This window comes from Lolium rigidum, chromosome 4 (assembly GCF_022539505.1).
Source record: "Lolium rigidum isolate FL_2022 chromosome 4, APGP_CSIRO_Lrig_0.1, whole genome shotgun sequence".
In the NCBI taxonomy this organism is placed as follows: Eukaryota; Viridiplantae; Streptophyta; class Magnoliopsida; order Poales; family Poaceae; genus Lolium; species Lolium rigidum.
In genome coordinates this window covers 81,957,470-82,020,646 of record NC_061511.1, presented here as the reverse complement: position 1 = coordinate 82,020,646, position 63,177 = coordinate 81,957,470, and the positions used below count along the sequence as shown (strand labels likewise).

Genomic DNA, 63,177 nt, shown 5'->3' with positions numbered 1-63,177 from the left:
CGGGCCTCAAGGGAAACTCTCTGGATATTAAGGTACTCCTTTTAATAGAGTACCGGAGCGAAGCATTAACACTCCGTGAACACATGTGATCCTCACGTCACTACCATCCCCTCCGGTTGTCCCGATTTCTGTCACTTCGGGGCCATTGGTTCCGGACAACGACATGTGTATACAACTTGCAGGTAAGACCATAAACAATGAATATCATAATGAAATAATAACATGTTCAGATCTGAGATCATGGCACTCGGGCCCTAGTGACAAGCATTAAGTATAACAAGTTGCAACAATATCATCAAAGTACCAATTACGGACACTAGGCACTATGCCCTAACAATCTTATGCTATTACATGACCAATCTCATCCAATCCCTACCATCCCCTTCGGCCTACAGCGGGGAAATTACTCACACATGGATGGGGGAAACATGGCTGGTCGATGGAGAGGCGTCGGTGGTGATGATGGCGATGATCTCCTCCACTTCCCCGTCCCGGCGGAGTGCCAGAACGGAGACTTCTGGCTCCCGAGACGGAGTTTCGCGATGTGGCGGCGTTCTGGAGGGTTTCTGGCGACTTCGACTTCTCCCCGTGCGTTTTTAGGTCGATGCCAATAAGTAGTCCGAAAGAGGGCATCAGAAGCCGGCCGAGGGGGCCACACCATAGGGCCGCGCGGGCCCCCCTAGGCCGCGCCGCCTTATGGTGTGGGGCCCTCGGGCCTCCACTTGATTTGCCCTTCTGGCTCCGTCAGTATTCTGGGAAAATAGGGCCTTCTGTCAAAATCCCGAGGTTTTTCCTGAAAGTTGGATTTCTGCACAAAAACGAGACACTAGAACAGTTCTGCTGAAAACAGCGTTAGTCCATGTTAGTTGCATCCAAAATACACAAATTAGAGGCAAAACAATAGCAAAAGTGTTCGGGAAAGTAGATACATTTTGGACGTATCAACTCCCCCCAAGCTTAGCTTATTGCTTGTCCTCAAGCAATTCGAGTTAACAACCGAGCGATAAAAGAACTTTCACGAACACATTTGCTCATATGATGTATATATTCTCATGATATGGCTAATACTTAAGCGAGTTCATAATAAGATACATGGAAATAAGATCATCTAACAGACTATGTCAATCATGAAGAGGTACCAACAATTAATAATAAGCATCATGAATCATGTATATAAGCAGGATTGCAATGTTCATAAAAGAGTATGATAGAGTGGTATCTCGCTTGCTCGTATTTGATCGGCAAAACATAAATGCCCGGGCACCTCTGGAGTTCATAGAAAGACTAGAAATAATGATTGTCAAAGATAAAAGCATCAAAGTTATACCACAATCAATCATATTTTGAGACAAGCATATTATACTAAGAATGACAGTTGTGCTCTCAAGAAAGTGCTCAAAGAAAGGATGGAGACACAACATAAAAGTAAAAGATTGACCCTTCGCGAGAGGAAGCAGGGATTAACATGCGCTAGAGCTTTTTATTTGTAAAGCAGGAGTAAAATTATTTTGAGAGGTGTTTGTTGTTGTCAACGAATGGTAATGGGTACACCAACTACCTCGCCAACCGGACTTTCAAGAGCGGCTCCCATGAATTATTTGCATGTTTATGTGGCACTCCTTCCAACCTTTCTTACACAAACCATGGCTAACCGAATCCTCGTGTGCCTGCCAACAATCACATACCATGAAGGAGTGCCTTTTTAGTTTAGTTTTATTATGATGATGACTGATGGCGTGTATTTCACACGTTCGTTGGGCAACCCCAAGAGGAAGGTATGATGAGCACAGCAGCAAGTTTTCCCTCAGAAAGAAACCAAGGTTTATCGAACCAGGAGGAGCCAAGAAGCACGTTGAAGGTTGATGGCGGCGAGATGTAGTGCGGCGCAACACCGGAGATTCCGGCGCCAACGTGGAACCTGCACAACACAACCAAAGTACTTTGCCCCAACGAAACAGTGAGGTTGTCAATCTCACCGGCTTGCTGTAACAAAGGATTAACCGTATTGTGTGGAAGATGATTGTTTGCAGAGAAAACAGTAAAAACAAGTATTGCAGTAGATTGTATTACAGTAAAGAGAATTGGACCGGGGTCCACAGTTCACTAGAGGTGTCTCTCCCATAAGACGAACAGCATGTTGGGTGAACAAATTACAGTTGGGCAATTGACAAATAAAGAGAGCATGACAATGCACATACATATCATGATGAGTATAGTGAGATTTAATTGGGCATTACGACAAAGTACATAGACCGCCATCCAACTGCATCTATGCCTAAAAAGTCCACCTTCAGAGTTATCATCCGAACCCCTCCGAGTATTAAGTTGCAAGCAACGGACAATTGCATTAAGTATGGTGCGTAATGTAATCAACAACTACATCCTTAGACATAGCATCAATGTTTTATCCCTAGTGGCAACAACACAACACAACCTTAGAACTTTCATCACATCGTCCCGGTGTCAATGCGAGGCATGAACCCACTATCGAGCATAAGTACTCCCTCTTGGAGTTAAAAGCATCTACTTGGCCAGAGCATCTACTAATAACGGAGAGCATGCAAGATCATAAACAACACTTAAGCATAACTTTGATAATCAACATAACAAGTATTCTCTATTCATCGGATCCCAACAAACGCAACATATAGAATTACATATAGATGATCTTGATCATGATAGGCAGCTCACAAGATCCGACAATGATAGCACAATGGGGAGAAGACAACCATCTAGCTACTGCTATGGACCCATAGTCCAGGGGTAGACTACTCACTCATCACTCCGGAGGTGACCATGGCGGTGTAGAGTCCTCCGGGAGATGATTCCCCTCTCCGGCAGGGTGCCGGAGGCGATCTCCAGGATCCCCCGAGATGGGATCGGCGGTGACGGCGTCTCTGGAAGGTTTTCCGTATCGTGGCTCTCGCGTCGGGGGTTTCGTCACGGAGGCTTTAAGTAGGCGGAAGGGTAGGTCGAGAGGCGGCACGGGGGCCCAAACCATAGGCCGGCGCGGCCGAGGGTGGGGCCGCGCCGCCCTAGGGTTTGGCCACCCCGTGGCCCCTCTTCGTCTCGTCTTCGGTCTTCTGAAAGCTTCGTGGAAAAATAGGCCTCTGGGCTTTTATATCGTCCAATTCCGAGAATATTTCTTTACTAGGATTTCTGAAACCAAAAACAGCGAGAACAACGACAGCGGCACTTCGGCATCTTGTTAATAGGTTAGTTCCAGAAAATGCACGAATATGACATAAAGTGTGCATAAAACATGTAGATAACATCAATAATGTGGCATGGAACACAAGAAATTATCGATACGTTGGAGACGTATCAATGACACTCCCCCCAACCTTTGCTTACACAAGCCATGGCTAACCGAATCCTTCGGGTGCCGTCCAACAATCACAAACCATGGAGGAGTGTCTATTTAAGTTAATTAATTCGGGACTGGGAATCCCATTGCCAGCTCTTTTTGCAAAATTATTGGATAAGCGGATGTGCCACTAGTCCATATGAGAGTCCGTCAAAAGTAAATGACAAGGTTGAAAGCTAAACACCACATACTTCCTCATGAGCTATGAAACATAAACACAAATTAAGAAGCATTTTGAAGGTTTTAAAGGTAGCGCATGAGAATTTACTTGGAATGGTTTGAAATGCCATGCATAGGTATTTATGGTGGACACTCTGGAATAACTTGGTTTTCATGTATTTGGAAGCACGAGCAGCGTTCCCGCTCAGTACAAGTGAAGGCTAGCAAAAGACTAGGGAGCGATAAATCAAGAGAGCAATAACTGTCATAATCATGCTTGCGGCAAAATAAATTAACTGAGGCATAAAAGAGATACAAGAACTCTGAAGCAATGTAAATCATTGAGGCTTAATTGACTCTTGTTCAGTCATATGCATGCGTGAGCATGTGCCAAGTCGATATAAATGAATTATTCGAGAGGAGGATACCACAATATCATATCTATCTATGAATAAAACAATGCAAGCAAACATCCATGACATGCTACTCATATTAATAAATTGGAGCTAAACATGAGAGATCATGAACTACTAGACTTTCTTAAATGACATATACCTCACATGAACCAACTAAGCATGCTCACATGGATGAGTATATCTACAAAAATGAAAACAAATAGAGTTCATACCAGCCTCTCACCACAATCAGATTGTCGTAGATCGTCATTATTGCCTTTTCACTTGTGTAGCTTGGATAATATGAAATGAAAACCACGCTCCAGCCACCGAAGACCATTGAACTCATAATGAACTTTGCAAACCAAAGAAGAACAGCAAATATTTTTGGTGTTTTCGAATTTGAGAACAAGAACAAAAGGAAACAAGCAAACAAAGCAAAATCTTTTTGGGTTTTCTTATAGCAAACTAGCAATAGCAAATAAAGCGAAACAAATGCAAGAAACCAAAATAAACAAATGATGAAGAGAAACAACAGAAATATTTTTGGTCTTTTTGTGTTTTGGAAAAGAAACTAAGTGAAAACAAGAAATAGCAAACTAAAAGAAACACAGAAAAGCGAGATGGCAGAAATCTGCCAAATCTCGACAAGCAGTACAGAAATCGATTTTTACAAAAATCTTACGTTGCTCAGCTCGAAAAGTGTTCAACTAATGAAAGTTAGATAACAACCTGGGGAACCTGCACAAAAATTGGCAGCTCAAAATAACGCTCTGGCTGTGCGCACTAATTTTTCTAGTAGCAGTCCAGAATCTGTTTTCAGGCAGCACTTCCCCAAATATCATCTCCCTCTCATTAGAAAACCACTCAAAGAGACTAAACAAGTATGTGCAAGTATCCAGCAACCATAATATGCAAAGAATGAGTGATGCCGGTATACCTCCCCCCAAGTTTAGGCTTTTGGCCTAAGTGGAGTTCAATCCCATCGAGGCCATGAGGTAGTATCCCCGTAGTACGACGAAGATGGATCATATTCCGGGTATGTGCTAGAAGAAGCACCCGGATACGTGACGGTGTAGTCGTAGGAGGGCTCGGCGTCCTCGGAGTCATGCTGCTGGTGGAAATCTTGTATCTTCATATGTTCATCCACCTCTTCCTTAGTGCGCGACCATGGTTGCCTGTCAATACGGAACAAACCTGGTCGGGGAAGAGGGATTTCCTTCTCATCCCCGTCGGCAAACAACATTCTATAGACCATGTTATCTATAGTGGAATCAGTGGTAACAAAATGATGGCTTTTCATAGCAGTGATATCAAGCCTCCTAGGGGTTAATGGCACATCATTAGGATCAATAGGAAGCTCTAAATATGCTAAAACGCGCGAAGCAATAATTCCTCCAAATATAGGCCCCTTGTTAGACAAGCGGCGAGCAATAAGAGAACCAAGATGATAAGATGTCCGTCCAGTAAGTGCAATATTCAAGAAGGCAAGATGGTAACTAGAAATATTGCTAGTGTTCTCCCTACCAAGTATGCTAGTAGCAATGTAATATGCAAAATATTTAATGGCGGGGAGTTGAATGTTCCTTATCTTGCCCCGCTGAATGGTGCGATAGTCATCATTGGTGATCCCTCGATAGAGCTCCAACAAGTCTCGGGGGTTGTCATCAATCCTCCTTGCTGTACCTACAGGGGCAATATCCAATGCACGACAAAATTCTTCCAATTCCATAGTAACAGGATTACCATAGATCTTGAATGCAACCGTTGGACTATATTGCGAGTTTTGGAACTTGAAGCTCTCGACGAAAATTTTGGTGAGCATGTAGTATTGCTCCCTTTCATCTCCAACGTAGGTGGCTAAACCCGCCCTGTTGACAAGGGTGAAGAAATCATCCAATATCCCCGCATTTGTCAGAAAATCATAACATGGGAAGGATGAAGCATTAGGAGCCCCATTGTCCTCTTCGGGCGCGAAGCTAGGCGCGATGATGTCCTCATTGTACGACCGCCTAATTTGGGTGGCGGTCCTAGAAGGCCTCCCGGTGCTGGTTGTTCCTTTCTTGAACAATTCACCAAATTTGAACTTCTTCATCTCTTTTCTGAAATTTTCAACAAACAATATAAAACTTGATTTGGTGACATATAATTGAGTGAAACTACCATAGGAACTTGCTAGAGTACTAATCATGCATCAAAACTAGTTTCTACCACTTAGAACCAGCATGCAAGCTCACTAAACATGTTACCTACAGCAGCAAAATATTCAAGATATACTCAACCAAACAAAATTCTATTTGGATAATCGAAGGAGTCACATACCGGAGAGCAAATGTGCCAAATTTCAGACAGAAATCTGGGCTGAGCAAAGAGATCGAAAAATCTTGAGCTCTTGAGAAAAAACGCGAGTGAGAGAAAGTTGGTTCGAGTTTTTTCGGGAGAGAGAAGATCGTTGGGAGAAAGAGATGAAGAAGTGGGGCAAGGAGGGGCCCACACCACGGGTGGCGCGCCCCCTTGCTGGCCGCGCCGGCCTGTGGTGTGGCACCCTGTGGTGCCCCACGGGTCATCCTCCGGTACTCCCAGTGCCTCGTCGAAAAATAGGACCAACGGTGTAATTTTTGCGAATTTTTGAAAACTTTGAAAAATGCAAATTTACGGTATTAAGTTTATTATTACTGGCCGGGAATTTTTTGAAATCTCCAATTAACTAAGGAACTTTGCAAATTAAAAATGCTACAGCAACTAGAGCAAGTGGAGGAAGAAAGAGATGTTGTTTACCTCCTCTATGCATATAAAAAGTATTTGTTAACAAGGTTGATCAAGTCTTGCCACCAAATAAATTTTACATAGCATATGAAGATATAAACCTCAAATCAATCATGTTACCTTGAATTGTATTGATATGGACCCAATCACAAGAGTTTGATATTCTTCTTTAGGCTCATATATAGGACAATCGATAGTTCCAACCTTGATAGTTCTCACATTAGGAATAGTATTAACTCCGCATGCTTTTTCAATCCTCTTGGGGAAATAGACGGTGTGCTCCTTATCATCAACATTGAAAGTAACCTTTCCTTTATTGCAATCAATAACAGCCCCTGCGGTGTTAAGAAAAGGTGTCACAAGAATAATAGACATATTATCATCCTCACATATACCAACAAGAATAGCAGTAGATTTATCAGCCATTTGCAAAGATATATCAGTAGGTATCAACTTATCTAAGTAAAGTCTCTTATAAAGAGAAAAAGGCATAACACTAACACCGGCTCCCAAGTCACATAGAGCAGTTTTAACATAATTATTCTTAATAGAACAAGGAATAGTAGGTATACACAGGTCGCCCAACTTCTTTGGAACTTTACCATTGAAAGAGTAATTAGCAAGCATAGTGGAAATTTCCTCATTGGGGATTTTCCTTTTGTTAGTAACAATATCTTTCATATACTTTGAATAAGGAGGCAATTTAATAGCATCGGTCAAAGGGATTTGCAAGAATAAAGGTTTCATCCAATCACAAAATTTATTATAGTGTTCTTCTTCCTTTGATTTTGCACCCAAGGTTCTCTTTCATTGCCATGTTTCTCAGCAATAAAATCTTCTTTAGTATACTTTTTATTTTTAGCATGCTTTTCAGGTTCTTCTTCAACCTCTTCTTTATCAGGAGTATCATTCTTATCATTATCTCTATCATGTTCATTACCACTTTCGGTTTCAGCATCGAAATAGAAATACTATTAGGATCATTAACGGGTTCGAGAGGATTCTACAACATTTTTATGTTTCTTCTTCTTTTTCTTAGAAGGAGCTCTAGGTTCAATGCGTTGAGAATCTTGTTCAATTCTTTTGGGATGTCCTTCGGGATATAGAGGATCCCGAGTAGAAACACCACCTCTAGTTGTTACTTCATAAGCATGTTTTTCTTTAGCATTATTTCCTAACAAGTCATTTTGCACTTTAGTGAGTTGATCAATTTGAGTTTGAACCATATGAAAATGTTTAACATGCATCTTAACATCATTGGAGGTTCTCTCCACAATATCATGCAATTCACTAATAGCTCGAGCATTTTCCATTAAATGATTCTCTACTCTCATATTAAAATTTTCTTGCTTAACAATATAATTATCAAACTCATCTAAGCATTGTGCGGGAGGTTTTGAATACGGAATATCTTCTCTAGTAAAGCGTTGAAGGGAGTTTACCTCAATCATGGATGAAGGGGGAATTATCTCACATATATCTTCTATGGGAGGTAGATTCTTCACATCTTCAGATTTAATACCTTTCTCATTAAGAGACTTCTTAGCTTCCCTCATATCTTCATCATTCAATTTAATTAAACCCCTCTTCTTCAATACCGGCGTTGGAGTTGGTTCAGGCGTAGTCCAATCATCATGATTCCGGCCTATTTTAGCCAATAATTCTTCAGCTTCGTCCGGAGTTCTTTTCCTGAAAACACAACCATCACAACTATCCGGGTATGCCATAGACTCAATGGTTAGTCCACTATAAAATATATCAAGTAAATCATGCTTTTCCAAATCATGGTCGGGCGGGGCTCTAATAAGAGAGCAAAATCTCACCCAAGCCTCGGGCAATTTCTCTCCATCTTCACGATCAAAATTATAAATTCTCTCGCAAAGCAATATGTTGAGCACTAGCGAGGAAAGTATTTCCGGAAGAAAACATCAAGCAATTCTTTTGGACTTTTAATAGAATTAGGTGGCAAATTATTATACCAAGTTTTAGCGTCATCCTTTAATGAGAATGGAAAGATTTTAGCAACAAAGTAAGTACGCTTCTTACAATCATCAGAAAACAAACTACTCAGAGTAGATAACTCAGTCATGTGTTCAACAGCACTTTCTTTTTCAGTACCACAAAAGGGTGTTTTCTCAACAATAGCTATATGAGATAGATCAAGAGAAAAATCATAATCTTTATCCTTAATGTTTATAGGAGATGTGGCAAATTTAGGATCGGGAGACGGTTTATATCTAACGACATGTTCTGCAAGCAACTTTTTAATTTTTCTTGCATCGGTAGTAGCATTGCATTTTTCAATAAAATCATCATTAAGCTCCACATAATCTTCATCGGGATCATCACTAGAATAATCAAGTTCGGGTGAATTAACGGGTGTAGTAGCATTAGGAGTTTCGAGTATTTTCAATTTGTCTAGACCTAGCAATTGTAGCATCTAGAAAGGATCCCAATGAACCACTATCATCAAGCACGGCGAAGCATCATCAATATTATAAGAGGAATTTTCAGATTCGACGGACGTACCAGACATTTGAAGCTTGTGGTGGTGAAACAAGTTTACTTATCACGAGATGGTGAATCCAGAGCAGCGAGAGGTACTCGAGTTGTACCTTTTCTTGTAGTGGATGGTAATATGGCGACCTTAGTATCGCGAGGTTTACCCATGATGGAGAATTTGCAGCGAACAATATCAATCCAAGTGAACTTCCGGATAAAGCTATGCTCCCCGACAACGGCGCCGGAAAATAGTCTTGATGACCCACAAGTATAGGGGATCGCAACGGTCTTCGCGGGAAGTAAAACCCAATTTATTGATTCGACACAAGGGGAGACAAAGAATACTTGAAAGCCTTAACAACGGAGTTGTCAATTCAGCTGCACTGGAAACGGACTTGCTCGCAAGAGTTTATCGAGTAGTAACCATTTTATAGCGGTAGCGAGTAGTAAAATAACGACGAGCGAGTAACAAAGACAGCGGTAGTGATTTTAGTAAACGAGCGGGATTAAAATACGTAGGCACGGGGACGGATAACGGGCGTTGCATGGATGAGAGAAACTCATGTAACAATCATAGCAGGGCATTTGCAGATAATAATAAAATGGTATCCAAGTACAAAGCAATCAATAGGCATGTGTTCCAATTATAGTCGTACGTGCTCGCAATGAGAAACTTGCACAACATCTTTTGTCCTACCAGCCGGTGGCGGCCAGGGCCTCAAGGGAAACTACTGGATATTAAGGTACTCCTTTTAATAGAGTACCGGAGCAAAGCATTAACACTCCGTGAACACATGTGATCCTCACGTCACTACCATCCCCTCCGGTTGTCCCGATTTCTATCACTTTGGGGCCATTGGTTCCGGACAGCGACATGTGTATACAACTTGCAGGTAAGACCATAAATAATGAATATCATGATGAAACAATAACATGTTCAGATCTGAGATCATGACACTCGGGCCCTAGTGACAAGCATTAAGCATAACAAGTTGCAACAATATCATCAAAGTACCAATTACGGACACTAGGCACTATGCCCTAACAATGCTATTACATGACCAATCTCATCCAATCCCTACCATCCCCTTCGGCCTACAGCGGGGAAATTACTCACACATGGATGGGGGAAACATGGCTGGTCGATGGAGAGGCGTCGGTGGTGATGATGGCGATGATCTCCTCCACTTCCCCGTCCCGGTGGAGTGCCAGAACGGAGACTTCTGGCTCCCGAGACGGAGTTTCGCGATGTGGCGGCGTTACGGAGGGTTTACGGCGACTTCGACTTCTCCCGTGCGTTTTTAGGTCGATGCCAATAAGTAGTCAGAAGGAGGGTGTCGGAGGCCGGCCGAGGGGGCCACACCATAGGGCCGCGCGGGCCCCCCCTAGGCCGCGCCGCCTTATGGTGTGGGGCCCTCGGGCCTCCACTTGATTTGCCCTTCTGGCTCCGTCAGTATTCTAGGAAAATAGAGCCTTCTGTCAAAATCCCGAGGTTTTTCCCGAAAGTTGGATTTCTGCACAAAAACGAGACACCAGAACAGTTCTGCTGAAAACAGCGTTAGTCCGTGTTAGTTGCATCCAAAATACACAAATTAGAGGCAAAACAATAGCAAAAGTGTCCGGGAAAGTAGATACGTTTTGGACGTATCACGACCCTCGATCTCCAACGCGCTCTATCCGATGTTCACGGCCGTCTCTGCTCGCGCGTTCCCCAGTGTCAGGTGTTCCTTCCCCGATTATCCTAAATTCCTGATGATCCCGTAAGACAAAGATTTCGAATTTATTATTCACGACTTCGCGTGCGGCGTGCAGACGTGGACGTGAGCTCACCTTGGCCGCCGGCAAGGACCAGCTCGCCCTGCAGCGTCGTCGCAAAGGCAGGAAGGGAGGAGGGGAGTGTGCAGCGCTTTCAACCAGTTTTTCTTTAGAAAATTAATACCCCTTCGTACCCAAAATTAAGACCTTTATATTTATTTATCTAAATCTCTATCTCTATCTTCTCTTCTCTACTGCTTATCTCTATCTCTATTACTTATCTCTACTATCTCTATCTCCATCTCCATCATCTTCATCTCTATCTCTATCTCTATCTCTATCTCTATCTCTATCTCTATCTCTATCTCTATCTCTATCTCTATCTCTATCTCTATCTCTATCTCTATCTCTACTTTTATTATATAGTTAAAAAAGAATGAAGTTCCTCTTTTTCCTTCGGTCGCAAGTTTCGTCAAGCATATTTTTAATAAGATTATTTTGCCCTCCCACCAAAACCAATACATCCAGATTTTTTGTTGCCAGAAATCACGCTCCATAAGGGCATCTACAACGCCGGGCGCTAAGCCCAGGCGTCAGGCTACTAATCCCAGCGATTTGGCAGTTGCCTTGCAGAATCCTGGCGGAAGGACATGTTGTTTCTGGCGTCGTCGCATGATGTTGCGTCGGACACTTCTCTAAAGTTTGTCTTGAAAATCTAATCAAATGGGGAAATAAGCGCCTCAAGTTAGATGCTAGCGTTGGAACTGAGCACTCTTGTGTAGGGACGCTAGGATTAAGTTTTGTTGTTTCTCTGCTCAAATGCCTAAACTAGCGCCTAGCATTGTACATGTCCTAATGGGCCAAAAATCCCACGTCACAAATCAAACTCCAGAAATCAAGCTTCAGATTAAATGGAGAAAACGACCCAAGCATATAGGGCAGGTAATCACGACCCAAGCATATCAGGCAGGTAATCACGACCCAGGTATCAGCAAAGGTAATAATCACGACCCAGCAAAGGTAACATCAAAGGTAATCACGCTGCAAAAGGTATATAATCTCCACATAAATGGAAAAAGGCAACCCATGTTATACAATCATAAAAGCCTCAGAATTACCAGAACAATCTTCAACCTACGGACTCCATGCCAGTACAACTTAGCTTTGGACGCGCCTACTCGAAGAGGATAATGGCACCAAGGTCGTACCCTCGCTTCGCCTGGAATCCCCCTTGTAACTTCTTCTTTTCCGATAACTGCATCAAAGCTTCCACTTGTTAGTTTCGCTAATTTGAGAATGTCATCCACGAATCAATCTGGACTTAGGTAAGTATACTAAATTATTCATGTTTACCATCTCATTAGCTTCCGACAATGCACAATCAAGTTAGGGTAGAAGAAATCATACCGAGCTCGTGCCATGCTAGCTTGACGGTGAGTTGTGTGCGTGGGATCAAGCTAATCGACGCGAGCTGGCGAGGCGGGGGCTGTTAGACCATGGCAATGGATCCAACTTCGTCCATCTAGATAACTGCATGTATATCAAAGTACATAATAGATTAATCAAATGGAAAGACTAAGAACGAACTTAACAATATTATCCTTTGGGCGGTGCGCAACTTTCACACATAATATGCTATCACTTTCTCGAGTAGTTTTCCTTGTACTATTAGCTTTAAAACAGATAGTCTCAGTGATGCCATCCTGCTATGCAACACATTTCTCGTTGGGAATTTTAAAATATCAAGTCCCTAACTCAAGTAGAACTAACTCGAAAAGCAGTAATATTGCCTAACTCAAGTGGAACTAAGCAGTTGTTGGCATGTTAATATTGCCTACGGTCGATTATCTGGAAACAATAAAACTAATGGGCGGCACGAACGGCAGCTAAAAGCATCCAAGTCCACCTCAGCGGAGCCGCAAGATCCTGGATGAGGAAGTTGTCAAAAGATCCATAGATAGCTGGGAAACCTTCGAGGACCTGTTCGTGAAGAACTTTCGGTCCACTTGCAAAAAACCAGCATCAATAGAGCAGTTAAAGACATTTAAGCACAAACCAGACGAATCGATGAGAATGTATATCCAGCGGTAGAGTATCATCAAAAATTCAGCTGAGCACGTGTCTGATGAAAGGGCAATCGACACGTTCATCACGGGCATCCGCATAAGGGATCTTATCGAAGAACTAGGAAGATCTAACCCAAGAACGGTAGAGCTCATGAAAATAGCAAATATGTGGGCTAACGGTGAAGATGTTGTCCGCAATAAACGAGAGCGATCACCCGAGGAAGATCGAAATAGAAACATCAATCAACATAGGCGACGTTTCCGCAACTTCGCGGAATACGACGGTCCCAGCCAAGTATCGGCTGGCTTCCGAGGTAACAATGGTGGAAACAATCGCGATGATTATCGCAGGAGCAATGAGCAATGTCGGGGGTGCTCCCCGACAATACCCACCATGAGAGGCTTAGAGTTGATGGAATCCTCTAGGCTAGCACGAGACATCGGTGATCGAACAAACGGGGAGGAAGATTTACCCAGGTTCGGGGCCCTCGATGAGGTAAAACCCTTACTTCCTGCTTGTCTGATCTTGAGTATCGAAAAGTATATCGGGTTACAATGGGGTAGCCGAAAGACTATGATGGATTCGCCGAGAGGCTAGGGTTCTAAGCTCTAAGCGATGCGATGGTTCTATGCGTGTAGATTGTGTTCCGGCAGATCCTCTCATGGCCTTTATATACTAGGCTAGGTCCCGAGAGATCTGTCCGGATTCGACTAGGTTACATAGACTCATAGTCTAAGGTTTCCTTGTTTCGTCGTTGTCTTTCCTTGTCCTTCAAGTATTTTACTTATTCAAATCAACATGTGTAACTTGTACGACACGGAAAAGCCTCGGCTTCACCTCCTGTATAAAGGGAAAGCCGAGAATGAAAGAAAATACCAAATCATTATAATGGGGTATTCCAATGGGATGGGTTGAGGCGTATGTATCAATAGCTCATATGCGTGGCGGGAAGATACTATGGGCCCTTCATTAGAATGGAATCAAACATAACGAGTTGAATAACCTTGTCGGTAACAAGATCGAACTAGGTATAATGATACCAATGATCAAGCCTCAGACGAGTGCCATTATCGAAGTAACAAAGGGAATGGGACTCGATGTAATGGTTCAAATGACGATCATATCTTCGTAGAATGCATAGGGGTCATTATTTTTCTCGAGAATACCCTAACAATCATTGAACGGAGATTGTCTCGATCATGTATGTGTCATTCTCGAAGGGTAAGGAAACACACTTAAGGGTTCAACGAAACTTAAGATTGTTTTGGATTCATTGTAAACATCGGAAAATAGAGGAGAGAATCGAAAAGGGTTCCGGGACAATCCAACGGATGTTCGGAGTGATACGAGAGGTACGAGAGGTGTCTCGGAAAATCGGGAGTTAAATAATATATAATATATATATTAATTAAATAAAAATTAATATTAAATATATGGACGGGTAAAGTACTATTCCACGACAGGGACCACTCTACCTAGCAAGAGGATAGATAAGATGTAGGAGAAATTATATGTGAGCTACATTGTACTCCCTGCATCCCAAAAAAATGTTGCATATAATTGTAGGGGATTCATAGCAGAAAAAAATAAAAATTGTAACTAACGCAACCCGGTTGTCCAGATCTATCTAGGAATAATGCAATAACGGAGAAGGTTTCGATGACGTATCCTCGTAGACCAAAAGCGGTTAACGTTCCGCTAGAACGTGGTTGATGTAGACGTACTCGTCGCCGACCTCGGGGTCGAGTAGAAGTCTTCCCTTACAACCTTAAGTACCGCAAGTACAACACCTCGTAGTTTCGCACACATACGATGCTCAACGATGCTCCCGGCCTTAGATCCAGCTAAGGTGCTATATTTAATTAATCATAAAAGGTGTAGCCACCTTAATGGGCCCCTCCCGGAGGGAGGCCCATTAAGTGGTCGGCCAACCCCCATGGATTTGGATGGGGGCTAGGGTTTGGAAAGGGGGGGGCGCATGGGCCTTGCTTGGGCCCAGGCGACCATCCCTCTCCCTTGCCCCTTTTAGTCCCACATCGCCAAGGCATGAGCCTCCACCCCTCCCCTTCCCCCTATATATAGTGGAGGGATTTGGAGGAGAGGAACACACAATTAGGGTTGAGGAAAAAGGAGAGCCCCTTGGGCGCCTCCCCCTCCTCTTCCCCCATCTCTCTAGTTCTCTCTTCTATGCATGGTTCCTCTAAGAGCTTCGTACAAAGGGAGTACTCCACCCGGTACGCCGGAGCACTGCCGGGAATCGAATCCAGAAGATCTACTTCCGCACCTTAGCTGGATCTAAGGCCGGGAGCGTCGTTGAGCATCTTATGTGTGCGAAACTACGAGGTGTTGTACTTGCGGTACTTAAGGTTGTAAGGGAGGACTTCTACTCGATCCCGAGGTCGGCGACGAGTACGTCTACATCAACCACATTCTAGCGGAACATTAACCGCTTTTGGTCTACGAGGGTACGTCACCGAAACCTTCTCCGTTACTGCATTATTCCTAGATAGATCTGGTCAACCGGGTTGCGTTAGTTACAATTTTTATTGTTTTCTGCTATGAATCCCCTACAATTATATGCAACATTTTTTTGGGATGCAGGGAGTACAATGTAGCTCACATATGATTTCTCCTACATCTTCTCTATCCTCTTGCTAGGTAGAGTGGTCCCTGTCGTTGAATAGTACTTCACCCGTCTAAGAATACATGTAATCAAAAGTGAAATCTTATTAAGTTCGAACAAATATATGAAATCAAATGTAAATAGTTATTGAATAAATATATTTTGAAAACACATTCTACGGAGAAACTGTCACTTTTGACTTGGTACCATGCTTCTTCATATGTTTGTATACATATTTGGTCAAAATTTGAGAACATTAACTTTTAATTAATTTTATAAGCAATGTATTTCATGACGGAGATACTAGCAAGTATAGTTAGGTTTCTTACTGGGGTATATGCCACAATGGAGTTGGTTGAGATCTCTACCCGACCCTGGCCATTTTTTATGGATTTCTTCGATTGCGGTTGTCTCCCCATCAGTATGTTTGTGCGGGGCTTGCTCTTTTGCTTTCAAAAAGATGCAAAAACCATTGCATGTTATTTTATTAAGATTGGGCGAAATAGTTACAAGAGTATTACAACCCGAGCCGTTTTCGACAAGGATGAATCTGCTAAAACAAGGAAGACTTGATGAAGGGAGAACTACTTATTTAACGGTTCTTCTTTCCTCAAATTTTAATTTGTCTCCATGACTTACTTCCACTCTCCACCATGGCACACGATAGTGTACATGCTTATGGAGGTTGCTATTGGCCATGTGTTTCCAATACTAGATATGTGTTTCCGTGGTTTTCTTTGTCACATGCCAACTATTTTTGCTTTACATTTTTGGTTCTTTAGCTATAAGGAATAAAATGGTATATCTGAACTCGTTATCAGTTTCATGTCCTACAATATGTGTATGAATTTGGTGTCCAATTAGCATGTCTAGCTTGGTTTGTTCTCCTTTGGGTAAAGCTTGGTTTGATCCAATGCATGTTTCTATGCAATCGTTTGACTTGTTGTTTTCATTGTGTCACTGATGAATTTCATAGTCATATTGTTTGCATCTACGTGAGCCTAGTTTGAGGGCTATGATAGTTGTGGGAAGTCGTCAATATACTCTTCCGCCTCCACTAGAGGCCCTTGATGGGTTCAAGGATTGGGCATCCTTCATATGAGTTTGATGTGTTGTCGACTGCTCCGTCTACCTCCCTTTGTTTTGGTTGCGCGGGGATTATGTTGGACCGTGGAACTTGGAAAGAGATCATGATAGTGGCATGCGTGCATTAGAGTTAAAATTACACATATATAGATAATTATGGAATAGGGTCTTGGCATTTTAGCTTATGGGGCAGGGTTTGTGTATACCGATGGCTACATAAACATAAGTTCAACTAAGCGTTATTTGTGCATTTGAGAACTATCTAGCTTGCGCTGCTTTGGCATAATTAGACCTGATTATGTGTTCGGTATGGACATCGTACATGCATTCTATTACGAGTATACAAAATGGTTGTATGGGCTAAATATGCATAAGAGAGGCACAAAAATAAAAAAGATGGGTGACCTAGCCCACTAAAGTAATGCCCATTTATCTAATCTCTAGTAAAACAAGCACACACATACTTGACAAAAATTCTAGGGTTCCTTCCTCACCCCGTCTCACTCCCTTGTTGCAATGATCATGACCAACCAATAAAGTTTGATTTCTCGTCGGAGAAGCTTGACCCTTCACCAATATTGGTTAAAATTTCTCCCTCAGCTGCCATATCTCCTTTTCCACCACCTCCACCTTTCTCCCTTGCAACGCCCACCACTTTTCCATCGCATGGGCAATGGATTCCTTGTCGAGACCTCCTCGTCGACCTTTTCTACTAGCTAAGGCCAAGAAATGTCGATCGGGCAATGCCTCACGCTTATACGCGCCTAGACATGCATAGAATAATGCCCTTTTGAACCTTGCATAAACATACTCATGTCGTACCCACGACTAGTCACCTAGAGTTGGGTGGTACCCATGTTATAAAACGTACCCAAACCTTTCCCATTCAGGTTGGGTACCCATAAGTAAAATTGCCATCATTAATCCTCGAAAAGGAGAAGAGAAAAGGGAAAGCCCTCCAAAAGGCTATATGTAATTACAAACAAGGCATTGTGTTGCTACCTACTTTAGCAATGAGGATGAGCTGAACGGTTATTCCATATGATTTGTCAAGAGACATTTCATCATTAGATTACATTGGTACGCTTGAAGTTTGTGCATGAGGTAAGGGCCATGGGGTAATATGCCCAATTGCATGTCTTATAATACCTTACATATTTTTCTGATATAAGCGGAGCATCGTCCCTCATAAAAAAGGAAGAACGGTAAATATTCCACCTTTGGAAAGTGCATATACCTAATAGCTTAAGCCGTTGTTCCCATTCCCTTGCTGATCCATCACGCAAAAGGTATGTTGTTAGAGCAAGTGTGTTAGTGCTTCGCTCCTTCGACTGATTGTTTCCATCGGATGTCAAGCTCTCTAGCAGCTACATTTGTAATACTCATATTCCACTTTGCTCTAATAAATGAATATAATATGAGGAGGGGAAGGTAGATGTAACCAAACAACCAAAACCTCAGATGTTTGGTCACCTCTACCTTCCCCTCCTCATATTCTCTTCCTTTATTAGAGCAAATGAGAATATGTGTGTTACAAATGTAGGTGCTAGACAACTTGAGATCTAATGGGAGTAATGAGTTGAAGCAGCGAAGTGCTGACACACTTACTCTAACAACATATCTTTCGCATGATGGATCGGCAAGGAAATGAGAATAACGGCTTAAGATATTAGGTATAGGCACTTTCCAAAGGTGGAATATTATGTTCTTCCCTTTTCTTACGAGGGATGATGCTCCGCTTATATCGAGAAAATATGTAAGGAATTATGAGACGTGATGTTGAGTATATATGTCATGTGTATTATTCCTTGTATAACTAGACCTCCTCATTCCTTGTATAGTTGAGGGCCCACCGCACAACTGGACCAATGGGAGCCCGCTTTCCGGCAGGTGCACATGCCCGCCGGTTCAACGATGTCTTTTCCCTCCTCCTTCCTTGTATAGTTGAGGATCTGCCTATCCCTGTACCTATATATACACGTGCATATACACCCGATCAATACATCGTGAGTTGCATCCTATTCTACATGGTATCAGCATTACATCGTTCCTAAACCTAACCCTAGCCGGCCGCCGCCTCTTCTCCCCCTAGCCGCCGCCGCTCCTTCTTCCTTCTATCCGCGCCGCCATGTCCTCCATCTCCAACTCCAGCAAGCCCTTCGCCTCCTTTGATTCCGATTCCTCCACCCCTAACCCAGCCCACCTCCGCGATGCCCCCATCTTCGACCACATTCCCATCAAGCTCTCCCACAGTGAAGCCAACTATCACGCCTGGAAGACGTACTTCTCCCTCCTCTTCTGCGAGTATCATCTCCACGAGTATCCCTCCTTTTCCATTTCAGTTAATTCATGGTGATGTGTGGACCTCTCCTATATGTAGTAATTCCACACAAAACCGTGGCAACTAATTTGGATTAGAAGAAGTGAAGATGATAAACGGAAAACACACAATGCGTATTGCACACAAGAAGGTTTGCAGTCCAACTCTCCGTTTGCGGCACACGAGATACTAGGGGAGTCGAGAGGGATCGCACGAGATACCACCAGTCCAGAAGTTTCCATCCCCTCTCTCCTCTCGCTTTCCAGTTTGTTCTCTTCTCAGTTCTCTCCCATTCCTCCCCGGCTCCCCTCCCCGTCGCCGACCACACCGCCTCCTCCACCGCCACCGCCACCGCCACCTCCTCACGAGGACAACCCCCAGCCACACCCCTGTCCGCGCCGAGGCGCGAGGAGGACACCCGCCGCTGCCACCACTGCAGCAGCAGCAGCGGACGCCGGAGATTCAGAGCTGCGTGTGGGGGCAGGGATGGACGACGGCGAAAGCGTCGGCCGGAGCGAGGACAAGGCCGACGCTCCCCCGGGCGACGACGGGACCTCCGCGCCGCTCCCCGAGACGGTGAGGATCTCCTCGATTACGCAAGCACCTCTCGCCTGTTTCGAAATTGCGCGGTGTTTAGGCTTCTTCCGCGTGATTGTGAGCCGTAATCGTGCGGTCCGGTGCGCGATTGAGCGATTCGTGCTTAGGAGTGCAGAAATCTGGCACGGCCGCGGGGTATCCAGGGGCTGGGGGTGGAGATGTCTGGTATAGGAGTATAGGACTCTAGGCTGCGCGTAGACATGGATTTAGGTTGTTCTCCAGTCTGGGGCGGCATGGGTGATACACTGAAATGTAGGATCTGCCGGTGTGAAAACGTGATATGAGCATGCTGTCTGACAAGTTCTGTTGGTGTTATGGACGGGGTGCAGATGTGTCTTTATTCCCAACTTATGTTCATGTTTTTGACGGGCACACAGGAAGAAAATTTGCGCTTCTTTAATGTACCAGAAATAGGCGCAGGAGTTTTAAGTATTTTTACTGTAGCTGTTGTGGAACCATAGTAGCTGATTAATGCAACAGGCAGTGCCTTACAGACATTTGTAAATTTGGAAAGTGAAATGTGGGAATGACACAGGTTGGTTGAAATATGCTTTGTGGCATGGCGGCGGGGTATCGAGGGGCTGGGGGGGTGGAGATGTCTGGTACAGGAGTACAGGACTCTAGGTTGTGTGCTAGTAGCGTAGACGTGGATTTGGGTTGTTCTCCAGTCCGGGGCGGCATGGGTGATACATTGAAATGTAGGATCTGCCGGTATGAAGATGTGATATGAGCATGCTGTCTGAGAAGTTCTGTTGGTGTCATGGGCGGGTTGCAGAGTGCATGTGTCTTTATTCCCAACTTATCTTCATGCTTTTGAGGGGCACACAGGAAGAAAATTTGCGCTCCTTCAATGTAACAGAAATAGGCACAGCAGTTTAAGTATTTTACTGTAGCTGTTGTAGAACCATAGTAGCTGATTAATGCAACAGGCAGTGTCTTACACACATTTGTAAATTTTGGAAGTGAAATGTGGGAATGACACAGTGTAGGTTGGTCGAAATGTTTGTTTATGATCTATACAATTAACTTCCAAAACACTCCCATGATATTAAATCCCAAATCGCTCCCATGATATGCCATTGGTCGAAGTATGATGTGCACGTGTGTACTGTTCCTTTCTCCAGAACGTTCGAGGATCCTGAGTTGCAAATTCTTCTTATGACTTGGTAACATGAGACCTTCTCCAGTGCTGATTCTGTGTTCACGTTTGAATCTGTGCGTGTGTGCGCCATTTGTTGTACATAATGTCATATTTTTTTTGAAACGGAAAAAAATGATGGCCGATGGGGAGGAGCCCATGACGCTTAATTAAGAAGAATGGTGCAACATCGCCGGAATTACGAGTAAGAGAACTCGCGTGGGTGGGAAGGCATCAGCCTCTCCCCACCACTAGGCTACGCCTTAGTCTGCTAAAAATGATAGCCGATGGGGAGGACCCCATGGCGTTTAATTAAGAAGAATGGTGGAACATCACCAAAATGTCAAATAACCTTTACTTTTCATGTGAGTATTAGCTGTTGGATAATCTTTCCAAATCAGTGTCTAGTATGAGCAGGTTAGTTAGGTATGTTTCCTTAGAAGGCAAAACGTGTGTAAGTTTTTAGTCTTATACTAGTTCGGGTAGGACTCTTTAGCTGTATTGTATAGGGACTTAGTACGTGGAGTCGTTAGGTTGTCTAGGAAGATTTGGCGGGAGTTCCAGCATGAGTAGGATTAGCGTTACTTAGGTCGGTTGCCTTGGACGTGTATATATACACATCAAGGCTGCGTTTTGTAACACAAGATTTGAGGGGAATAAACAGAAAACAGGAGGGCACGATACGTGCCCCTGGCCACGAGTTTTTGCGCGTTCGTGTGTTCGTCTAGTTTCATGTAACCGATCCGTGGGCGAATCCCAACAATTGGTATCAAAGCGAGGTCGAAGATTTGAAGCTACGCTTGCCCTGGGGAGGCGATCCGTACTAGCGCCTCGGGGCGGGCGATCGTCGCTCGGTGGAGCGACAAGGCGGAGGACGGTGGGCTGGATGTCGTGGAGGAGGTGGATGATTGTTGACGGGAGAGATGGTGCCGAGGTGCAATACGGGAGTCTCGTCAAGATCGTCGTCCGGGAAGTTAAAAGTCAAGGAGTCATGGTCGTGCAAGTTGGCACGTCGAGTCCGTGAGTCGCCGTTGTGTCCAAGTGCTCGTCTCTGTGAGGATCCATTGCAGTTGAAGCGTGTGGAGGTTGAGGGACAGGTGAGGTGTATCACTATGGACGAAGACACAAAAAAACAGGATGGCAGATAGCCGTCAGCGTGCCTCAACCAAGTCGTCTACGTGTCTCGACGAGAGGATCAATGCCAAGTGTGAAGGGGGCGGTAAACCAGTGAAGGGGAGTCTCTTTAATGAGGACCTGTCTCTATATGAGGCTGGAGTGTGGTGTAGTCCACGAGGTAGTCGGCATGTATTGTGCTAGGGTGGATGGTGTGTTCACAGTTGCTAGCGTGGCTGGGTTGTCCGAATCATGCTTGAGTTGGTCCGTAAGTTCGCCAAGTTAAAATTGGGGAGAGCCAATTAAACTTGTCGTGGAGCGAGGCCTAGACAAGACGCATATATGTAAAGGAGTCAAGATCGGAGAAGCACGGAAGACCAAGAGTCAAGATTAGGGAGATATTGTTGTATAATCTTTCCAAATCAGTGTCTAGTACGAGCAGGTTAGTTAGGTATGTTTCCTTAGAAGGCAAAACGTGTGTAAGTTTTGTCTTATACTAGTTCGGGTAGGACTCTTAGCTGTATTGTATAGGGACTTAGTTCGTGGAGTCGTTAGGTTGTCTAGGAAGATTTGGCGATTAGCGCTACTTAGGTCGGTTGCCTTGGACGTGTAAATATACACATCAAGGCTGCGTTTCGTAACACAAGATTTGAGGGGAACAAACAGAAAACAGGAGGGCACGATACGTGCCCCTGGCCACGAGTTTTTGCGCGTTCGTGTGTTCGTCTAGTTTCATGTAATCGATCCATGGGCGAATCCCAACATTAGCAACTCCGGTAGACTAGTGGTATTGGCGATATATGTTTTTCAGACCATCCATTTGTGACATTTGCAGAATACACATTCAAATGCCTGCATGCTACGAAGTTTAATATGTTGTTTTTTCATGTTTTATCTGTAGTATTGGTACCCATTTTGGTTAAATTACATGCGATGAAAGGGGTTAAGGATTTTCCATTGTATTATATAATGAAATTTAGAAAATCAGATGCAGATTACCCTAGAACTTTATAGCCGTCAATGCTACTTATAAAATGATGATTGATGTATTTACAATGACGCTGCAAACATATGCCCCTATTATAACCTTTCGAATTTGTGACCTTATGAAAAAATTATAGTAGGTAACAGCCCCAGTCGACACTTTGTGCAGATAAAAGTTATTGGTGTTTTTTTCTCGTGGCGTGGGATAAGCCTTTGTTCATCCTGCTGTGGAAGAGTACTGAATTATTTGAATCTTGAACCTGACTCCTTTTAGACTTGGATGTTAGATCTTTTTGCATGTACGTGTTTATGAAGGCCTACCATCTCTTTGACATTGTGAGGGGCATGTAGGTTGCACTAAGAACATAAGGTTTACTAATGTACTGGATGATTGATTAGCATATTTAACAATGATGAAATGGTCCGAGTTTCTTGTACAACGTTGACACAACATACGCCTACCTGGTCTTAAAATTTCACATCCAAATCTGAATCACAGCTCAAGAAAAGAAAATCACAAAGACCGACTATGAATAGCACCGGTGTGATGCTATCCACTAAGCATTTGCATCTGGTACAGTTCGTAGTATGATTTGCATTTTTTTGTTTCTTAAGCCGTGAAAAGCATTTAATTGTAAAATTTTAGGAAATGGTAGATGTGCATATTGTCTGTCCTGTTTTTTTTATTAAAACAAATCACGACCTTAAGATGTATTTTTCAGCAACCTGGTTCACTACTACACCTTAAGGTGCTAGTGCACCCTATATGTTCCTGACGTTGTGTTGTATGCAGTCCTAGCAGTAATGGTAGTAGGAATATCTAGGTTTCAAGATGGTGTGTTGCCCCTGGCTGCATGCGAGCCATATATGCTGTTTTATTGACCGCGTGACTCATATGATTTTTCATTGAGTTGAACAGATCCAGATTGGCAATTCACCTACCTACAAACTCGACAGAAAGCTTGGAAAAGGAGGATTTGGGCAAGTATATGTTGGTCGCCGTATTTCGACTCCTAGTCTTAGTGAGAGGACACCTGGTGCAAATGCTTTTGAGGTCAATTTGTTTTCTCTGGATGACTTTTTTGTATTTTATTAATTGAGGCTATTATAGTTTGCTTTATATTCTTGTTTTCTTTCTATCAGGTTGCAATAAAATTTGAACACCGAACAAGCAAAGGCTGCAATTATGGAGCTCCTTATGAGTGGCAAGTTTACAAGTAAGCGTTCAAAATTTTCTTGCTTCTGCAACTTGTTTTACATTTGTACAATTAATATTCTGGCCTTGTTTTTCTTTACACATTGTCATTGCAACTGGCATTTGTAGAATGCTTGTTAAACTTTGTTTCTGTAAAACATCCACCTGGCAGCACTCTTAGCGGGATTCATGGTGTGCCAAGAGTACACTACAAAGGGAAGCAAGCAGAGTATTATATCATGGTAATGGAGCATGTCTCTTTGCCCCCCTTTTGTAAGTGCATATACAGTTTGTAGAATGTTTCTGGTTTTAGCATAGTGCTCTCCCTCTGTTCCTCTGTCGCTCGTGCAGCGCTTGCTAGGTCGCTTAATTTTCAGTTCTAGGTTCTGCCTCTAAGTAACAGGTACTTACAGTAATGACATTAGCAGGTACTCCGTAAAAGATTACCAGTACAGTGAACTTTTTGTATTCGTCAGTAAAACACATAGATTATCCTTGGTTGTCTCTCATGGGTGATCTGCCCTGTGACTGATGAGACCAATGATGAAAGTTGTTTTCCCCTGGAGCATACTCTGTACTGTAGACGTACGAAGTGTGAAACTTGCTGTCCTCCTTTTGGTATGCTGGTGGGTCTATGTAATAAAGTTCTTTAAATGACTCAGAAGATTAAACACAAGGAATTTTAGTAATTTTTGCGAGAAGTGTTTAATGTGTGTGTTTAATTACTTACAAAGTTCACAAAAAATCAAATTCTATCGACAGTCTGGTTGCAGACGACCACACTTGCTTAACAGCACTTGAGCCTTCAATCTGCTGGCAGGCCCAGCCCCCAGGCTGATGGGAAAAAGTAACATATAATATAATATTTTATTCAGAAATGGTCAAAACCATATTTTATTTGAATTATTATGAATCATACAAATAGGATTTGGGATTCTCAGCCTATCTTTTTAAGCCCAGCCCTGTGTTTGAAACATTATTACTGTTTAGTGCAGCCACTACTATTTTTTCAGGTAAGCGTGGAAATTTGATTCTTTTCTTTATAACCAACTTTTAGTTATTTTAGAGCCAAGATGTTCCAAAAAAAATCGATTTTATTAGAGCCAAGATGTTTCCAACATCTTTTAACCTTTTACTATTGCAAACTTGATGGCACCCATGACCTAAAAAACAGGATGCTTGTTTCTAATGCAACCTAATATAAATGCAGATTATGGACATGTTGGGACCAAGTCTGTGGGATGTATGGAATAATAATTCCCACTCGTAAGTATCTATTTATTATTCTATCTATGTATTCTTAATGTACATCTATGGCTTGCCCAGTTAATTTGAGTTTTGTCTTTGTGCTACAGAATGTCTGTTGAAATGGTTGCTTGTATTGCTATAGAAGCCATTTCCATACTGGAGAAGATGCACTCAAAAGGGTATTTTACATAATTACATGGCAATGGATCTTAGTTTTCTTATTTTCATTTTCATATGAAAACATGGGATAACAACTCTTGTTTATGTAGGTATGTCCATGGTGATGTAAAACCTGAGAACTTTCTGCTTGGACCCCCAGGCACACGGCAAGAGAAGAAGCTTTTTCTTGTTGACCTTGGGTTAGGTAATTTCATTCCACAATCTCTTGATAAGGACATCTCAGTCCCTACTGGTCCCAGTGGGGTGTTAACTTTATATGTTGTCTCTCTTGGCTTGACATTACTTTCTCCCGCAGCCACTAAATGGAAAGATACTGGTACAGGAGAGCTAGTTGAGTATGATCAGCGGCCTGATATCTTCAGGTTTGCAAGAGAAATACTAAGCCCTAAAGCACTTAGTTTTCTTATTAGTCAGTACACTGACATTCTCTTGTCATACTTTGACTTGTTCTTCCTAATAGAGGAACCGTCCGGTATGCTAGTGTGCATGCTCACTTGGGAAGAACTGGAAGCAGGAGAGATGACCTTGAGTCCCTTGCCTACACACTTGTTTTTCTTCTGCGTGGCCGTCTTCCTTGGCAAGGATACCAGGTGAAGTTTTGTTGGAGTGTGAAATTGTCATTTTGCATTTCAGTTCGTTTCCTTAATTGAGACTTTTGTGTAATAATTCTAGGGAGAAAATAAAGGTTTCCTTGTCTGCAAGAAAAAGATGGCTACCTCTCCAGAATCTTTGTGTGGCTTTTGTCCGCAACCTTTCCGACAGTTTCTTGAGTATGTTGTGAACTTAAAGTTTGATGAAGAACCAAATTATGCAAAGTGCATCTCTCTTTTTGATGGCATTGTTGGCCCAAATCCAGACATCAGACCAATCAACACTGATGGTGCTCAGAAGGTACTGTATTTCTTTGCCATTGTTGCTTCTCATTAACTCACAAGGTGTTGTGACTTATGGCCATGCCCAGATGCTGAAACCATGTAACATTAGATTGTTCCTAGCCAATGTTTTTGCCGGAACTGCTAGGAAGGCATAGGGTAGTGCTCATTGGGGGAATGGGACTCTGTATTACTCAGCCGTGTAACATAACCTAGCAGACTAATAGTTTGTTGAATTTCTACCAGCTTATACACCAAGTTGGTCAGAAAAGAGGTCGCCTCATGATGGAGGAAGAGGATGATGACCAACCCAAGAAGAAGATCAGGATGGGAATGCCTGCAACACAATGGGTTAGTGTATATAATGCACGGCGGCCTATGAAGCAGAGGTATGAATCCTATAGAGGCAATCAAGGTTTAGTTGGGAACAAATATTTTCATTATAACCACATTTCCTTGTACAGGTACCACTATAATGTTGCAGATGGTAGGTTAGCACAACACATTTCAAAAGGAAATGAAGATGGCTTGTTTATAAGCTCAGTTGCCTCGTGTTCAAATCTGTGGGCTCTAATAATGGATGCTGGCACTGGCTTTAATTGCCAAGTATATGAACTTTCTCCATATTTTCTTCACAAGGTAAGTAGTCACGCTAGCCGACTTTTGCATTGTAGATCTTCCATGCTCTTGAGTTTCCACTGTAGCATATCAATGGAGCAATTGATTTCTCTATGTTTGCCTTTGCCGCCCTTAGGAATGGATAATGGAGCAGTGGGAGAAAAACTTCTATATCACTGCGTTAGCAGGTGCAACCAACGGCAGTTCTCTTGTGGTCATGTCTAGAGGTAATAGCATTGTCATGCCTGCTCAAGAACGTTACTTACTTCCATCGTTATTAAAACCGGACTGGAGCGGCAGTTAATCAAATCCAGAGATTACCAGTCTTGTTTCCTTTATGAATCATCCACGCAGTTAGAATGTAAAAAACCGGATGAACCTGGTGTCTTTTTGGTGAAAATCACTGAATAGAGTGGTTTTAGATGAGCTATATGTCCTTTGTTTCATGTGGAAAGAAGGGTGTTGTGTTGGGTTTACCTGGTCTAATTGGCATGCTTTGCCGCGTATGTGTCACGATTCCCTAGGCCCACTATGTTCTTCTTTTCTAGCCCTGTTCCCATCTTGTTCCCCAATACCACTGGCACTGAGCCTTAATCTCTTGCGAAATTGTCATTTTCCATTCCGATACAGGCCCCATGATTGTCATGCCGCCTTCCGTTGGAGCAGTCTTGGTAGGGATAGCAAGCTAGACATCAAATTAGCAGGGGGTATTTTTTTTCTTCGCGAAAACGCAAAAGCCTTGCGTTTCGATGCATTGATAGATAAGAAGGTTTTATGTACAAGCCTGAGAACGGACGAGCACCACGCCGTACAACTCGACCCAAGAAAAGAAAAAAAAACTAGTCTAGGGGAGCAAAAGGCGCACACCCCGGGCTCCCGCGTCCGCCCATTGCCGCGCCTCCGCCACGATGTCGTTGAATAGGGATGTCACCGAAGGCTGTGCGTTGTCAAAGACCGCCGCGTTCCGGTGTTTCCATATCCACCATGCCATAAGCATGATAATCGACGAAGTGCCTTTGCGCAACTGGCGAGGGGTGGTCCGCACCACCAGCGACCACCACTCCGCGAAGTCGCCCTCAGCCGTGGGAGGGCCTGAAGTGGATCGAATCCACGACAGGACCTCAAACCAAACCATCCTGGAGAACGAGCAGCCTGTGAGTAGGTGGCGCATGGTCTCAGTGGACTGGTCGCAGAGCGGGCAGCTGGGGGTATGCGGCAACCCCGTTTAGCCAGCCTCTCCCCTGTCCAACATCTGTCAAGACAGGCCAGCCACAAGAAGAACTTCACCCTTGGCGGCACCCAGGACTTCCAGTTCAGCTTCCAGAAGCCTGCGATGATCGCCCCTTGAAAGAGGGCGTCATAGCAAGAACCGGAAGAGTACTGGCCATCCGTCGTCCAACGCCAAACCATCCTGTCCGGATCAGCCGAAAGTTGGGTATCCCGGAGCCGGCTCCACAGCTGCACATACTGCCATAGTGCCAGAGCGCTCGGTGCCCCTACCATATCAGCGATCCAAGTGCGGTCAACCAGGGCTTGGCGGACCGTACGCGCCTTTCTCTGGCGCTTTGGTGTGCATACACCTCAGGCGCCACCTCCTTCATGGCTTTGCCGTCCAGCCATCTGTCCTCCCAGAAGAGGGCGGATTCCCCGTTCCCGATCACCAAGGTGGTGGAGACCGCGAAGGCATCCAGCTCCGTCTTCGAGACGTGCATGTCCAGCCCGCGCCAAGGTCGCAGGGGAGCAGGGGGTATTGGCTTGCTTGAACATGCTATTCTATGTGACTACAAGTAGATACTTGCCAGGGATCACTTAATTGTTGGATAAGGTCGGGATTCGGGTGGTTTGTTTCATGTCGAGTTGGCGTTTCTTAATGGGGGGTTATCTTGGACTTGCATTGTGTTGTCTTGATTCACTTGTCGGGTTGCCGATTCACTGGTTGGATCACCCGTCCTGCTTTAATAACTATGATTTCACTGGCATTACCAGGACTCTGGTCACGGTGTGCCCTGGTACTGTGATTTCTCAGAGATGTTCATCATTACTGTTATTATAAGCATTAACAGATGTTAGTTACAAAAAATGACTTGCGATGATATTTAATAGACTTCATTAATATTAGTCAAACTTCAAATTTTTTTTCTGGAACAGCAAACCACAAGCTTTTAAAGTTGGAGGTTCTCAGTATCTTTGTTGTTGCGCTTGCATATTTTTAAGGATTGCAACTGACTTTGAGCCTCCAGGAACACAATACGCTCAGCAATCCTACAAAGTAAGCGACTCGTTTCCCTTCAAGTGGATAAACAAGAAGTGGAAGGAGGGTTTTTACGTCACAGCTATGGCCACTGCAGGAACCCGATGGGCAGTAGTCATGTCACGGAATGCTGGCTTCATAGATCAGGTATGCATATTCATTCCTTCTACTCCCTCCAATACATAATAAGTGTGGGATTTTAGGGAATATTTAGTTCCATTGCTTAATTTCAACAAAATCGAGTGTGCAATGATGCATATGCTGAAAATTACAAGAACCCAGTTCAGTGCCTGTGTTTTTAACATTTTCTGTTGCAGGTTGTGGAGCTTGACTTCTTGTATCCAAGTGAGGGAGTCCATCGGCGTTGGGATAATGGTTATCGCATCACTGCAACTGCTGCTACATGGGACCAGACAGCGCTTATCTTGAGCATCCCTAGAAAAAAACCTGCTGATGAAACACAGGAAACCCTAAGAACATCCGCTTTCCCCAGCCAGCATGTGAAGGTGATTTATTCTCTCCCCCTTTTCTGACATCTGTGTGTTACCCGTTCTTGGCTGACTATTGATTAATGTTCTTGCAGGAGAAATGGGCAAAAAATCTCTACTTAGCCTCCATTTGCTATGGAAGAACAGTATCATAAGGTTTATGTGGCTTGTTTGTAGAGTTTATTTATCGACTGCTTGGTTTATGATTAGATAGTGGAGTTCTGAAGGGCAATGATATTTCCAATCCTTAATTTACTTATAGTTAACAGAGTTCATAGATCATAGATGGCAAAGCCTGCTGTTTTTTATAGGTTAAGAGTGTATGTTGTGGATCTATGTTGTTGTATTCCTATTCTCTTTGTGCATAGAATGCCAAGTTGCGTGTGCTCTAAGTTGTAACAATGCTTACCAATCATGCATATAGTTTAGATTAGATATTTAACCCTTGGGGTAGGCTGCAAAATTGTACAAACTTCCAGTTGTGCCTGCGTGTTGCTCTGGCCTTTTTGGTGCCTGGGCACTACCGCATCGCACTACTGCGTTACAGTTTCTGTAATCTCATGTGATGTCTTAGTCCTTAGGGTGTGTTTGACTGCAAGCTTTCTTGGATGGGCCTGGTAACTATGATTTTCTTCAAAGGTGTATGCTTTTCCGATAAAGGGAATATATTATTATCAGAAGATATCAATTATATTTAGCCTCTGCAACAACGTAATGTCCTAATAACCTATAACCAAAAAATAAAACTAAGAAATAAAAGTCTAGCTACAGTATTCTAGCTCTAGCAATAGTAATATATCCACCGCCAAGATAACACCTAGCTCTAGCAATAGTAATACATCCACCGCCAAGATAACACCTGAAATTCAGACTTTTCAAAACCAACGTCTCCGAGAAGGACACAGTGTACCAGCGTCGTTGTCACCTGATCAAAGATTTTAGGTTTTCATCCTGAAGATAGTCTTCGCTATCAAAACAATGCCTTCAATAAGGACATTACCCGACATAACCAGTTAAGGCCAGACCTTAGGTTTTCACTCTGAAAGGTAAGATTCTGAACTTCACATGTGTTACCGCTTTCACTTTTATATCACTTGCGAAGTACGAAATACCAAGCAAGCCCCTCAATCGTGCAAAGACTTGAACCTCCGTTAGCTAGTCCTCCAAATTCAGCCTTCATGATATTTCTCTTCTTCTTACTTCACCATGGATCAGCTGTACTTGGTGTCAACACAGAAAAGAGCTTCGCGTAGCACCCTTCAAAAGCAAACGGTCGGAATAAAAGCATGGACGCCCACGATCGAATACCACTGATCTAGCAAACTCTAGGCAATAGAAACACTGTTACATTCGTCGGCGCCTTCCGAAACTCCACACATCGGCCAGATCATGAAGGGCAGGCCTTCGGCAGGTCTTCATCTTCGCTCAAGAGAGACCCTAGGACCGCCTCCTTTATTCATGTCGGGCCCTCACACCGACGACCATCCCAGGCTGGCCATGGTTGCCGCCGGAGACACCAAACAGATTGCGTAGTCCGAAGACAACGCACACGCCTGGGCACCGCCGCAGCCGAAAGCCAGCCCTCCACCGCCGACCACCGAGAGGCGGGGAGAAGGGGACCTAGGGTTTCCCCTTGCAGCCCGCCCCCACCCCTCCCTCCGCCGCCGACAGGGCACTCCACCACCTCGTCGTCCGTCATGGCGTCCCCGAGCCAAGGCTAGGCGCCGCCATCGAGGTCCCCGATGAAAGGGCCGCGCTCCGGTTCGAGGAAGACGACCCACGCCCAACCTCCTCGCGCGAGATGACGAAGAATCCCCACCGCCGCCGGGCGGCCTTTTTCAGAACACGCACCCTAGCGGCGGTGATGGAGGGGAGGGGGAGAGGGGGGAGGCAGTGACGGCGGGGTAGAGTTCCCCCCGGCCACCACGCGGGGGTGACTCGGGAGGAGGACATGAGTAGTCCCTTGTGCGCTCTTTCGGCAGATCGAACCTGATCGATTTCTGTGCTGCGGTCAAAGGTGTATGCTGATGTATGCTATCCTAATTTCTTCACTTGTACCTTCCTTCACTTCAGCAACCATTGTAAATCCTAGTTGGTTATTTTCAGTCTGTGCGTGTGCCGATATCCGAGTATTATGATCTCAGTGTTCGCCCTCGTATAACTCCATCTGTAAAAATCTAAACCTAGGACCTGGTGTTTCTCTCTTGTGCTCATTTCACATGAGCTAGAACCTTTGTAATCTTTTACTTGTGGTGGTGTTCTTCTGATGGGGCTCGGTGCATGGTTTCACCGTAGAACCACAGTTCTACTCCAAAAGTAGAAACAAGGAGAGCTACACTGCAAGGAAAGACTGATCGAACAAGCAGCAAATAATACTGCGAACACGAACGTCAAACCTTTGATCTTTAACACGAGCGCTGAAGCTATTGGAGACTTTGATATCTCTGTACATGTTCCACCTCACCTTCAGTGAAAATATACATGTGGGCATAACAGATAGGTATTCCTAGTTCTAGGCTTATATGTTTCGGTTAAGCTAGACTTGTAACGCAAGCTAGGGTTTTAGGTTTAGTCGGTTGGCTCTACTATTTATATCCCTTGTACCCCAAACAGTTTTGTATCAATTGTGAGACATAATACAATCTTACATGGTATCAGACTAATCGATCCTGACCTATGGCGCCGCCGCCTAAGCCGCCGCCGCCGCGCCGGTTACTTCGACCAGCACGCCAAGGCCGCCGCCGCCGCGAGGCCTCGGCCTCTTCTACCCCTCCCACGGCTACTCCTCTCTCCTACACGGACACCATAGCCGATGTCACCCCCTTCATACCTATTACTTTAGATCTTGCCCAACACAACTACTACCATTCCATTGGCGCCACCTCTTTGAGGTTCACCTCGGCGCCGCAACCTCCGTCACCACATCGCCGCCGACGCCGCCCTCGTCCCGACGACGTTCGCTGGATCACGGATGATCTCGCCATCATCCAATGGATCTACACACGCGTGTCCACGGAGATTTTCAATCTCGTTTTCCGTGAGGCCGCCACCGCCGCCGCCCTGCCGGGCGTCCCCGCGCCGGCTCTTCCAGGACAACGCCGACGCCCGGATCAATAACCTCCACTCCGCGATCCGCAACACCCCTCGAGGGGACTCCTCGCTCAGCGTCTACCGTCGCCGCATCCGCGACGATGGCGGATGAGCTCCGCGAACTAGGCGATCCTATGCCCGATCGCCGCCTTATCAACATCCTTCTCCAAGGGCTCGCGCGACCGGTTCAAGACTCAAGCGGCCATGATTCCCTTCATGCAGCCTCGCCCTTCCTTCAAGGAGATCCGGTCCTCGCTGCACGAACGCCGATGATGACCTCACACGGCGGGAGGCGCGGCCTCACGTCTTCGCCGCCTCCACCCGGCCGCCCTCGCCGCCTACTCGCACCGGCGGAGCCCGACGAGCCAGCCCACCGCGCGCGGCGAGGACCCCCGGTACCGTTTCTAGCCTCGGCCGGGCAGCCTCCTCCCCGGCGGCGTCCCGGCCCCAACTACAAGGGCAAGAATCCGGGCGTGACCGGCCGCCGCGATGCTGCCACTCCACCGGCCGCCTCGACGCCCGCGCGCCGGCCCGCTCGCTCCTCCCGCTTGGCGCCCGCCACCGGCGGTACCGACGCCTGCGCCGAGCACACTGCCGCGCCGCCTACCCGGCGCCCTCCTCATGATCCCCGGACCGGCATGGTTCGAGGCTTGGTCCATGCTCACTGGCGGCCCCCTCTCCGATCGGCGCTCCTCTAGCTTACACGGGTGCTCGGGCGCCGGGTCTTCGCCCCCACACTCGGTTCCCTGGACTCCTCGGCCAGCGCGCCCCGCCGAACGCCTACCACGCCGCCCCGGCCTACTACGACGGGGGATGCCATACATGCCATATCGGCACCCCCGCGATGTTTCGGCCTTCGCTTCGTCCTCATGCCGCTCGCTCCAACCGCCCCGCTGCATCAACCGACCTCCGCTACTTCACCGAGCCGGGACCAATCTGCGTTCTTACAGGCCATGAACAACTTCGCTGCCCGGGAAACTCGACATGGACTGGATTTTCGATTCCGGTGCTTCTAGTCACATGTCTGCTTCTAGTAATATGCTGTCAAATTTTTCCACCACACCACTTTCATCCATAGTCCTAGGAAACGGCACTACTATACCTATATATTGCACCGGCCAAACCACCATACCTACACCCACCAAACAACTCCTCCTATGTGATGTCCTTATTGCACCCGCGCTAATCAAAAATTTCTGTTCGTCAGTTCACCCGTGACAATCTTGTTTCTATGGAATTTGATCCGTTTGGTTTATCTGTGAAGGACTACCAGACCAAAGCGGAGATCGCTCGGTTCAATAGCTCCGGCGACCTCTACACTCTCCATGGCGCCGCCACCCACGACCCACCCACCTCCATGGCGGCGTCCGTCGACCTCAGGCATCACCGTCTCGGCCACCCCCACAACGCTCACCTTGTCTTCTATACTTAGCGAATTTTCAATAAATTGTAATAAGGATAGTCATAATACCTCCATGTGTCCCTCTTGTCAGCAAGGAAAACATGTTCGCTTGCCCTTTAGTTCCTCTACTACTGTTAGTACCTTTCCTTTTGAACTTTTGCACTGCGATTTATTTTATGGACATCTCCCCATACTAGTGTCTCTCGGCTTTAAATATTATCTAGTCGTTTCTAGACGATTTCACACACTTTGTCCGGACTTTTCCTTTACGCAACAAATCAGACGTACACACCATTTTCCTAAACTTTCACAAATATGTCGCCACACACTTCTTTCTTCCCATTAAATTTATCCAATGTGACAACGGCAAAGAATTTGATAACTTTCAAAACCGAAACTTCTTTCTTCAACATGGCATTCTTCTCCGATTTTCATGCCCATACACTTCACCTCAAAACGGCAAGGCAGAACGCTCGCTTCGCACAATAAACGACATCATTCGCACCCTTTTAATCCACTCCTCAATGCCACCAAAATTCTGGGCCGAAGCCTTACGCACAGCCACCTACTTACTTAACATCCGGCCTCACAAGTCCAACACAAACTCTACACCATTCTACTCTCTTTACCTTAGTCATCCCAACTACTCTGAACTTCGCGTCTTTGGCTGTCTTTGTTTTCCAAACACTGCCGCCATCTCCACCAACAAACTATCACCTCGCTCCATTCCCTGTGTCATTCTAGGATACTCTGATGAACACAAGGGTTATCGCTGCCTGGATCTCGTCTCCGGCCGCGTCCACATCTCTTGGCACGTTACTTTCTCAGAGCATATCTTCCCTTTCTCCACACGGACACCCTCTCAAACTCCCATTGACCCATCGCCTACCCTACATCATCCCATAGCTCACCCCGCTCGGTTTCCTCACCACTACACCGCTCCTACCGCCACCCCAGTGCCCTCCTCGCCTGCCGCGGCCGACCCTTCAGCCGACTCCACTGCCGCGACAGCGGGGTCGGCTGCTTCCTCTGCCGCGTCCGCAGCTCCACCCGATACACCCATCTCCCCCGCCGCTCCTTCTCCACCTATTCCACCATCTTCGATGTCTGACTCATCCGCTGCGCCTGACGTCGTTGTTCATCCCACTCCACCTCTACCACCCCATGCTGTTCCTACCCAAGCTCCCACAAATGCTCACACAATGCGCACTCGGGCCAAAACGGGATTTCACGTTCCAAAAGGGCCGCGTCACAATCTTCATGCCACCACTTCTCCGATCTCCCCCATCCCTAAAACCTACAAAAGTGCTCTTCTCGATCCTAACTGGGCTGCCGTTATGCGTGATGAGTTTTCTGCTCTCATTCACAATGATACATGGCGCCTTGTTCCTCGCCCTGTCGGTGCAAATATTGTTTCCGGCAAATGGGTTTTCCGCTAAAAATTTCTCTCCGACGGAACTCTCTCTCGCTACAAGGCTCGCTGGGTTTGTCGTGGTTTCTCTCAGCAGCACGGCATCGACTACGACGAGACCTTCTCTCCTGTTGTCAAGCCTAGCACTATTCGCACTTGTTCTTAGCATCGCCACTTCCTCTTCTTGGCCCATTCACCAACTCGATGTCAAAAATGTCTTTCTTCATGGTGCTCTCCAAGAAACTGTTTATTGTCAACAACCTTTAGGCTTCGAAGACTCCTCTCGCTCCCGATCATGTTTGTCTCCTTCAAAAATCTCTTTATGGTCTCAAACAAGCCCCTAGGGCTTGGTTCCAACGTTTTTCAACTTACATTCAAACAATCGGTTTCACTCCCTCTCTCACCGACACCTCTCTTTTTGTCTATCACACTTCCACACACACAACTTATCTTCTTCTTTATGTTGATGATATCATTCTCACTGCTTCCACTAAGACTTTTCTTGATCATATTATTACACTGCTTAACTCTGAATTCTCTATGACTGATCTTGGTGTGCTTCATCATTTTCTTGGCATCACTGTTACACGTGACTCTAATGGTCTTTTCTTTCCCAACGTCAGTACATTCTAGATCTTCTCAACCGCGCAGGCATGATTGACTGTCAGCCTGCTCGTACACCTGTTGACACTAGCGCCAAACTATCTGCTGATGGCGAACCATTCTCAGACCCAACTCTCTACCGTAGCATTGCGGGTGCACTACAATACCTTACTCTAACACGCCCAGAAATATCTTATTCTGTCCAACAAGTCTGCCTATATATGCATGATCCACGAGTTCCTCACTACAATCACATGAAACGCACTCTTAGATATCTAAAAGGAACATTAGATTATGGCCTTCACATAAACACCACTTCACCTACCAGTTTGACAGCATACTCTGATGCGGACTGGGCTGGATGCCCCGACACTCGTCGGTCCACGTCCGGATACTGTGTTTTTATGGGTAACAATTTGCTTTCATGGTCTTCTAAGCGACAGGTTACGGTTTCACGCTCGTCTGCAGAAGCTGAGTATCGAGCTGTTGCACATGCAGTTGCTGAGACAGTTTGGCTACGGCAGTTGTTGGCTGAACTTCATCGTCCCATCCAGCAGGCCACTATTGTTTATTGTGATAATATTTCAGCGGTTTACATGTCCAGCAATCCAGTTCAGCATCGGCGGACAAAGCATATTGAGATAGATATTCACTTCGTCAGGGAGAAAGTTGCTTTGGGCCAAGTTCGAGTTCTTCATGTTCCCACTACAGCGCAATTCGCCGACATCTTTACCAAGGGACTGCCAACACAGCCGTTTCATGACATTCGTTTCAGTCTCAACGTGATTGAACCCCACGTTGACACTGCGGGGGATGTTAGATTATATGTTTCGGTTAAGCTAGACTTGTAACGCAAGCTAGGGTTTTAGGCTTAGTCGGTTGGCTCTACTATTTATATCCCTTGTACCCCAAACAGTTTTGTATCAATTGTGAGACATATATAATACAATCTTACACAAACGAAACTAGATTCTGAAATCCTGATGCTGGTGTCTGGAGTAGCAGTTCCTATGTCTTGGGCGTGATTTTGATGGGCATTCCTCGCTTGAGCCGCACCGTGGGGAAGTTGACGACGGTGTCCTCATCTGCCACCCAGCTGCATCGTGCAAGTAAGTAACGAAGGCAGCATATTTTTAGGCTATTAAGAGCACATTTGCATACCTGAAGCTGGTTACGAGGTGATGCAGAAAGATGGAAGCTTCAAGCCTGGCCAGGTCGACCCCTGGGCATAGCCTCTGCCCTCCACCGAAGGGAGTGAAGTAGCTGCTGCCGGCCATGATGTCCCTTCCCTATAAGGATAGTTGATGCAAATATTAGATCTTCACCAATCGTGCATTAATAGATGAGCAAATCAGGGATGCACATAATAGATCTTCACCAATCGTGCATTAATAGATGAGCACATCACAGCCTCTAGAAAACTCAAGGTTCCACTTGGTCATACATACAGTACATATTTGGGTATGCCACCTTAATTAACACCCATACATGCATGTATGTCTGGTCAGTTTGTGTATGCATGTAATGTAAATGGATTACCTTCCACCTCCATGGATTGAAGGCATAGGGGTCATCGTAGACGTGGCCGTCAAGGTGGACAGATCGGAAGTAGAGGAAGACACACCACCCCTTGGGAATGAGGAGCTCCCCCTTCACCTCCACGTCCTTCACTGCCTTGCGCATGATCCCGTTTATGATGTTACCAATCCGCAGTGTCTCCGTGATCACCTGCGTCAGTTCATCCACGGACATAGGCTGTAATATATATTGTTCGTCCCATAACAACCAGACCCAGAGAGATGTGCTTACATGCTGCGTGAACGCGAGTGACATGTAGTCTGTCCACTGCAGGGTTTCGCCCATGTCAGATTTCCTCCTCTTGAGCTCCATGTTTTCCTCCTGCGTGCATGGACACCAAATAAACGCGTAGGTACAATATTTAGTACTCCACTCCCTCCGGTTCAAGATAAATCCACTTTTGAGCAATTATTTTGAACCGGAGTATATTGTTTACAGATAGTTCAAACGCATAGTAACTGGAACCAGGGAACATTCTTATAATTTAAGTGAGTCCATCATAAAGACTAAGCTCCATGCATACAACACATGAGTTCAAATGCATATAGCCCAGATTTTCTTTACTAAACAATATTAGGTCAATTTAGCTGTGTACTATTACTCTGTTAGGTGGATGTCTCCATCGGATGATCTGTTTTTCTTTTCTAGTTATATGATCAATATTGTTCGCTGGCATGCACACACAAGGGCAAATGCAACAAACAACCTACTCCATGGACGGCATCATCAATATTTTAGATTGTCAGTTTATAATGACCCCATATTTATCAAATAAAACAATACAAACCGTTGAGGTCATGATCCAATATATCTTAACATTGGCATGTCTCTGATAATGTTTTTGTGTCGATGTCTAGGTGAATCAACCATTGCTTACATGTGTGCTTCCATGAGTGTTTACAATAATTAATAGGTGAATGCCAATTTGTGTGCAGTGTTTTTTTAATATTTTCACTTGTTTCCACATAACATCAAGAGATGCTCTTATATGGAACACATACCTCTAGTTGTTCTAGAGCTAAGGGGCACTCGCTGAGGTACTTGACAGCAAGTGTTATGAGCACCGGCACGGAGTCCTCTGCGGGTATCATGAAGTCAATCATATTGTCGGAGATCAGCTCATCGGTGAGCTCATCACTTCCATTGTTCATCAACACGTCAATCATGTCGTGTGGAGCCTCATAGACCCCGTTCTCCCTCTTCTCTTGGATGATCTTTTGGATCAACTTCGCCATCCTTTTCTTAGCCTGGATATATATATACATATATAATCCCACATATATGCACAAAATACAAACATGCCATTACTACCAAAAAATCATTCATGGTGATAGAGTAATCATGACGTTAGGGGGTAAAATTATAGGCGCAATTAATATTTTATTCCTTTAGAAGGTATTTTTGCTTTGCAATCTAGCTCGTTTCTTAACCTGTATAGTTAATCTTGTTTGATCATTTTGCCCATATTTATATAGTTTTATGTTTAGTTGTTTAGCTACACACTAAATGAGCTTCATCAATCACACAATATTTCCCCTCTTTATCCGTTACCTATTTAATGAGCTTTATTAATCACCTATGCATGACATGTGTTTAATTTTCATCCTTCTTAACAAAAAAAATGTGTGCGTGCATTCATATATATGGGTGATTTTAATGTATGTGTGAGAGTCTATGATTTTATTGTATTTCGCAAAAAAAACCAAAAACAAAAACAAAGGGCCACTGTTCATCTATATATTTGGATGTTTTTAAATATAAAAAAGACCTGACTCACACCGGCCTCTACAACATGAGGTGCAAGTTTACATATATGAATTGAGAGCGAGTGTATTACCTTGATGGATCTGTAGAGCTGAGACCCTGGGAGCTTAATGGGAATGGATATCAAGCCGGCAATGAATTCATGGAACTGTTGCTTGAGGAATTGCATATCCTGACCTGGCTCTAATCCTATGAGCGCCCTTACTAGGGTTTCAAACACAATCTGAGAAGCATGTATCACAACAAAAACTAATTAAGCCACTTCCGAAAACATCTAGAAAGCCTACTATTAAATATTATCAAAATTTTACTATCAATGTGGATTATTATTGTGGTTCAAATGAAAAAAAAATATTTATTGTGTTAAAAAACAATATCTCTAGACCTTTCATACGAGACTGCTCTGTTTTCCTTCTAAAAAATATTAGCATACATATATCCTATCCAACTAACAATCAAAGTTGCATCTTAGACCATTAGTAATATATGGATACACCAACAAAATGTATTTAACTGTAGAGCTAGTATTGGAAGAAGGGGTCCAAATAAATTAAACAATATGCTACAAAATAAAATAAGAGAGGGCCAAAACCACGGTATTAGTGACAATCTTCTTGACATTTGAAATTTTAGAAGGATTATGTGCATGGGCTTGTGAGACCAGGAATAAATATCAAGCAAAAAAAACTGTAGAAAAGGGTGAAAATTAAGCGAAAATTGCGTCCTAAGGTATATAAAAATTACAAAAAGATAGCATCATAGTGCTAACATGTGAATTTTTAAGTTCAGATTAAAAAAATTCATTTACGAGGCGTGAAAAAACAAATTCATGCTCTCTTTTTTTCCTTACCTCCTAAATGAATACTATTAATTTGAACTACAAATTTTTTTTAGAACCATGCAAGAGCCTTGCATGTATTAAAATAGAAGAGGGAAAAACCACAAAAGTGGTTAGAGTTTACAAAACTACAAATTTTTAATGAATGCTGACCATCACCTTTTAACATAACACACATTTTTAGAAAATTACTTAAAATGTCTAAACGTGAATTCCATAGATTTTTCATTTTAACTTGGTTTCCACCTGATATTTTCTCGTGAGACCATGCGAGCCCTGAATGTAGCTAGTAGCCAATGATCGACTATCTTACGATGACACTATTAAATCTGAAGTAATTGTGGCCTTTCACGATCTCACGTCTAAGATCTTTCTATATGCATGTTCAGCCTTGATGTGTGAGGGGGTCTTCCATAACCCTTTCCATGAGTTTAAACTTTTGATTTTACAGAGAAAATACTCGATCCGAACTTGGTAAGATCGGACACACGAAGAACTCGTGGTCAGAGTGCACACGTGTTCAGAGGATGAAAGCACCACATCCACACCACACGTACGGCCAACAACCCATGGATCGCGACCTTGATCACACACTTCCGAAGCCCCAACCCTCGACGCACGTGCGCACGCATTGGCGGCACTTCAACGTCGTCACGTACCGCGGGCGAAAGAGGCGCGATCGATCTACACGCAGTGTATCAATGGTCGAAGCTACATTGGCGGACGCGTGACGACGTGAGTGCATGACGTGTAAGTAACGTACCGACTTGGCCTCGTCCTGGACGCGCACCACGACGGCGCCGCCGCCCTCTCCGCGGCAACGGCGACGCCACCCGTCCATGGCCTCGGCGACGCGGCGCTGCATGCCGGCCGTGAGCCGCGCCTTGAGCTGCGGCGACTTGAAGAAGGCGCCGGAGAGGCCGTGCACCCGTCGCTGGAGGCCGCCGCCGAGCACGAGGATGGACGACGTCCCCATAAGCTCCATCAGCGACCGCGGGTACCACGGCACGAACGACGACGCGTCCGCCTGCAGCACCGCGCGGCTCACCTCCGCGTCGCTGCTCACCACCGCCGGCGACCCCCACAGGTGCGACTTGAACACCTTCCCGTACCTGCAGCATAATTATTTGTCTCGGGAATTACGACAGACAGACAAAAGAGTTACATACATGTGGAGCGCGAGGGACGCTAGCTGCCGACTGCTGTACTCACAGGAGGCGGCGCTTCTCGACGAAGGACTCGGGGCGGGGCGAGTAGGCGGCGGAGATGAAGGCCAGCGTCTCGCCGATGATCGGCCATCCTAGCGAGCCGCCGGGGAGCCGCGCTCTCGTCGTGCCGTTTGCCGACCGCCACTTCTTGGCCCAGCGCAGGGCGCCAGAGACGACGGCAGCGACGAGCACCGCCGCGGCAACGGACGCCGGCCAGGAATTAGCGCCGCCCATGGAGAGCACTTCCATGACGTACGTGCGTCTCGCGCCCTGGAGTAGTTAGAACCTCGCGAGAGAAGAAGACGTACGATGACGACGAGTGACCTGCAGTTTGAGGAGGAGCGAGGCGTCTGACCAGACTGTGAGCGTGGTGTGTGATCTAGCAGCTGATATAGCCAGTGTGCGGTGAGTTAATGCCCGTGTGGGGCCCAATGTTCTATACTTAGTACTCTATTAAAAAATTAATGTTTCCTTTTATTACACTGATATTTTTGTACTTCCTCCCTAAGGCTAAGGCTGGTCATAGTGGTAAGTATCTTGTAGTAATATCATGCATATGATAGTACTACATGATAATATCTCTATAGTAGTAGGTAATATTATGGAGTAGTATCATAATCATGTTATATTTATTGTTTTTAGAATCTCAATGCAAATTTATGTACAAGATTTATTTAGCATTAATTTTTCTCCTTGTTTGTGCTATGATACCGTATGTACCTATGTTACTCTAATCTCCTCTCTCCACTAGCTATGATACTAGCACTATGACTAGCCTAAGTGACTTGAATTCATCTTTTTTTTCATAACGGAGGGAGTACTTTTAAGTTTTAATGCTAGCACACTTAACAATAATCTATTCCCGTGTAATGATCGACCATCCTCGGATGATTGGGTTGTTAGCTAGTACAGTTGTTCCCCGGGAAGAAAAGAAAAACCTAGTACAGTTGTTTTGGGGTCCTAGGTAGCCTAGGACGGAATGAGTGAGAGGAAATTATACCCACATCATCACATGGTTTCCATGGCTCATGCTTTGATGAATTGTGCATGATCTGCACGAGGCTTCTGCATTTAGTGGTACGAATGAGATGTGTATTTGGAGGCCTTCTTTGATGCATCGTGTCTTAAGGCTCTATTTTAGGCAACGGCGTGTTTTAAGAAATATCATCCTAGTGCATTGTTTTTAAGGTTTATGTTGTGGTTTAAGGATTATGTCTAAATAAGATTGTATTTAATGATGCCGTGGTCATACATGTATGTGGAGTTAGCCAATTCTTCTGCCCGCGTGGGAAGTTTGTATGTTAGCTACACCAATATCTTTCGCCATTCAGTATGATGCCACATTAGCATTTTACCTATGATAAGATACACACATATAGAAAGCCTTATATGTGCAACTAAAACTCTCATAACCGTAAGATGCTCGAGCCTCGATCTACGTGCATCTTACGTAAATTTCACAGAAGGAAATTAATTTTCCTGCTAATCGAAAAGGCCCTCAGCGTAGCACGTGTTCTACCTTTTTTAGGATATTGTTTTTACTAAGTTTCTGGCCAAGTATGCATTTCAATAGACCTATTAGGTCTGAATTTGTTTGCTGAAACTTATTACTCTACACACATAGTGGCAACAGGATATACCATTAGGAAAGCGCAGAGAAGGAGTAGCATCATCTCAACTGGCTAATTATGTTAGGCACGCGTGATGGTCTGGCGTATTGATTAGCGCCGGCCACACAGAGATTAATATGGACCTCACTCACTTGAGTAGAAAGCGAAATTCGCATGGACTTTAGCCGGAAACAAAAAGATTCTTAAGTGTCAAACTTTGGTGCATGCGCGGCGGAGTCAAGGAGATGTATCTTTTCCAACTGCAAGCACGTGAGAAAGCACTCGCACGTTGGAGCGGAGGGCACGCTCGGTATTTTCATGTCTTATCTCTAATCTACAAATGGGGAGGTAGTAGCTGCACCGACATAGTCCACATCCCAAAACCTGTGGGTTCAGTACACTGAAACTCCTACAAAAACCATGGGCTTTGGCATGGATATGACCTACATTTAGAGGTCGTATCAGTGTAGTGATCGGGGTAATCTCATCGGCACCAAATGTTGGCCAAGAATGTAGAAAAATACTAAATGCAACATTCCATGATGATGGTGGGAGCTTGGAGTACAGATTAGATGGAGCAAGGCATGGAACTAGGCAATTCAGGGTTTCAGTTGTTTGGATATAAGTATTAAGATCCTCTCTTTCTGAACTGGAGCAATTCAGGCTACATGCTTGCAAATAAGTACATCTACGTCACTTTCAGCGATGAAATATATTAAGGTAATATACTATACTTGAGAAATTGTTTCATCCAGCCAACCTGATTTTGTAGTTGCATTATTCATAAACATGAAGAGTTCGTGCCACAAAATTATAGAAAAACAGGAAACAGGTTAAAATAGGTGCAAAAAATGTAGACAAGAGTGCATGCATATCTTTTTCGTTCATAGGTAGATATGTAAGCGAGATCCTGCCTAAATCCCACTTATAGTTCATTTTGTCATTTGTAGTGCAATCTTTTGTCTCAAAATTTGCACTAGAAATGAAAAAAATGAACTATACGTGGGACTTAGGCGGAAACCCACCTCACACCTTATTCATAAGTGATCATTACTCCGTGAGAACAGTTCTCTAAACAGATTGGTTTTTTTAGCTGAAATGGCAGAAGGAAAAGATAGTGAAACTCCATGGCCAAAATTTTGAAGGTCAGTCTTGCACAGAACCCAAACTCACCTCCAATAAACATCTTGAATGGGACGTTTGCATTGGAATAATAGCAGCACTAACAGCACCAAAAACAAACAACAAAGATGCCAACATGGCTGGCCACACCACAAGGAATAAGCCGAGACATCATTTGTCACTAACACTATTTATTATACTATTTATACAAAGACATGTCAAACTATGAACAAGAACAATGTATAGTTTCTCCCCCGTGATACTTCACTGTATGGATAAACACATCAGTATGCAGCTTCATGATGGCATAATGACCTGACCCTACGTTGCTTAGGAGTAGAATGTGCTCTTGATAGTAGTTTATCCGCACTGGTGGATCCAAGCAATGATGTAGCCACGGACCAAAACCAAAAGCCCATGCCATTAAAGTGAGCCATCACACACCAATCACTTGTTTAATGAGTTAAACAAAACAAAACTTGTTCAATCGGAGCTCAGACCAATTACAAATAGCCTGATGCTGAGGCAAGCGTCTTTGCCAACTACATCTTGCATGGCTCTGTTGAAACCTTGAATGAGAGATATGATTAGCCAGAGTGGTCAAACTAACTCTCATGGTTAGGTCTAAAGGTTATTTTGTTATTCTATCGCTAGGCACCAGGTACTGCAATCATTAGCCCACTACACATCTTTTGGAAACAAAAATATCTAGCGTTACTCCAACAATAAAAAATAGAATTACTCAGCACATATGCCTTTGCTGTAGAAGGGGCTTTACTCATAGTTGTAAAATGTAAATTAGCACACGCAATACTAAGTGTACTGATCAATATATACTTGGATCTTGAACTGCTAACCGCAACTTATTATTTTTTCCCTCAAGACTCAGATCAGAGGCCGGCAAGCAATTTTGGGTGGCAGCCGTCAGATGTGAACAGGGCAGCTAGGTGAGGTCCATTTCATATTTAATCAAAATTGTATTCCTACAGTTCGCACCCGGAGACAGCGATACTATTTGGCTTGAATAGCAGTACTGCTTAACTGTGAGCACGAAATTTGAAACAAAACATAGTCAGAATGGGCTTATTGGTGGATCTAGGGCAGAAGGAAGTGTAGCTTACCCAACTTAACTGTACTTCCTGCAGAGCTGCAACATGTGCGAATGCAGAGGCAGGCCTGAGTGATGCTTGACCATTTCTTGAACAGTATATATGATAGACATACTCATGGCAATAGTTAAACAACAACGGTGAATCATAGTTTTTTTAATGGAACAACAATTATGCTCAATGTAGCAAAGGTTTTTTTTAATTTAATAGCCCTATTATCCTTGTACAGTTTCTTCCCTGTAGTATGTAAATAAATACTTAAGGATATGCAATGCTTTACAGGAAAATGCACCAGCTAAATTGTAGGGGCGTTGCTCAGGGAGCCTCTGATCTATGATCTTCACTGAGCAACATAAGAGTTCAAGCAATCCAAAAATAAATCTATTGGATAAAAAAACAGAAAATGCAATAAGGGGAGTAACTTGTCCGTCCTGCCAAATCATGGAAGCAATTTAAGGAAGATAAATTATGCAAAAAATTTAAGGACCAGATTGTACAGAATTTATGTAACACCCTGTGCTGAACACTAGCTCAATGCCCAACCACAATGGAGAGCGCCCTCACATGCATAGCAGCCCGCTTGCACTTTTATCTGTTTGTGCAGAACGTTAATCTGTGGCATTATGTTTAGACACGACAGCCGTTACATGCTAGCGCAGCTCACACTAACCTCTTAACCTGCCAGCTCCATTTGGGCCAAAACTTCTACGGGCTAGGTATTATGGGTTGTTTGCTTTGAGTCTAACTCTACATTCCAAAAGTTTGTTCAGGTTTTGCTTGTCCATGATTCGGCTAATGTTGGCAAGAAAATGTACTGCAGTGAGCAAAGGTGCATGGACATGTAAAAAAAAATGGTAACCATCAGAGGAAGAAAATGTACTGCAGTGACCAATGGTCCCTTCAATCAAACTTGACAATCATCCAAAAAAAACCGGTATGGAATATCTTGGCACAAAGCGAACATACCCTACAATTTAGCGTTGCTCTCACTTCATACAAATGCTAATTCTAAATTGATTTATGAGAGTTTCACATTATATTTCCATGCAGCATATGCATAGCTTTGCTTTCTTTAGTTTTAAAAAAGATGAGTCCAATACTTGCTGAGAATTCTGACCTCTTTTGGAAAATTGGCGCCCTTTTGTCTTGCTGCCAGCGCAACTATTAGTAATCAAGACTTCATAAATGAAATCTTCTCGAATTACATCGACATGGGTTAGTGCGAGTGGAAAGCTGGAAAACGACTAACATCTGACTCGTCACTGATTCTCTTGTTTCAGTATTCCTGCTTGAATAAGAGAGGGAACATATATCAGTCAGCATTAATATTCACATCAGAGTGAAAATGAAAAAATGAGCATGGAAATGTCGTGGCCCAGCAGAACTATTTGATGACCAAATTCCATCCAATGAAGAACTGCCGACTTCAAAGAAACAGTTAACATGTCTATACACAAGTAATGAGTACTAATGATAAGAAACCAACACTCCAAATTGCAAAGGACCTTCAAATAGTCTCACTGTAAGAACATAACCTGACTAGAACACAGGTCCAATTATTGTTGGATCAAAGGTCCTACATACTGCATCGTACAGAAAGGGCATGGCGATCATCGCATAAATCAACAGTATCTCATGGTGCATTTTGAAAGAACATAGTATGACACCTCTTGCTTGCAGGCCACCGACCAATCATGTTCAGAGGTCCACCAGATTACCTGGTAGGCTGTTACTGCTTGTCCTTATATAAAAGGTTTAGAGGTCGCTATATATTGATCTAGAGGGTATGATTATAGGTACTCCCTCCGATTCATATTACTTGTCACTAGTATGGATGTACCTAGTACTAAATTTTTTCTAGATGCATCTATATATATTAGTGGCAACTAATATGGGTCGGAGGGAGTACAATAAACTCTCAAATTTGAATTTTATTTGTTGTAGTTATGAGAAAATTTTGCAAAAAAGAGCAATTTTGTTGCTCTAATTAACCGAAACTTCTGCCCAAAAATAGCACTTGAAACACCACGGGGGATACAATTTCTCTTTTTGTTACGACTGTGCACCTCAATCTAATAACTGGTCAAATTCTAATTGAACTCCCAGTATTGGTACTAATAAACAGAACTGGCAGTATGTATATTACTTACTCGTAATTGCTGAATTAGGCTGCGGTGCTGCGCAAGGAGGAGCATGAAAGGGAGCGAACCTGGTACTGTGCATACTACGTACATCGCCATGGTCGCTGCTGCCGCCGCCGGAGTCAGAATTCGGTGTCCAAGCCGCCCGCAAGGGTTGGGCTGGGACGACGTACGCTGGTGGCTTTGGTCGGCTAGTATCTGCCCCAGGCCACTACATACGCAGTACGCTCGATCTGCCTTTCTCACGCGCAGTCCGTCCACCGGTTATCGAGTTGTCGCCGGGCGGCGGCGGTGCCGCCGCGACCTGCGGCGAGGCCCGCCGCCCGCGGTCCAGGTGGCCAGGAGGACTCGCATCGCGTGGGAGAGGCCGGACAGGCCGCAAGTGACACGGAGGCCCAGCCCGGGCGAACTACTGAACAGATCAACAGACCGACCCTGGCAGCAAACCTGGCCAACGGGCCATGCTGTGGCGTGCCAGCCCGCCAGGATGCGGATTCAGCCCGTCACAAGCCCAGCACGGCATGCGGCTAGTCAGGTCTCGGATGAGGATACATGATTACATGAAAATCAAATGTACGATGTGGGATTCACAATGTGAGGATGCAGGTTTAAGGGAAAAAAAAAGAACAATATGTTAACCGCTTTCGAGAGAGTCGTGCATGACGTCACACAGTTCTATTTTGGCCTAGCGAATTAGTGGAAAAAAGAGTTCATACTCCGTCCCATCTCAAATAAGTAGACAGCTAGCTCTAAATTTTATTCATAAAAAAATATACTTTTACATTTCCAATGCATTTTAATTACTTCTCTCTCACCGCACGGAATCAAACCCAATAATATTAAGCATATATTCTTCTTGTTTTCTACATACATTTAAACTACCCATAGTTGGAGTAATTAAGGTAGTAACATAGAACTACATGCATTACCACCTAGGCATTTTGATGACATGGCTTAACATTAAACGAACAAAGAGATGGTTGTGGTAACTAGCCATGTTACCAGAACATCACACTTTCCAAGTTACAATGAGTCTATAAGGTAATTAACACTCATTCATGATACTACATCTAAGTTACTACTATGCACTATAAATGTAGTAGCATTAACTACTATCATATGCATGCCACTATCTTATGTTACTTCCCACTATGACTAGTCTTAGAGCAAGTACAATAAGATTCAGTCAGCAATCTACAAGACATAAAATATTATATCCTTGTTTAGTTGGATGAGAGAGATTAGGTGAGAGAATGGAAGTGGACTCTCATGCAAGAGTCAGCTCTAGCACATGCTACTAGGCACTTTGTGAAACTAGAAGGTAGACCTTATATTGTAAAAGTACTACACTTTTATAGATCACTATTGTATATGCTAGCTATAAATTAACTATAAATGACGTGGCAAACTAATATACTCCCTCCGGTCCGGTATTCTAGTCCCCGAGTGAAAAACTATTTGTTCCGAAACATCCATGAAATAAGGCCCGTTTTAATTAATGGTCTAACTATTCACATCCTAGAATTACTCCCAGCCGCACCACATTCCCTCTCTCTCTCTTTTTTTTAGGTTGTGTAAAACCATTTCATTGCATGCACATGTGAAAAGAGACTTGCATGGATCGCTGCTGTGTTTGTTCTCTCGCCTTCCTCTTCTTCATTGACTTCACTCACGTTCATATTCCTGGCTTGGTTCACACGAGGAGAAACACCCCTATACCATGATATAAAAGCCACAACCCCAGCCATGGTAAACCCAATCCTTCATCAACCTAACATAGGTGATGGCCAAGTTGGAGGAAGGAGAAGTCGGGGTGGTGGAGGGCCATGCCGTGGAGGAGGTTGACAGCCATGCCGTCATGGAGATGGACGTGGATGAAGTGGTACATGAGTAGGAGGGCGAAGGCGCAGTGAAAGACGAGGTCAATGCCGTGGTGGAAGTGGTTGACAACAACGTGGTGCTCCAGGGTCGTGCACGCGTCGACGAGCTATTCGCCCGGGCTGAATTCATCCGCAACAACAATCTAGCGCTCACCGAAAGCACCGCCATGTACACATCTACATGTGCGGGTTGCATCTATCCGACGGCGTGCAGAAGGTGTGGTGTGCGAGGTGAGAACTCAATCTTTCTTTGCATTGGTTGCAGTCTACCAGTGCCAAAGGATTTGCATTCTTGCGATGTTTGCGGGAACCCTCTTCTTTGTGACAAGTACTGGTGCAAGGATTGCGCAGCAACAGTCGGGCTTGATAAAGATGGGGTATGCATATGTTGCGATCGCAACCCCTCCAACTATGTAGTTGCCAAGCAGAATGTGGAGTTTGTGTCGGGTACCCAGGCTTAGTAGTTTATAGGGTTTTCTATTTCCGTGCCCTCGGGTCCTTAGTTGTGCTCAGTTTTCCTCAGCTCCTTAGTTTTTCCTCAGTTTTCCCCAGGCCTTGTCTGAAACCCGCAGAAGGAGCTCGGGCGGGAGGAATCCCGTTAAGTTGACCGTTAGTGGGGCCGCTGTTGGTGCCCCGCCGTGGACACGTCTCCACTTATCCATATTATCATGGGACCCACAACTTGTCCACGCTAGCACGCCGGACCCACAGCTTACCCAGGTGACCGTTGCAAAATGGGAGCCCGAGCCAGCCCCGCGCCCGTGCTCGTGCCATTGCTTCCCCTTTCTTTCCCCGCGCCCCATTGTTGTTCTTCTCCGCCAGCGGCACCCTTCTCCGGCAGGCGGGTGATGTCTAGTTTCTCTTCGACCTCCCGTTCTTCATGGCCGCAGTATGGACTCGTGCCTTTGACAAGATGACCTGACTGCCCACGCAAGGAGCCTCTGAAGCGGTCGATCTGTAAGACGGACGACAACAGCAACCGTGGACGTGAGTACCTTGCATGCAAGAGCTTGCCATATAGAGATGGGGATAAGGTTAGATCTCGCTCCAATTGCTCTATTTTCTCTCGATTTTCTTGTTATTCCCTTGAATTTGGGATTTAGGGTTCACGTTGTTGTTTTCAGCTCTTGAAGAAATGCAGGCATTTCGAGTGGATCGATGTTTATGTTCAAAGGCTTCAATTGCAGGAATCAATTGGCGCTATTGGGGAGCGCAATTTGGGAGGGGGGGGACTTGCTGTAGAGAATGCGGCGGAGAGAGGAGTCGTTCCGATTAGGGCCCTTTCGATTATGCCTAATGCTCCCAATGCAGAACTGGTGGAAGTGAAGGGAGAACTGAAGAAAATGAACAAGCAGTTAAGGGAGCTGATCGAGTTGAAGAAGCAAGCTAATCTGATGGATGGTTGTTTTGTTGTTGTATAATTGCGATCGGATTCTTATCATTGCTCATCAGGAGCTAGAAGTTGTTACAAGGGATCCCTTGTTACAAATCCATTATTCAGTTACATGTACTTGTAGTTGTTTTCAAAGTTAGTGTGACAAATAGGAATGCTAAAGATAGTTGATAATTGTTAGAGGGGTCACAAATAATGCATTCACCGAAATCCCACAAATATGTATGTCTCATGTTTATACCAAAATTATACCACTTTTGGGACGTTTCAAATAACCAACACTGTAATCCCTAAAAGAAAAGGAATGCTAAAGATAGTTGATAACTGTTAGAGGGGTGACAAATAATGCATCAACGAAATCCCACAAATATGTATGCCTCATGTTTATACCAAAATTATACCACTTTTGGGACGTTTGAAATTACCAAAACTATATCCCAAACTATATTCCCTAAAAGAAAAGGAATGCTAAAGATAGTTGATAATTGTTAGAGGGGTGATAAATAATCCGTTCACCGAAATCCCACAAATATGTCAAATATGTATGCCTCATGTTTATACCAAAATTATACCACTTTTGGGCCGTTTCATATTACCAAAACTATATTCCCTAAAATAAAAGGAATGCTAAAGATAGTCGATAATTGTTAGAGGGGTGACAAATAATGCATTCACCGAAATCGCACAAATATGTATGCCTCATGTTTATACCAAAATTATACTACTTTTGGGATGTTTGAAATTACCAAAACGATATCCCAAACTATATTCCCTAAAAGAAAAGGAATGCTAAATAAATTTGATAATTATTAGAGGGGTGATAAATAATCCATTCACCGAAATCCCACAAATATTACAAATATGTATGCCTCATGTTTATACCAAAATTATACCACTTTTGGGCCTTTTCATATTACGAAAACTATATTTCCTAAAAGAAAAGGAATGCTAAAGAAAGTTGATAATTGTTAGAGGGGTGATAAATATGTATGCCTCATGTTTATACCAAAATTATACTACTTTTGGGCCGTTTCAAATTACGAAAACTATATTCCCTAAAAGAAAAGGAATGCTAAAGAGAGTTGATAATTGTTAGAGGGGTGATAAATAATCCATTCACCGAAATCCCACAAATATGTATGTCTCGTGTTTGTACCAAAATTATACCACTTTTGGGACGTTTCAAATAACCAAAACTATATCCCAAATTATATTCCCTAAAAGAAAAGGAATGCCAACAAGAGTTTATAATTTTTAGCGCGTGAAAAATAATACAGATAGAGGGTGGAAGCTAGCCACCGACAGAGAGAGAGAGGGTGGTGGCCCCGATCAGAGAGAGAAAGGGGTTATCCTACCTGTTAGATCATACAATCAACGGTCGGCGGGCACGATCCGCGTGACAAGGGCTAGATCAATCAGGGCAAGGTTGGTTGTCCCTTGTGAGAATTTGTGAAGGGAGAGGGAAAAACTGAGTAGTATCAAGAAACCAAAGGCACGTGAGTAGTAAACAGATTAAGGGATTCAAATATGAGATTTAAAAAATGGAAAATGCGTGTTTTGTACAATGAAACCCATCTTGGCCTTCCTCAAACTATTTGCAATACAAATATACATGAGTGTGAAAATTGTGGCCTCATTCAGACAAAGTATGGACAAGTATTTGTATGCTTAATCTCTATGTTAGGATGATTATGCTTTATGCTTATATATCTTGATATATACATGTCCATACTGATGGCGTGTATTTCACACGTTCGTTGGGCAACCCCAAGAGGAAGGTATGATGCGCACAGCAGCAAGTTTTCCCTCAGAAAGAAACCAAGGTTTATCGAACCAGGAGGAGCCAAGAAGCACGTTGAAGGTTGATGGCGGCGGGATGTAGTGCGGCGCAACACCGTAGATTCCGGCGCCAACGTGGAACCTGCACAACACAACCAAACTACTTTGCCCCAACGAAACAGATGAGGTTGTCAATCTCACCGGCTTGCCGTAACAAAGGATTAACCGTATTGTGTGGAAGATGATTGTTTGCAGAGAAAACAAGTAGAAACAAGTATTGCAGTAGATTGTATTTCAAGAAAGAGAATTGGACCGGGGTCCACAGCTCACTAGAGGTGTCTCTCCCATAAGACGAACAAGCATGTTGGGTGAACAAATTACAGCTTGGGCAATTGACAAATAAAGAGAGCATGACAATGCACATACATATCATGATGAGTATAGTGAGATTTAATTGGGCATTACGACAAAGTACATAGACCGCCATCCAACCGCATCTATGCCTAAAAAGTCCACCTTCAGGTTATCATCCGAACCCCTCCAAGCATTAAGTTGCAAGCAACAGACAATTGCATTAAGTATGGTGCGTAATGTAATCAACAACTACATCCTTAGACATAGCATCAATGTTTTATCCCTAGTGGCAACAAGCACAACACAACCTTAGAACTTTCTCGTCACCGTCCCGTGTGTCAATGCAGCATGAACCCACTATCGAGCATAAGTACTCCCTCTTGGAGTTAAAAGCATCTACTTGGCCAGAGCATCTACTAATAACGGAGAGCATGCAAGATCATAAACAACACATAAGCATAACTTTGATAATCAACATAACAAGTATTCTCTATTCATCGGATCCCAACAAACGCAACATATAGAATTACATATAGATGATCTTGATCATGATAGGCAGCTCACAAGATCCGACAATGATAGCACAATGGGGAGAAGACAACCATCTAGCTACCGCTATGGACCCATAGTCCAGGGGTAGACTACTCACTCATCACTCCGGAGGCGACCATGGCGGTGTAGAGTCCTCCGGGAGATGATTCCCCTCTCCGGCAGGGTGCCGGAGGCGATCTCCGGGATCCCCCGAGATGGGATCGGCGGCGACGGCGTCTCGCAATGTTTTCCGTATCGTGGCTCTCGGCATCGGGGGTTTCGTCACGGAGGCTATTTGTAGGCGGAAGGGCAAGTCAAGAGGCGGCACGGGGGCCCACACCACAGGCCGGCGCGGCCAAGGGGGGCCGCGCCGCCCTAGGGTTTGGCGCCCCGTGGCCCCTCTTCGTCTCTCCTTCGGACTTCCGGAAGCTTCGTGAGAAAATAGGCCTCCGGGCTTTTATTTCGTCCAATTCCGAGAATATTTCTTTACTAGGATTTCTGAAACCAAAAACAGCAGTAAAACAAAGAATCGGCACTTCGGCATCTTGTTAATAGGTTAGTTCCGTAAAATGCACGAATATGATATAAAGTGTGCATAAAACATGTAGATAACATCAATAATGTGGCATGGAACACAAGAAATTATCGATACGTTGGAGACGTATCAGCATCCCCAAGCTTAGTTCTCGCTCGTCCCGAGCAGGTAAAACGATAACAAAGATAATTTCCGGAGTGACATGCCATCATAAACTTGATCATACTATTTGTAAGGCATATGTAGAGAATGCAGCGATCAAAACAATGTGTATGACATGAGTAAACAAGTGAATCATAAAGCAAAGACTTTTCATGAATAGCATTTCAAGACAAGCATCAATAAGTCTTGCATAAGAGTTAACTCATAAAGCAATAATTCGAAGTAAAGGTATTGAAGCAACACAAAAGAAGATTAAGTTTCAGCAGTTGCTTTCAACTTGTAACATGTATATCTCATGGATATTGTCAACATAGAGTAATATAATAAGTGCAATAAGCAAGTATGTAAGAATCAATGCACAGTTCACACAAGTGTTTGCTTCTTGAGGTGGAGAGAAATAGGTGAACCGACTCAACATAAAAGTAAAGAGAATGGTCCTCATAGAGGAAAAGCATCGATTGCTATATTTGTGCTAGAGCTTTGATTTTGAAAACATGAAACAATTTTGTCAACGGTAGTAATAAAGCATATGCATCATGTAAATTATATCTTATAAGTTGCAAGCCTCATGCATAGTGTACTAATAGTGCTCGCACCTTGTCCTAATTAGCTTGGACTACCCGGATTATCACCGCAATACATATGCTTTAACCAAGTATCACAAAGGGGTACCTCTATGCCGCTCGTACAAAGGTCTAAGGAGAAAGCTCGCATTTGGATTTCTCGCTTTTGATTATTCTCAACTTAGACATCCATACCGGGACAACATAGACAACAGATAATGGACTCCTCTTTTAATGCTTTAAGCATTCAACAACAATTAATTCTTTTCTCATTAGAGATTTGAGGATGTTTGTCCAAAACTGAAACTTCCACCATGGAACATGGCTTTAGTTAGCGGCCCAATGTTCTTCTCTCACAATATGCATGCTCAAACCATTCAACTCAGTGTAGATCGCCCTTACTTCAGACAAGACGAACATGCATAGCAACTCACATGAAATTCAACAATGAGTTGATGGCGTTCCCAAGCAAACATGGTTATCGCGCAACAAGCAACTTAATAAGAGATAAAGTGCATAATTACATATTCAATACCACAATAGTTTTTAAGCTATTTGTCCCATGAGCTATATATTGCAAAGGTGAATGATGGAATTTTAAAGGTAGCACTCAAGCAATTTACTTTGGAATGGCTGGAAAATACCATGTAGTAGGTAGGTATGGTGGACACAAATGGCATAGTGGTTGGCTCAAGTATTTTGGATGCATGAGAAGTATTCCCTCTCGATACAAGGTTTAGGCTAGCAAGGTTATTTGAGGCAAACACAAGGATGAACTAGTACAGCAAAACTCACATAAAAGACATATTGAAAGCATTATAATACTCTATACCGTCTTCCTTGTTGTTCAAACTCAAAACTAGAAATTATCTAGACCTTAGAGAAACCAAATATGCAAACCAAATTTTAGCATGCTCTATGTATTTCTTCATTAATGGGTGCAAAGCATATGATGCAAGAGCTTAAACATGAACACAACAATTGCCAAGTATCACATTACCCAAAACATTTATAGCAATTACTACATGTATCATTTTCCAATTCCAACCATATAACAATTTAACGAAGGAGAAACTTCGCCATGAATACTATGAGTAGAAACCAAGGACATATTTGTCCATATGCTACAGCGGAGTGTGTATCTCTCCCATAAAGTGAATGCTAGGATCCATTTTATTCAAACAAAACAAAAACAAAAACAAACCGACGCTCCAAGAAAAAGCACATAAGATGTGGCCGAATAAAAATGTAGTTTCAGGGGAGGAACCCGATAATTTGTTGATGAAGAAGGGGATGCCTTGGGCATCCCCAAGCTTAGACGCTTGAGTCTTCTTGATATATGCAGGGGTGAACCACCGGGTGCATCCCCAAGCTTAGAGCTTTCACTCTCCTTGATCATGTTGCATCATACTCCTCTCTTGATCCTTGAAAACTTCCTCCACACCAAACTCGAAACAACTCATTAGAGGGTTAGTGCACAATATAAATTGACATATTCAGAGGTGACACACTCATTCTTAACACTTCTGGACATTGCATAATGCTACTGGACATTAGTGGATCAAAGAAATTCATCCAACATAGCGAAAGAGGCAATGCGAAATAAAAGGCAGAATCTGTCAAAACAGAACAGTTCGTATTGACGAATTTTAAAATGGCACCAGACTTGCTCAAATGAAAATGCTCAAATTGAATGAAAGTTGCGTACATATCTGAGGATCATGCACGTAAATTGGCATAATTTTCTGAGCTTCCTGCAGGGCAGTGGGCTCAGATTCGTGACAGCAAAGAAATCTGGAACTGCGCAGTAATCCAAATCTAGTACTTACTTTTCTATCAACGGCTTAACTTGGCACAACAAAACTCAAAACTAAGATAAGGAGAGGTTGCTACAGTAGTAAACAACTTCCAAGACACAAAATAAAAACAAAGTACTGTAGGTAAAAACATGGGTTGTCTCCCATAAGCGCTTTCTTAACGCCTTTCAGCCTAGGCGCAGAAAGTGTGTATCAAGTATTATCGAGAGATGAAGCATCAACATCATTACCAGCGGTGTTGGGAGTTTTATCAATTTTAGGCCTATAGTAATTCTTTGGTTTAGGCACCTTAGAGACATACATGAATTTTTGCTCCTTACCCACATAAGCTTTCTCATTAAATTTAAGAGAAGAAAAAGTTGAACCCAATTTTCTCATGGCTTCTTCAAGTTTACCAATTCTATGGGTTTGATTATCATGGATAGCACAAGTTTCTAGAGTAGCAATTCTTTCATTAATTCCTCTTAGGATTTTATCAAGTTTATCAAGTATTATCCAAGTAATGTTTCCATTTTAGTTTCAATGCTACAATTTTTCTCTATGGTTTCCAATTTTTTCATAACATCCTCAAGGGAGGTTTCACTTTTAGTTTCATTAACAGGTGGTATTCCAAATAAACTCTCAATAATGCAACTAGCTTCTAAAGCGGAAGCACCTAGGAAGTTACCTCCCGCGAGACAATCAAGAACATATCTATTCCAACTAGAGATACCAACATAAAAATTCCCGAGTAGGATAGTGGTGGAGTGTTTCTTAGTGCACCTATTATGGGCATCACTAATTCTATACCAAGCATCTTTTAAACATTCTCCCCCTTGTTGCTTAAATGAACGAACTTCAACTTCAGGATTACTCATTTTAGCGATAGTAAATAAAGCAAACTAGATAAAGTAAATGCAAGTAAACTAATTTTTTTGTGCTTTCGATATAGCAAACAAGATAGCAAATAAAGTAAAACTAGCAACTAATTTTTTTGTATTTTGATTTAGTGCAGCAAACAAAGTAGTAAATAAAATAAAGCAAGACAAAAACAAAGTAAAGAGATTGAGAAGTGGAGACTCCCTTGCAGCGTGTCTTGATCTCCCCGCAACGGCGCGAAAAACTTGTGGCGTAACTTTCTTCGTCCGCAACGCCGAAAAGAGCTTGATGGCGTGTATTTCACACGTTCGTTGGGCAACCCCAAGAGGAAGGTATGATGCGCACAGCAGCAAGTTTTCCCTCGTAAAGAAACCAAGGTTTATCGAACCAGGAGGAGCCAAGAAGCACGTTGAAGGTTGATGGCGGCGGGATGTAGTGCGGCGCAACACCAGCAGATTCCGGCGCCAACGTGGAACCCGCACAACACAACCAAACTACTTTGCCCCAACGAAACAGTGAGGTTGTCAATCTCACCGGCTTGCTGTAACAAAGGATTAACCGTATTGTGTGGAAGATGATTGTTTGCAGAGAAAACAAGTAGAAACAAGTATTGCAAGTAGATTGTATTTCAAGTAAAGAGAATTGGACCGGGGTCCACAGCTCACTAGAGGTGTCTCTCCCATAAGACGAACAAGCATGTTGGGTGAACAAATTACAGCTTGGGCAATTGACAAATAAAGAGAGCATGACAATGCACATACATATCATGATGAGTATAGTGAGATTTAATTGGGCATTACGACAAAGTACATAGACCGCCATCCAACCGCATCTATGCCTAAAAAGTCCACCTTCGAGTTATCATCCGAACCCCTCCAAGCATTAAGTTGCAAGCAACGGACAATTGCATTAAGTATGGTGCGTAATGTAATCAACAACTACATCCTTAGACATAGCATCAATGTTTTATCCCTAGTGGCAACAAGACAACACAACCTTAGAACTTTCTCATCATCGTCCTGAGTGTCAATGCAGCATGAACCCACTATCGAGCATAAGTACTCCCTCTTGGAGTTAAAAGCATCTACTTGGCCGCAGCATCTACTAATAACGGAGAGCATGCAAGATCATAAACAACACATAAGCATAACTTTGATAATCAACATAACAAGTATTCTCTATTCATCGGATCCCAACAAACGCAACATATAGAATTACATATAGATGATCTTGATCATGATAGGCAGCTCACAAGATCCGACAATGATAGCACAATGGGGAGAAGACAACCATCTAGCTACTGCTATGGACCCATAGTCCAGGGGTAGACTACTCACTCATCACTCCGGAGGCGACCATGGCGGTGTAGAGTCCTCCGGGAGATGATTCCCCTCTCCGGCAGGGTGCCGGAGGCGATCTCCGGGATCCCCCGAGATGGGATCGGCGGCGACGGCGTCTCGCAATGTTTTCCGTATCGTGGCTCTCGGCATCGGGGGTTTCGTCACGGAGGCTATTTGTAGGCGGAAGGGCAAGTCAAGAGGCGGCACGGGGGCCCACACCACAGGCCGGCGCGGCCAAGGGGGGCCGCGCCGCCCTAGGGTTTGGCGCCCCGTGGCCCCTCTTCGTCTCTCCTTCGGACTTCCGGAAGCTTCGTGAGAAAATAGGCCTCCGGGCTTTTATTTCGTCCAATTCCGAGAATATTTCTTTACTAGGATTTCTGAAACCAAAAACAGCAGAAAACAAGAATCGGCACTTCGGCATCTTGTTAATAGGTTAGTTCCAGAAAATGCACGAATATGATATAAAGTGTGCATAAAACATGTAGATAACATCAATAATGTGGCATGGAACACAAGAAATTATCGATACGTTGGAGACGTATCACATACCATGCTTGTTTCCTAAAGATATTGGGGGAGCTTCTTGATACGTCCCAAACGTATCTATAATTTCTTATGTTCCATGCTACTTTTATGATGATACTCACATGTTTTATACACATTATATGTCATATTTATGCATTTTCCGGCACTAACCTATTGACGAGATGCCGAAGAGCCGATTGTTGTTTTCTCGCTGTTTTTGGTTTCGAAATCCTAGTAAGGAAATATTCTCGGAATTGGACGAAATCAACGCCCATGGTCCTATTTTTACACGAAGCTTCCAGAAGTCCGAAGAGGAAACGAAGTGGGGCCACGAGGTGGTGACACACCAGGGCGGCGCGGCCTGGACCCTGGCCGCGCGGCCCTGTTGTGTGGGCCCCTCGTGACCCTCCCGACTCTGCCCTTCCGCCTACTTAAGGTCTTCGTCGCGAAACCCCCGGCACCGAGAGCCACGATACGGAAAACCTTCCGAGACGCCGCCGCCGCCAATCCCATCTCGGGGGATTCAGGAGATCGCCTCCGCACCCTGCCGGAGAGGGGAATCATCTCCCGAGGTCTCTTCATCGCCATGATCGCCTCCGGATCGATGTGTGAGTAGTTCACCCCTGGACTATGGGTCCATAGCAGTAGCTAGATGGTTGTCTTCTCCTCATTGTGCTATCATGTTAGATCTTGTGAGCTGCCTATCATGATCAAGATCATCTATCTGTAATCCTACATGTTGTGTTTGTTGGGATCCGATGAATATTGAATACTATGTCAAGTTGATTATCAATCTATCATATATGTTATTTATGTTATTGCATGCTCTCCGTTGCTAGTAGAGGCTCTGGTCAAGTTGATACTTGTGACTCCAAGAGGGGGTATTTATGCTCGATAGTGGGTCCATGCCTCCATTGAATCTGGGGGAGTGACAGCAACCTCTAAGGTTGTGGATGTGCTGTTGCCACTAGGGATAAAACATCGATGCTTTGTCTAAGGATATTTGTGTTGATTACATTACGCACCATACTTAATGCAATTGTCTCGTTGTTTGCAACTTAATACTGGAGGGGTTCGGATGATAACCTGAAAGTGGACTTTTTAGGCATAGATGCATGCTCGGATAGCGGTCTATGTACTTTGTCGTAATGCTCTCGATTAAATCTCATAGTACTCATCATGATATATGTATGTGCATTGTTATGCCTTATTTATTTGTCAATTGCCCAACCGTAATTTGTTCACCCAACATCTCGCTATCTTATGGGAGAGACACCACTAGTGATCCGTGGACCCCGGTCCTATTCTTTACATCCGAAATACAATCTACTGCAATTGTTCTTTACTCGTTCTTCGCAAACAACCATCATCATCCATACTATACATCTAATCCTTTGTTTACAGCAAGCCGGTGAGATTGACAACCTCACTGTTACGTTGGGGCAAAGTTCTGTGATTGTGTTGTGCAGGTTCCACGTTGGCGCCGGAATTCCTGGTGTTGCGCCGCACTACACTCCTCCGCCATCAACCTTCAACGTGCTTCTTGACTCCTACTGGTTCGATTAAACCTTGGTTTCTTATCGAGGGAACTTGTCGTTGTGCGCATCACACCTTCCTCTTGGGGTTCCCAACGGATGTGTCAACTACACGCATCAAGCAAATTTCTGGCGCCGTTGCCGGGGAGATCAAGACACGCTGCAAGGGGAGTCTCCCACTTCCAATCTCTTTACTTTGTTTTTGTCTTGCTTTACTTTATTTACTGCTTTGTTTGCTCTCTATATCAAAAACACAAAAAAATTAGTTGCTAGTTTTACTTTATTTACAGTCTTGTTCTCTATATTTAAAACACAAAAAAATTAGTTACTTGCATTTACTTTATTTAGTTTGCTTTACTTACTACTGCTAAAATGAGTAATCCGGAAGTTGAAGTTCGTTCCTTTAAGCAACAAGGGGGAGAAAGTTTTAAAGATGCTTGTTATAGAATTAGCGATGCTCATCATAGGTGCATTAAGAAACACTCCACAATTATACTACTTAGGAACTTTTATGTTGGTATCTCTAGCTGGAATAGGTATGTTCTTGATACTCTTGCGGGAGGTAATTTCCTAGGCACTCCTGCTTTAGAAGCTAGTTGCATTATTGAGAGTCTAGTTGGAATACCACCTGTTAATGAAGCTAAAATTGAAATCTCTCTTGAAGATGTCATGAAAAAGTTGGAAGCCATAGAGAAAGATCTTCCAAGTATTGAGACTAAATTGAGAATATTACTTAATAGCACTGATAAACTTGATAAATCTCTAGGTGGAATTAATGAGAGAATTGCTGTTTTAGAAACTTGTGCTACTCATGATAATCGAACCCATAGGATTAGTGTACTTGAAGAAGCTATGGGAACCTTGGGTTCAACTTTTTCTTCTCTTAAGTTTAAGGAGAAAGCTTATGTGGGTAAGGAGCAAAAGATTATGTATGTCTCTAAAGTGCCTAAGCCAAAAAATTATTATAGGCCTAAAATTGACAAAGCCCTTAGCACCACTACGGATGGGGGAGCATCTAAGATACCTATTGATGTTGATGCTTCGTCTCTTGACAATACTTGATACACACTTTCTGCGCCTAGCTGAAAGGCGATAAAGAAAAGCGCTTATGGGAGACAACCCATTATTTTACTTCTGCACTTTATTTTATATTTGAGTCTTGGAAGTTATTACTACTGTAGCAACCTCTCCTTATCTTTATTTTATTGCATTGTTGTGCCAAGTAAAGTCTTTGATAGTAAAGCCAATACTAGATTTGGATTGCTGCGTAGGAACAGATTTCTTGCTGTCACGAATTTGAGCAGTAGTCTCTGTAGAAAAATCAAAAAAATCTGCCAATTTATGTGCGTAATCCTCAGATATGTACGCAACTTTCATTCAATTTGGGCATTTTCATCTGAGCAAGTCTGGTGCCACTTTAAAATTCGTCTTTACGAACTGTTCTGTTTTGACAGATTCTGCCTTTTATTTCACATTGCCTGTTTTGCTATGTTTGATGGATTTCTTTGTTCCATTAACTTTCAGTAGCTTTGAGAAATGTCCAGAAGTGTTAAGAATGATTATGTCACCTCTGAATATATGAATTATGCACTGAACCTCTAATGAGTTTGTTTTGAGTTTGGTGTGGAGGAAGTTTTCAAGGGTCAAGAGAGGAGGATGATACAATATGATCAAGAAGAGTGAAAAGTCAAAACTTGGGGATGCCCCGTGGTTCATCCCTGCATATTTTAAGAAGACTCAAGCGTCTAAGCTTGGGGATGCCCAAGGCATCCCTTCTTCATCGACAACTTATCAGGTTCCTCTAGTGAAACTATATTTTTATTCCGTCACATCTTATGCGCTTTACTTGGAGCGTCCGTTTGTTTTTATTTTTGTTTTTGTTTGAATAAATCGGATCCTAGCATTCTTTGTTTGGGAGAGAGACACGCTCCGCTGTTTCGTATGAACAAATTTGTTCTTAGCTTTATCCTTAATGTTCATTGCGAAAGTTGGACTACTTCATTCATTGTTATATGGTTGGAAACGGAAAATGCCGCATGTGGTAAATGGTTTAATGTCTTGAATAATGTGATACTTGGCAATTGTTGTGCTCATATAGATCATGTTTAAGCTCTTGCATCATGTACCTTGTACTCATTAATGAATAACTACATAGAGCTTGTTAAAATTTGGTTTGCATGATTGATCTCTAGAGTCTAGATATTTTCTGATTGAGGTGTTTGAACAACAAGGAGACAATGTAAAGTCTTATAATAGTTACAATATGTTCATACGTGAGCTTTGCTGCACCTTTTATACTTGAGTT

The 63,177-nt window shown here is 43.8% G+C and overlaps 2 protein-coding genes across 3 annotated transcripts; one reads left to right on the top strand and one right to left on the bottom strand.

Moving 5' to 3' along the window:
- Positions 1-19,462: 19,462 nt before the first annotated feature.
- LOC124649120 (casein kinase 1-like protein HD16) lies at positions 19,463-30,322 on the top strand. 2 transcript variants are annotated; one of them, XM_047188794.1, is made up of 17 exons: positions 19,463-19,616; positions 23,792-23,926; positions 24,016-24,089; positions 24,240-24,309; positions 25,278-25,333; positions 25,423-25,494; positions 25,585-25,679; positions 25,791-25,857; positions 25,956-26,085; positions 26,168-26,386; positions 26,614-26,756; positions 26,832-27,006; positions 27,122-27,212; positions 29,226-29,383; positions 29,554-29,742; positions 29,820-29,916; positions 29,949-30,322. In XM_047188794.1, the coding sequence occupies exons 1-16, from the start codon at positions 19,527-19,529 to the stop codon at positions 29,877-29,879; spliced, it is 1,824 nt and encodes a 607-aa protein (XP_047044750.1). In that variant the 5' UTR covers positions 19,463-19,526; the 3' UTR covers positions 29,880-29,916; positions 29,949-30,322. The 2 variants fall into 2 exon arrangements, with proteins under 2 accessions (XP_047044750.1, XP_047044748.1); XM_047188792.1 differs by having other exon boundaries at positions 19,464-19,616; positions 29,820-30,322.
- Positions 30,323-32,139: 1,817 nt separating this feature from the next.
- LOC124647299 (cytochrome P450 90D2-like) lies at positions 32,140-41,867 on the bottom strand. The gene is made up of 9 exons (XM_047187262.1): positions 41,623-41,867; positions 41,174-41,522; positions 39,646-39,795; positions 38,810-39,055; positions 38,040-38,129; positions 37,770-37,958; positions 37,392-37,519; positions 37,186-37,326; positions 32,140-32,241 (listed from the first exon to the last, which is right to left on the bottom strand). The coding sequence occupies exons 1-8, from the start codon at positions 41,865-41,867 to the stop codon at positions 37,239-37,241; spliced, it is 1,485 nt and encodes a 494-aa protein (XP_047043218.1). The 3' UTR covers positions 32,140-32,241; positions 37,186-37,238.
- Positions 41,868-63,177: the final 21,310 nt, after the last annotated feature.

Excerpts from the sequence above, each read along its gene's own strand:
- LOC124649120 (XM_047188794.1), top strand. The coding sequence starts at position 19,527 with ATGGACGACGGCGAAAGCGTCGGCCGGAGCGAGGACAAGGCCGACGCT. Across the intron at positions 23,927-24,015 it reads CTGGTGCAAATGCTTTTGAG|GTTGCAATAAAATTTGAACA; the intron begins GTCAATTTGTTT and ends TCTTTCTATCAG. Across the intron at positions 27,213-29,225 it reads TCTTGTGGTCATGTCTAGAG|GAACACAATACGCTCAGCAA; the intron begins GTAATAGCATTG and ends TTGAGCCTCCAG.
- LOC124647299 (XM_047187262.1), bottom strand. The coding sequence starts at position 41,867 with ATGGAAGTGCTCTCCATGGGCGGCGCTAATTCCTGGCCGGCGTCCGTT. Across the intron at positions 37,959-38,039 it reads CACTCGCGTTCACGCAGCAT|GTGATCACGGAGACACTGCG; the intron begins GTAAGCACATCT and ends GAACTGACGCAG. Across the intron at positions 37,520-37,769 it reads TCAATCCATGGAGGTGGAAG|GGAAGGGACATCATGGCCGG; the intron begins GTAATCCATTTA and ends CTATCCTTATAG.